A 72,089-nucleotide genomic window follows, 5' to 3' on the forward strand; every position below is an offset into this window, starting at 1 on the left:
GAGATAATATCTCACATCTAAGTATGACATCAGCGTTTTTGTGGTCTCTTTTATTTGTTTGTTTGTTTGTTTTTGTGTGTGTTGGGCCTGTTAGTTTGTCGGAAGACTTCCTTTCCTCCGCCTGATAAAATGCAGGCGTCAGCCTACTGGCTGTCAACCACGTGTGCTGATGAGGCCCACTACCATGTCATGTCCTCTTTCCTACAGCCAGCCTATCCGCCGCTTGCCCCATATTGCGCTGCATGCACATTTGTTCTCCCGGCTATGGTCACTGTTTTTTTTAGCTCAGGCTACGCTCACTGGTGTAATCCCATTGACTTTGTTACTGGCTACTAGTACTAGTCATTGTACACAACAAAATACTACGCCTGTTCTACTTTTTATTACTTACAAAAGAAGACACAAATAAGCACGCTCAGAAATATTACTGTGTATTTTGCAACGCCGTTTGGGCGTCGCTGCTTCAAGCGAGATACGCGCCATCGAAAAAATATTATGTTGTATTTATGTAATATTTTTTTCAAAATGAGAGCATTTCTTGAAAATGTGATTTTTTATTGAGACGACAAATTTTGAATTTGAGATATGTTTCTGTAAAAATGAGAACAAATTTTAAAAATTGAGAGACATTTTTTGGAAAGAAGAAATACTTTTACAAACTTCTAAACATTTTATGAAAACATCGACAGTTTTTGAAAAAATTGTAGACTTTTTCAAAAAGTTGAACATTTAGAAATTTGCAAACAATTTTTGGAAACGTGAACATTGTATAAAACATTTTGATCTTGTCTTCAAAAAACACGTACATTTTTTAACTTGTGAACATTTTTTGAAAAAACTGAATACATTTTGAAATTTACAAATTTTTTGATAAACATGAACATTTTTGGAAAATGAAAACTTATGAATTTTGGAACATGTTTTGAAAGTTGTGATACCCAAAAAAAGGAAAATATTCAGAAAAAGAAAAAGGAAATAAAAATGAAAAACAATGAGATCGACTTTTGAAAATAGAAAAATTAAACGGAGAGGAAAACCTATGAAGAAAAAATGATAAAAAGGTCGGGCCTCGGTTGGATGTCGTGGGTGGACTTGCAGTTGGGATTAAAAAAGCTCGGACCCTGATTGTAAGTCGAGAGTAGACTTGCAACTCTGACAAACAAGTTTGGGCCCCCTATTTGTGAGTCGAGGGTGGACTTGCAACTGCGACAAAATAAGGTCGGAACCCTAGTTGTGAGTTGAGGATGGACTTGCAATTTGGACAAAAGATGTTAGGCCCCAATTACGCTTTGAAGGTGGACTTGCAACTGGGACAAATAAGGTCATATTCCTGTTGCAAGGTGATGGTGGACTTGCAACTAAAAAAAGTTTGGTACTAGTTGTGAGTTGAGTGTGGACTTGCAACTGCGACAAAAAAAAGTCGGGCCCCAATTGCGAGTTGAAGATGGACTTTCAACTGGGGAAAAAAAGTCGAGCCCCAGGTATGAGTCGAGGGTGGGATTGCAACTTGGAAAAAAGGTCGGTCGCGAGTCGAGGGTGGACTTGTAACTGGAAGAAAGAAAAGTCGAGCCCTAGCTGTGAGTCGAGCGTGGACTTGCAACTGGGACAAAAGAAGTCGAGCCCTAGTTACGAGTCGAAAGTGGACTTGCAACTGGGACATAAATTGTCAGGCCCAAGTTGCGAGTTGAAGGTATACTTGCAATTGGGACAAAAAAGGATGGGCCCTAGTTGCGAGTCGTTGGGGGACTTGCAACTGAGACAAAAAAAGGCATGGCCCTAGTTGCAAGTTGAGGGTGGAGTTGCAAGTGGGACAACTACCCAAAATTACTATACCATTTACGATTCGAGTATGGACCTGCGACTGGGACAATAACAAAGTAGGAGCCGAGTTGCGAGTCGAGCATGGAGTCGCAACTGGGATAAAAAATAAAAACACATGCCCGATTGCAAGTCGAGGGTGTACTTGCAACTGGGATAATTACGAGCCCATTTGTGAGTCGAGAGGGTGGACTTACAACTGGGGCAACTATCAAACTATGAGCCCAGTTGCGAGTCAATGATCAACCTGCAACTGGTTTGGAATAAACTATGAGCCCAGTCATGAGTCATGGGTGGACTTGTAACTAGGATGAAAAAAACACATGCTTCAGTTGCTAGTCGAGGGTGGGCTTGCAACTCGAACAACTACAAGCCCGGTTACAAGTCGAGGTGGATTTGCAACTGGGACAACTACAAAAATTACAAGTCCGGTTACGAGTTAAGGGTCGACTTACAACTAGGATGAAACAAACTATAGACCCAGTTACAAGTCAAGAGATGGCCGTACACATCTCTATCGCTGCATCTAGAAAAGAGTTTAGGCCCCAGTTACAATTAGGACTAAAAAGGCATGGGCCCCAGTTGCAAGTCGAGGGTGGACTTGCAACTCTGACAAGAAAGGTTGGGCCCTAGTTGCGAGTCGAGAGTGGACTTGCAACGAGGACAAAAAAGTTCAAACACCAGTTGCGAGTTGAGGGTGGATTTGCAACCGGTACAAAAAAAGGTCAAACCCTACTTGCGAGTCGAGGGTGAAGTTGCAACTGGGACTAAAAAAGTTTGGGCCCCAGTTGTGAGTGGAGGGTGGACTTGCAACTCCGATAAGAAAGGTTGGGCCCTAGTTGCGAGTCGAGGGTGGACTTGCAACAAGGACAAAAAAAGGTCAAACACCAGTTGCGAGTTGAGGGTGGATTTGCAACTGGGACAAAAAAGGTCAGGTGCTAGTTGCGAGTCGAGGGTGGACTTGCAGCTAGGACTAAGAAAGCTCGGGCCCAGTTGCGAGTCGTGGGTGGACTTGCAACTCCAACAAGAAAGGTTGGGCCCCAGTTGCGAGTCGACTGTGAAATTGCAACTCAAACAAAAAAGGTTGGGCGCTAATTGCGAGTGAAGGGTGGACTTGCAACTGGGTCAAAGAAAAGGTCGGTCTGCAGTTCTGAGTTGAGAGTGAACTTGCAAATGGGAGAAAAAAATTGGCCACCGTTATGAGTCATAATGAGCTTGCACTGGGACAAAACAGATCGGGCCCCAGTTACGGCTGCATAACAAAGATGATAACAGGAAAGACTACCAACATGGCATCATGTATGTTCCACTTCTGTAGAAAAAGGTCAATAAGAAATGGCAAAATAATCCCCAAAAAAATGACCATGGAAAAACAAAGCAAAGGCAAAAAATGGGCCTACAAAAACCAGTTGACAAACTGGACATGACGACGTATAACACGCTCAACAAAAACAACGTGTGGTCAAATTTGCTCAAAGATTACAACGAATAGATCGGACAAACCATGCCAAAATGAAGTGGGGTCATGTTTGCACAAAAAACTACAGCAAATCTGATTGAAAAAAATGTTCAAATATTTATAGATATTCATGAATTTTAAAAACATAAATTCAAATAAGTGTTCACAAATTAAAAATTCAGAAATTTTAGTAAGTTTTTGCACAATTCAAAAAATGTTCGTGTCCTCAAAATACCATGAATTAGAAAAATGGAAAAAGGAGAAGAACGACAAAAAGAAAAAAACAGCTCAAACAAAGGGAAGACAGAAAAGAAGAGGAAGTACCAAATAGAGAGTGAGAGCAGAGGCAACCACCAAGTTTATCGTATATGGCGTCCGTTGACGCTTCCCATTCTGTAGCAGAAAAACAAAGCAATGTCTCACCGTATCAAGCCGACAAAAAAGGAACAAAGCAACGCCAAGCAGCCCGGAAAAAACAAAACAATGGTCTGGCAAACCACTAGCAACGACCTCGACATGGGCCGCACGCGAGACCGCAGCGAGCGTGCGCCAGCCAACAACGATCCAACTGCATTTGCGCGAATCTCAAAGTAGGACGAGATCCAACGGCTCTATGCTTAAATGTGAGGTAGCGATGTGAAATAGCAAAACTTAAAGACAAATAGAACAAAACAAAAAGAGAAAGCCCGAACAAAAAAGACAAAGAAAAACAAAAAAAGGGGGTTGGAAGCTTTTCCCAAAACCGGTAGAAAGAGCACTTCACAGGTCACCTCATTCACATACGTGGGAGACAAAAAATAAACAATTGGCATGAAGCATGAAATTTACAAGGACATACAACGACTAGACACACTTTACTCAACAACAAAAAAACAACTCGCCTTTTCCCTGGCTGAAAGCCCACAAAGCACAGAAACAGGGGACAAACACAAAACGGAAAAGCCCACAACGAGCGACAAGAGCCCAGAACTGCCCGACACAGGACACGGGCTGCCGCGCACGGGACACGGGCTGCCGCGCGACAAACGCGTCCAGCGAGCAGAATAAGCTGCGGGAATCTTAAAGACAAACAAGATCCAACGATTTTGGACGTAGATGTGAGATAACTATTCCACATCTAGATGTGAAATAGCAAACCTCAAAGAAAAACTTTTCCTGTTCGTGCCGCTACCTAGAACAGAACTCAGCAGACTCGCAACCTTGCCTTCACAAGAACTTCACTAATCAAAACACCTCCATCGAAGGGTACACAAAGAGGACGAGAAATGCAAGAACAATTCTCGTTAGAAAGATAATTACAGATGAGAGTTTCAAAAAAAAAAGATAATTACAGATGAGGAATTTTGAGAAAGCCAAAAAAAAGCGTAGGAGACTCCGGTTTAAACAATCCTAAATCCTAAAAAGTGGTCGAGTGCTCGTTTGCTCGTGCCAGCACACGCTTTCGCGCGCCGTCGGATCGTAATCGCGCGGCTGGGTGGAGAAGCGCTTTGCCTCGTCGTCTGCGCCAGGTGGCACCTGGTCGTGGCGTCGTGCGGAAGAGGCCGTTGGGTGGAGAAGCGGTCGTGGGTCCCGGCAGTTCTCCCCCTCCCTCCGCAGTTCCGTCTCCTTCCCGTCCCCCCATTTCGAAAGCGTCCCCGAGCACTCCTCCCAAATCCACCAAATCCACAGCAGCCGGCGGCGGTGCGGCGATTCGGCGGCCGTCCTCCGGCGTAGTGACGAAGGGACAGCGTGCGCGGCGTGCAGGGAGTGGTTAATCAGGCCAGGCGCTCGTCGGGGGCGGCGATTGGGGCTATACGTCGGAGCAGCCGTCGGAGGCGGAAGGCACTGCAGCTCCGGAGACGCGGGCGAGGAGGGTCGACGCGCGCGTCGGTGCGGCGACCGGCACTATTCGTCTACACCCGCAGCAAACAGCAGCAGTTGGAGGCGGAAGGCGCTGCTGCATCATAGACGCGGGCGAGAAGGGTCGACACGCGCGTCTTCGCCGTGTGGTTCGCGCGGAGGAGCAGAATCACCTTGCGCGTTGGCGGAGGGCAGAATCGCAGGTCAGTTCATCTCGATCCCAGTTTGTGTATGCTTTGTCAGATCTCGTGAGTTTTGGGGCGAAATCACTGAATACCTTTGCCATTGTAAGAGATTCGGAAGAGATTACGCATGGGGGTAAGTGATTTGAAACGGATTAAGCACTCGTTAGATTTGGTTTTGTTGCTGGTGAGCATTCAAGGCTTGGTGATCTACTGACTTGCGCAACAACTACTCATAGGATGCTCATGTAGTTTCCTAGCACCTTTTTGTCATGCAACAAATGGAACTATGCTATAGGTTCATGTTGTTGAAATATTTGTGTATTAGGTTTATGTGTTGTGGTTCGACGTTCGTGTTTGTTTCGACTGAGTTGTAGATATGTATGTCAGTTTGCTTAAGTTTTCTGACTTAGTTGTCATGCTTTTTTGCTGGAGTTTTGCTAGTCAGTTGCCTGAATTGCCCTCAACTGTTGCCTAGTGTGCCTGGCTCTAAAGGTTTTGTTAGTCAGTTGCCCTAATATGCCATCAACCGTTTTTTGCCTAGTGTCTTTGTGTAATGCCTGGCTTTTGCTCAAGCTTTCGCAGCCATTTGCATGAAATGCCAACATGTGTTGCCTAGCAGCCACCATATGTACTGCATTTGTGTAATCTCAAACTTGCTCAAGCTTTCTTTAGCCGTTTGCCTAAAATGCCAACATGCATTGCCTGGTAATTGATGTGCAATAGTTGTTTGTTGTTCCTTGTAGTGATGTTTTACTTAGGTTTTTTGTATGTACTTTTGTATTAATGTTGTAACATATATTGAAAATCAGATAGTTTACGACGCTTTTCATTGCCCACTTTTTTTAAATCGCTGTTCCTTTAAATATGCAGCAGAAATTAGATGGCTGGGACAAGTCATAAGTCAAAACAGGATGGACCTGCTGGATCAAGCCATGACGATCTTGCATCTCATGGGGATGAAGAGCATCAAACACAGGTGTGCACATGCTCAGGAGTTTTTTATGTTCTTACTGTACATAAGAGATTTTGTTTTCCATTTTTTATTTATTTTTGTGGTTTCTATCTTCCAGCCACGGAGCAGTGCACCAATAACTGGGTACAAGCGTATGAGAACTAAAGCAACAGCTGTAAGGGGGAAGCGCCCTGACGATATCATTAGTAATGACAATAGCAACGAGAGCCAAGCTGCAGATGCTGGGAATAAAAATGTCGAATGTGCAGACGTCGAGCAACCTCCAAAAGCAAAACGCCAGAAGACGGGAGGAACTAAGGTATTTTGCATAGTTGCCCCACTTTCACTCAGCAGTTGCCCAGCATGATGCATAAGTTGCCTATGTTGTGATGAACCTTTTTTCCCTTCCTTTTTGCTAATTCCCTTTTTCTGTTTTTTCCTTATGTGCAATAGGATCGTAGGAACAGGGCATCTCCTGCAAGGCTATTCAAGTTGAACAAGGACTTGGTTCCTGACCAAAAGGGTGTCATCATCAGAAAAGAATTTGGCGGCATTCTGGACCTTGCAGCTAGTAGCATGCCCGGAGATTTTAGCCAGTGGATAATGAAGCATTACAACCCAGAGATTTCACAGATAGTCATTCCAGAAAGGGGGAAGATTCCTGTAGATGCCGCTAGTGTCCGTAGGATATGGGGTTTGCCCAACAGGGGCAGGAAGGTGTGCTTCGAGAATCGGCCTGAAATCACAAAGGCAATGTACAGTATTTACAACATCACATCGAAGAACTCCCCAACCCTCACAGAATGGTGCAAGATGATCGTAGACATGGGAGGATCTCATGATGATGACTTTGTCCGCGCTTGGCTAGCTCTTATTTTTTCGTGCTTCCTTGCCCCTTCAACTAGTTTGAGCATTTCCCCAAAGAGTTTCCCGGCGGTCATGGATGTCAATGGAATAACGGAAACCAATATTTGCCAGTTTGTTGTTGATCAATTAAAGCGTGCGTTCACTTTGGGGCGTGCTAACAAGAAGGTTGTTTGTTGTTGTGTTTTCCACCTTGTTGTAAGTGCTTCAAGCTGTTTTGTTTTTTTAAGCATCAATTGTTTACTTATCTTTTCTTTTTCTTTTTTGCAATCATTAGGTAACTTAAACATTTCTGTTCTTTTTTCCTTGTCTATACGCAGCTGTTGTACCTAGACTCTTTGGATGTTGATGAGCCAATCCCGAACTTGGTACCAAAGGTTTCTGTCTGAAATTCAGATTTAATCTTCAGAGTTATCAAGAATGACAGGAAGGCTCCAGGAGAATATGGCCAATTGCGGGTAACTCAATTTTTATGTTTTAGGATATATATTTATTGTCATATTGTTTTTAGGCAACACTACCATTTTTTTAGAGTAGGCAATTCACTTTGAAAGAGCATGCAACTTAATGTACCTTTTTGGGCAAGTGCCATACATATATTTCAAGTAGGTCCAAGTAGTTATCAGACTTTTTTGTTTGCCATGCACACAGTTGGATTATGTTCACAGGAAGGATTTGTTGGGTTGTTGTATTCTAACAGTAGCTGCTGGAGTACATCTTTTTTAGCTCTCTTTTTGTCTGTGCAATTTACATGTTGAAAAGTAGCAAATTTATACATCCACCTAAGCAACTTATGTTCTGAAAACTAGCAACTTGCATACTAGTTGTTCATTTTTGTTCATTACAGTATCCACTAATAGTAGGCAACAAGGGGGGGGGGAGTGTCATAATGGTTGCAGGAATTTAAAGACTATTAGTAGTACTGTTTTTCTTCATTTCTCAGTTCTTTTTTTGGTATGGGAGTGCCAGAATTGTTGTCACTCATAGTTTTTTTAATCTTCTTTTGCTATAAACCACCAGCTCAAGACAGAGTTTTCTCGGTGTGCGGATGATAGCTTGTTTGGTAGTATGGACCACATCACCAAATTTGTTGCTGCAAGATTGCCTGAGTCATATGACAAATCAGTAAGTTATCGAGCACTGTTTTTTGCTCTCACTGTTGTTCCCTTTTTTATCGCCATTTGTACATTCAACCATTTTCTTTCAGAATCTTCAATAGAAGATATGTACTTATCATGTTCTCTACCATCCACTTTTATGTTTTACAGAAGCAAAAGAAGCTCACAGGGTTGGTGCACAAAATGTGTTCCGTAATGTCTCATGCAGTGGGGAAGCTCGTGACTGGGGTTGGGAAGATAGATGATGATGAATGGGGGACAAAGGAGGCAGACCCTACTACTGCGGAGACAAGCAGGCGGCAGTCTAACAGAAGGAGCAAGCGAGTACCAGCCGGAAGAGACAGCTTACCAAGTGAGGAGGAGTCGTTTAATTCAGACAGCGACGACAGCGAGGCAGCTGACAGTGAAAGCGAGGGAGATGGCAGAGATAAAGGTAGTGATGAAAGTGACAACGATGAAAGTTCAGACAGCGATGATGGTCATGATGGATCAAGTGGAGTTCAGGGGAAATCAAGTAGCCAGGGAGCACCGGCCCTCACGGTTGACATGGGGACGGAAGACGGAACTGATGATGAAGAAGAAGAGGATGACGAAAAAGAAGATGATGAAGGAAAGGAGGACGATGAGGATGAAGAAGGCGATGGGGATGGCAAAGACAAGGAAGACGATGGGCAAGGGAAGCAGGATGAAGATGATGAAGATGACAGCGGAGGTGGCAACGGTGGTTCAGGCAGCAACGGTGGCTCCGATCGGGACGAGGATCCCGTAGATGAGGAGACAGGCAGCGATGATGATGAACAATGCACGCTGCAATTTCTGATTGAAAAGAAGAAGGACAGAAAGGCAAAAGGATTGGATGAGGCAGATAGCATCTGTATGAAAAACCTTGTGTTGACAGAATTCAAAACTGCTGTTTCCCAAGAACCACGTTTCCCTTTTTTTGAAGTGAAAAAAATGTGGGATATTGATGACATAACCATGGCAACCGAAGCGAAGAGGATATTCGAAGAGTTGCTGAGGGGGGAAGACTTGGATTTGGGCTTCACATTCAACCCCAAGGAAATATGCCCAAAGGCGACTCGGCAGAAAATAATGAGACAATTTGGCGCCGCTCTAAATGAAGCTACAGAACAGAAGATTGCTTGTCGAAACCAACTACCACCACTCCCTCCATCAAAGAAGATGAAGAAAACTGTTAGTTTCGTACTGGAGCCATCTGTGATGAACAAAACAGCAATGCATCCGCAAGCATATCGTGCCGAAAATCCCGGTTACGGCCAAGGGGGAAAGCCAAGACAGTCAGCCATGAAAAAATCTGGTCCTTCTCAACAGCAACAACAAGCAAATTCTGAAACAAAAGAGGCAATTCATGGGAATGCCAAAACACAGGTTGTAAAGAGTACACCATCAAGCTCAACAAGCAAAGTTGGAGATGAGGCAGTACCTACAGGAGTAGATCCAAAGCTTTCGAGTATTTTTCATTCCCAATGTCAAGCAAGTGGATCACATATTCTGGCAACTCAGTCTAAGGAGGAAGCAAGACCAGCTGCTTTTCAGGCAAGTTCTGCAGAGGGCCAAGGTGTAACCAATGTGATGCAGTCAGCCAATGGTATCCAGAGGGCCAAGGTGCAAGACTTCAAGGCATCACCCGAGGCTCGATCATTAAATCATGCAGGACACAAAAAGGAGAAAGAGAACATTCCTCCGGTCCTATGTACGGAGATCAATAGGATACAACACCCGCCCGAAGGTGTAACCAATGGAAAAAGTCTGGAACAAAAGTTGCTAAGAGCCCTAGGGAAATTGCCTGTCTACCAAACTATACTTGCCCAACCTGAGGCCACTAGTGTTCCAGAAGCAGTAACCATGGGAAAAAGTCCGGAATAAAAGTTGCCAAGAGCCCTAGGGAAATTGCCTGTCTGCTCAACTGTACTTGCCCAACCTGAGGCCACTAGTGTTCCAGAAGCAGTAGAAGCAACTGGCCAGGGGAACACTTACCATTTCTCTAATGTGGAGGAGCAGTACCACGAATTCATGCGTGTTAATGGGAAGGCAACCAATGCACTAGAAATCAATGTTCTAGCTGTGAGTGAGCTGTTTGCAAGGTGTGTTGATCCAAACAGCAAGAATGCCCAATCCAACTCCACAAATCACAGCTTAGCAAATGAAGATAAACAACATTTTGAGCAAAGGGACACCGAAAGATCTAATGATTTTTTCAAAGAGTACTACCCAGCACCAAGTTTCGATCTAGGCATAGATGATTTGCCCACAAGACCTGGAGACAACAAAGCACATGAACATGTTGGGTCAAGCACATTTGCAGAGCATGAGTTCAAGGAACTCCCAACACATAACCAGCCAATCATTGATATAACTGAGGATGATTATCTATTGGACGTTGAAGGCATCGACCCGTGTGTGCAAGCAGAAGGAAATGTGTACCAAACACCTGAAAAAAGTTCTAACCAAGGAGAAGTGGGGTCAGGCAGCAAGATTTACAGCAGTAGTAGCTCAAGAGAGATGCATCCACATCAATTCGTGAGAAGGATTATCAAGCCACCTCCCTGCAAGAGGTCACCATTTATTGACTATAATGAGAAGAAAGTCTACATGCCCAAACCCGAAGCAAATAGATTGTATGCATCAGTTATTTTGCATGGAAGAATTAATGAAGAAGAATCACCAGATGTGGATACCAGGTATGACAGTATATTACTTCATTTCTTTTTTGTCAGCTTTTGCACAATGCACTTTCCACAGGCAAGGTCTATCATGTTATCCAGGCAATTCAAACTGTATTTACAAGCAATCCACTTATGGAATCAGGCAACTTGTCTTAGTGTTAAATTCTTTTTTTTTGAAACAGTCTCTCCTTGACATGAACATGCCCCATATGTTTTTCCCAAGTTGAAATGGTGGTAGGCAAATTACGGAAGGATTTTGTGAGCTTAATGCCTCTCTTTTTTTTCATGCAGCCCAAGGGTAATTGAATATGGCAAGTACTTTGTCACTGTCAGGGAGCTCGCAAACTCAATGAAGAAGGGGGGTTTTGTCGTGAGCCATGTAATGGAAGTTGGTATAGAGAGTATAATGATGAACTTGCCACCAAACTCAAAGAAGCTTGTGATGCCCGTCGGGTTCTCGGTAAGAAAACGCAAAGCAATTAACAGTGTAGTTTTGCGTTTTTTTCTTTTTCTTTTTTCATAAAAGGTCATGGTCATGTCTGTATTCTTTTTTACACCAGGTTCAGATGCAAAACATGGAATTGAACGGCAATGAGCTCATTTCCCGGTTCAAGAAGTCGAATCGCTTGGACCGTAAAGACATGGTAAGTAAATGGTTTTCTTACTTTTTACCAATGCATTATATAAGACTTTTTATGCTAAAACTTTTGCCCATGAAATTGCTTTTCTGTGACAAGTTGCTTACATATGTCCATAACTTGCCTGTGCATTCTTAGATGGTTGCTTACATACGTACATAACTTGCCTATGCATCTTTCTGTTTTTTGGCAAATTACTCACACAAGCACCAAACTTGCATGTGCATTTACGCTTCTTCAGTCCATGTCGTAATTTGCGAGAGCACACAGGAAAAGTTGCTTAAATCCAGCTTCTAGTATTTTATTTTATTTATACTAACCCCATTTGTTTTTTTCTAACAGATTATGTTCCCAGTTTTAGAGAACATTGACAAGACAAAGCCTAAAACAGGCAATCATTACTGGATTTTTAACATGAACATAAGGGATCGATGTTTCGAAGCTCTTGATTCTTGGAGGATGCTAAAAAACAAGTCTTTAGATGTTTGCGCAAGGAAAATGGTTGCAAGTTTTCGGTCTCTATGGGAAGAGCATTACGCCAGTTCCCGTGTCTCGCTGGATGACTTTGGGCTTACCAACATCGATGTTCCAAAACAGAACAATGAGTAAGCATCCACTTCTTTTTACAAGTGACATATTAACTATGGTTTCTTTAGTTTTTTACAAGTGACATAGAGGAAGCTAGCTACTACACAGAGGAAGCTAGCTAACTAGAAAAGTTCTTTTTTTCAATTTTTGTTTAGGTTCGACTATGGTGTTTTTGCTGTGACGCTAGCAAATGGATGGGAGGCAGGGGTTGTTCCAAAATTCACAGCTGAGGATATTCCAAGCATAAGGAAACAGTTGACTAATGTGTGGGTTGACAACGCCAATAACAAGGCTCCATGGAAAAGCATACTCAAGTTAGCGTATGTCAATTTTTTCTCCCCTCACCATGTAAATGCATGTCTTGTTTTCTCTGCTCCTTTCTGAACTCTTTGGAGTGCCGAGGGGGAGGGGAGTTGCTTGCATAAGAACTTGGAGCAGGCAACTCAATTGCATAAACAGGCAATTTAAGCTTTACCGCAAGGCAAGTTATTCAGAATAACACATAAAAGACAAATAATATGACCATTACATAACCAGGGAATTGTTTGCATTTTTAGCACTGCAGAATCTTATGTATGTAAGTTTTTCGACCATTATGGGGGAGATCAAGGGTGTCTGCGGGGCAATTCAAAGCACACAACAGGCAACTCAAAACTTATAACCAGGCAACTCAAACTCTAGTGTGAGGCAAGTTAGCCACAAGAAACTGTAAACCAGAAAATAATAGTTTAGGATGTTCAAACATACAGACCCACAAATAGTTTAATTTGTCAATTCCATTCGACACATCTTTTTCAGCCATCTGGTCACTGTTTGACCATTACACCAATCTGGTTGGGCAGCTTCCACCATTGTGGTTAACAGAACCACAATAGCTGCACTTGTTCTTTCTCTTCGGATGCAGCTCAAGTGCTGATTGAATTCTTTTTGACTTTGCCCTCCCTTTTGTTGTTGATTTTGGAGGGTCTCTAGGAATTATAGGGCCAAGTGTGGTACTAGGTCTTCCAAACTATGGTTCAACCATCGTAGTACCTTGTGCTGCAGCAACAGCTGCATGTAGAGATGTCGTACTGAGCGGCTGGTGCGCATGTCCACCAGGAGCTTGCACAATAGGAGATGGAATTGCATTGGCATTTTCTTCTTGTGTAGTTGAAGAACCTGGGTGCTGTCCATACCTGCCATCAACTGTTGCTGATGATGCAGGCGATGGCGCCAGTCCAGGAATAGCCACATAGGTTGTGTTTGCCGCGGAAGGCCCCCGCGGTGGTTGTATAGCCACCATAGTTTGTGGTGCAGGCCAAATTGCTGGTCTAGGACCCATAGGAGGTCGTGCAGGACCTCTTGCTAGTGTTGTATGCATCAAAAGTTGTGGCACAGCTCCTCTTAGCGCTTGCACAGGACTTGTCATTGTTGAGCCCCTTGAAATGTGCGGTGCTGCTCCACTGTTTAGTGGCACATATCCCGACAGTTGTTGTACAGGCCAGCAGCTTTGTGCGGGAGGACTCCTGGGTAGTGGTACAGTCCCACTATGCATCACTGCAGCCCTGAACGCTGTTTGTTGGTGTCCATCCTTACTCATAGAGTTGCCAGCTAGTTTTGGTGCCTTTTTTCTCGGCGGTGCAGAACTAGATCGCTGCTGCCTAGGTCCAGAAGAGGTTTGTGCAAGTTCGCCAGGACGCACCGCCGGGTCACTAGTTGCCTGAGTGTTACTTAGCGGTGGCGCAGAAGTATGTTGCTGTTGTCTAGATCCAGGACGCACCACAGGCCCTTCAGGACGCACCGCAGGGCCACCAGTTGCCTGAGAGTTACTCGGTTGTGGCGCAGAACCACCAGCTGATGGTGGCGCAGAACCACCAGAGGGCCCACTTGTTGGTGCTGCCGTTTTCTTCTTCTTTGACATGTTGAGATTTTTGATTTCATGACGCGCACCACGCATATGTTTTTTTACAATATCCGTTGCAACATCTGATGCACTAGCAACCCTTGCAAGACTACCAAAATCCATCATCAAATTTGCATGCCTGAGTTCCTTCTTCGACTGTGGTGGCATCTCATCAGGTTGGTCTTCGACAGCAGGGGGTGCGTTGGGGATTGCCATAGGGGTCCATCTTCTAAGTATGTACTGCGCTAGGATTTCATCAACACCAAGTTGGTTGAAAACTTTCAAGATATGGCAGCAAAGCATGCCGTCCCTCTCAATCTTGCAGCAGTCACACCTGTAGTCTCCAGCACTAGCTTCGACCGTGACAAAATAGCCCCTAGAACCATATTTGGCAACCCACTCTTGATTGGGGTAAACCTCATACAAGTTTTCACCATGTGGTCGCACATTGTACCTTGTAGTCAACTGAAACTCATCACGAAACTTCTCGTACAAGTCCCTAGTATACGATCTGTACGCCTGCTTCTCTATTGGGTAAGACGACCACATTTCAGTCTGTAAATGTGCTGTCCTGTAGTCTTTTGAACCCTCCCGGACTAGTATGTGTGTTTGGATTTTCTGATATTGCTTCACAAAGTTTAAAATGGACTTGTGTGGGTTCACATATCGCTTAAGGACAGCATTGAACCCCTCACTGCGTTGAGTTGACTGCAAGAAAGGGAAGAATTGGTGCTTGAAGTAGCAGGGTACCCATGTCTCTCTGTACTTGTACAGATTCTCGAAGTGAGAGTCGGTCATAGCCTCATACTTCATCATCAGCTCACTCCACCCTGCCTCAAATTCTTCCGGCGTCAAGCTAAAGTCAACACAGGTGTTGAAATCTTTGGATAAGCCAGGGTTTCGCCCCAGAAATGCTCCAAGCTTTTCTTGTGCCTTTTTCATAATATGCCAGCGGCAACAGCGGTGCACACTTGTAGGAAAGATCTTTTTAATTGACTGTGCCATTGCGATGTCTTGGTCGGTTATGATGTTGGTGGGCACTACATTATGCATTGCCTCAAGGAAGGTTTCGAATAGCCAATCAAAGCTTGACGCCAACTCTTGCCTAACAAAGCCACAGCCCAACATGAATGACTGCCCATGCCTGTTAGTCCCAATGAATGGTGCAAAGGGCATGTTGTACATGTTAGTCATATATGTTGTGTCAAAGGAGATACAATCATGATAAGATTCCACGTACGCCTTCCTTGCTGCACCATCGACCCAGAAAATATTCTCAACCCTGTCTTCCTCATCATATTTTATCTTGTAAAAAAATTCTGGATCCTCTCTCTGCTGATCTTTAAAGTAAGCAACTGTCTCTATCATATCCCCTTCTTTTGTATCATCCTTGTTCAAGAGCGTTTTGAGGTTTGTAATGTGTTTTGTGCTATAAGGTACAATGAGTTCTGTCCCATAGAAATCTGACATGATGTGCATCATACGACCTGTTGACATGAAAGTCACAATGGTGGTCAATCCTTTATCCACACAAAAACAGCGCCAAAAATAGCTTCTTTTTTTGTTTTCAGCAAGGCAACTCAAATGCAAAGCTTGGGCAATTCATGAAGCTATACAAGCAACTACAACCATACGCCTCAGGCAACACATGAGCAAAATACACAAAACAAACCAGGGGGGTAACTATGCTTTAGTGAGCAAGTTTAGGTTCAACACCAAATTTATTTTATAAAAAAGTAGGCAAGTAGGAACTTTTGCATTGAGCAAGAAATATGTAAATATTAGGCAAGTCCAGCATCCAGAAACAAATTAGGCATTTTATCTCTTTTTGTACTGTTATAAGCAATTTAGTGTCACTATAAAGCAACTAAGGCATATGTTTGAAGCAAATTTGTGACATGTGTTCAAGCAAAATCAAGTAACTTGTTGATGGGCTAAGAAACACAAACCAGTAGGCATGTCCAAGTTCTTAAAGTTGGAAGATAGGGGGGGAGGTGGGTGTGGTTCAAAACCTGTAGTCAAATTGCAGTTATGAAGGTGAGTAAGGAAGGCCCTTTCTTCTGGCGGTATCCCTTGGTGTGATCGCAAATACTTAGTCAAACATGGTTTGTCAATCAACAGATGGTTGTGCTCGCTAACAAAGTAGATCACCTCCCATCTGCCATCTATTACCTTCACAATCATCTTAGCTTTGCAACCAGTTTGTACAATTTTATCTCTTTTTCGTTTCTTGCTGCTCTTTTTGCCCTTACTATCATCATCAAGAAAGACAATAGCCTCATCTTCATTATCATCTTTTGCTTGTTCAACAATGTCATCTAGCACGGGAATCTTTTCTGCCCCTCCGTCATCAACACCAGGCTTTCGAAACTTGTTGCAAACAAACTGTTGTTTTATCAACTCCTCAGTTTTCATATCCTTCCTTGAACTATTCATTTTGATTGAAAACCCCATCTGCAAGGAATATGCATTGTAATGCACCTTGGCATCTTCCAAAGTGTCGAACCTCATGCCCACGTAAGGCTCCTTGGGCTGTGACCAAGCTTCATCATCATTTTCAGCACCCAAACCATTACCAACAGTGTCACCGGTATCACCTGCAGCACCTGTGCCATCAAGGGTATGAGCATCACTCCCAGCTGCTACAGCTGTAGGTACTTGTGTACTGCCCGGAGCACGCCCCCCATGACTTGATTGCCGATCTCTCTCCATTGCTTCTGTAGCAGCACCATCCACTCTTTGTATGATAGGGGGATTAGGTGATTCCGCCACAAGTTCTGCATTTCCAGTAGCATGTTGTGTACAGTACAAAGGATCATCATTATTTTCAGCTGGTTCCTCATTTAGGTCAATCATCGCCAACCTGTGTTTATTTATTGAGAATATGGGAAAAAGTAAAGCAAGTCAGCAGAGGGATGGAAGCAAGTAGCACAGTAAATACAGGCAAGCCAATAGCACACCTACCCCAAGCACACTAAACTCAGGCAAGCAAACAACACAGCAACGCAAGCACACCAGATTCATAAGATAGCAATTGAACATAACCAGGCAATTCAAATTGCACTATTAGGCAACCCAAACCATATAATCAGGCAAGTCAAACTATAAATGTCAGGCAATATATTATATTTCAGGATATGTATGTTTTTTTGTATTAATGAATCATGTTTGTACATATAAACATAACATAAGCTATTTGTTTTTTGTGTTTTCATAATATATTTTCTTATTTTGTTTTTTCTTAAACGCAGGTAATAGTTGATTTTTGGGAAAGCAAGCATACTGCCATAGAAGTGCTACTTTTGAAGTGTCTTCAGAATGGATTTCACTCCCAAATCAGAGAGATTAGAGCATGTTTAGTGTTAGGAAAAACTTAAGTTAGAATTATGGGCATGATTGCTCTTTTATATTCAGACTACTTCTGCTTTTCAGTACCTATGTTTGTGTGTTAGAAAGAACTTAAGTTGACATTTTTAGGTTTCATCTATTTACAACAGCAAGTTTGTGTGTTTTTGGATATGTTCAGTATGTTTTGAAGCAACGTTTCACCGCTGAGATAGCTGTTGGTATATGGATTTTCTTGTTGGCTTTTTCCTCCTTTTGCAGGATGAAATACTAATAATTTTGCCACTGTATCCTGGCAACTTTCCAGCTTTTCTTGGATCATGGTGAAGGATATGATACAACAAAGGTAAATTGTACTATGCAACTGTCTCTTGTTTTTTAGTTGCAATTTTAGTTATATTTATTTCTTCTAGTGTTTTTTCACTACTGAAACCAAGGAATAATGGAAACAAATGACCAAGAGGAATCTTTCTCTAGTTTTCCCCTTCTTTTTCATAGTGATGTCAGTATTTCATTGTCTTATAAGTTTCAAAAGTGTTCATGTTTTGCCATGGCACAAGTTTTCAAAGTTTTTGTGCATACATATACTTAGTTGCCTCATCATAGCACTGTTTTTGCCCAAACAGAATGTCTTTTTTGCACTGTTATAAGCAATCAATAGAACCGGAACACATCAGAAATAGATCATGATCAGTTGTTTCTCATCCTCTTAATAAGTACTGTTTTTGCTCAGTTGTTTTTCTTGATTAAGGCATTATATTTTCCTAATTTTTTTTGTCCCCAACATTTACTATCAGCACTTGCCTACAGATTATATAAATGTGTTCATACGCAATAGATTTGTAAATAGATTTTGAAAACTGAGAAGAAATATCATGCTTAACATCAGACTGAATTTTGCCCAAATCAGGGGGCTAAAACTTGCCTAAACAGCAGACTAAACATGCTTAACATCACATCTTTTTTGCACAATGTTTTTGCATAACTGAAGCCTTGTACAAATTGTGGGGAAAAAGGAGGGGGATCTGGAAGATGAGCTAAATCTGACCTTTTTGCCTTGCTTTTTTGCCTTCTTGCCAGGCAATCAGGAACGAGGCACCTTGATTTTGCCTAGAGAAGAAACACCAATGGAGCAGCCATTGGAGGGCTGTGAAGGTTTTCTGGATCTGGAAGTGGTGAGGGAGAAGGGGCGTGCTGTCCTTCTTGGCTTGGGAGAGAAGAAGATGGGGCTGGGGGTTAGGTGAGGAGAAAAGAAGGGGAAAAGAAGACGCGCAAGGGTGGGAGAGGGATCGGGCGAAGAGGGGGACCAGGTGATTTTTGCCCGCTCGATGGTTGGTTGCGGAAATTGAATGATACTTTCCTATCCTGAAAAGGTGGACAGGAACATGCTATATTTAGGCTGGCTGCTAGGAAACGCTAGGGAGCACCCGGTTGCTCCGTAGACGCGTCCTTAAACAATTAGAATCCACGGTGACGGTGGCAATGCGAAACCGACGTGTCAAACCACTGAACCGGAGGTGTCTTGCTCCGCCGGCGGCGCGTGGTTCTGGCTGCCCCTCGCGAAGTTGCCGCTCCAGGTGGACGTGGATGTCACGACCGTGCTCGACGTCGATCCCGCCGTCGTGGACATGGTGTCGAATCCTCCGTCCGTCGCCGGCCACACGAAGGAGGGCTTGAACGGCGGCACGGCCGGCGTCGGCATGGACCGCAGCAGGATCTGCGAGATGGCCTGCGCCTTGGGCCGCTCGGCGGGCGTCGGGTGGCTGCAGGCCAGGCCCAGCATGAGCAGGCGCTCGGCGTCGTCCTCGTCGAAGGCGCCGTCGAGGCCGGGGTCGACGGCCTCGAGCGCGCGGCCGTCGCGGTGGAGGCGCCACACCCAGTCCACCAGGAAGTGGAAGCCGTCGATGTCGCAGCGCGGGCGGCGGCCGCAGACCACCTCGAGGATGACGGCGCCGAAGGCGTAGACGTCGGACTCGCGCGTGGCCTTCTCGGTGTGGAAGCACTCGGGGGCGATGTAGCCGACGGTGCCGTGCACGCCGCCGCCGGCCTCCTCCATGTAGGAGGTCTTGTCCGTCTCGATGGCGCGGGCCAGGCCAAAGTCGCCGAGGCGCGCGGTGAAGGCGGCGTCGAGCATGATGTTGGAGGCCTTGAGGTCGCGGTGCACCACGCGCTGGTCGAACTGGTCGTGCAGGTAGTGCAGCGCCGACGCCACGCCCTGGACGATTCTGTACCGGAGCTCCCACCCGAGCGGCTGCCCCGGCCGCGACCCCGGCGCTGAGCTGAACAGGTGCTGGTCCAGGCTGCCGTTCGACATGTACTCGTACACCAGCAGCAGCTCGCCATTGTCGTGGCTCCACCCTGCACCGTCCATCCAGTCATGTTAATTACTGTACTACGTACTCTTCATCTCGCACTCCCTAATTTTTTTGTTGTACAGTGATAATCTTGGACAAAATGTTTTAGATCATCAGATTCTTGTAACAAAAGTGCGCGCTTATAGTCTAATCTAACATTATGAATGCAGTTTTGCTAAAGCACATCTAAGATGTACCATAAGTATTGCACATCTAAGCCTATATTATTAATCTTAAACGGAGATGTCATGTACATGTACTCCTACAAAGTTTGGATTACAGCATATGAACCTACCGTTAGAAATGTGGCCTTACCCCAAAAAATTGTGCGTAATGCATTCTGAAAAAAAAAGAATATAGATCTTTTCTTTTTATATGAACCGACTAGATAGATCATGATGGACATTGCTTGTAATGAGGTGTATCCATGAAACTATCCTGTGTGATAATTGAGCAAGATGTCCTTTTAAATTTAAAAAGGGCAAGATGATATTGTTAATTAAGCAGAATACAGACTGGGAAAGCTTGGTTGGTCTGTGTTTGACGCCATGAACGCATTCAAGCTGTAAAGTTCAGCTAAAGTGAAGGGTCAAAGCATTGTTGTGCAAGTGTGCACATGCATCAAGCTCCTAGGAAACCGAGCAAACCCGGTTCAAATTGGCCTTTGTTAATGGCGACACGAATTGGCCTTTGTTAATGGCGACACCCCATGTGCAAGAATCACGTGCCGGAAAAACGATAAGCGAATAAAGAAATTATATACTACTCCTACGACTACTAATAAATCAACAAGTTGTAAACCGCGCTGCGGCGGCGGCGGCGGCCGGAGGGGGGAGGGGGAGGGCTTACCGACGAGGCGGACGAGGTGCTTGTGGCGGAGGCGGTTGATGATGCTGAGCTCGGCGAGGAAGTCGTTCTGCCCCTGCGTGCTCGCCCGCGAGAACTTCTTGACCGCCACCTCCACCGTGGTCCCCGCGGCGGTCGGGTTGCTGTGGTCGTCGGTCACCGTGCCGCGGTACACCACCCCGTACCCGCCCTGCCCCAGCTTCATCCTCTCGTCGAAGTTGTTGGTCGCCTTCCGCAGCTCCCGGTAGTCGAACTCCCGCGGCCCGCCGGCGAGGCTCCGGATCATCGTCCCGGTGATGGCGCTGCCCTTGTCGCGGCCCACCTTCCGCCGCCTCACCACGCACATGTAGTACCCCAATGCGGCGGCGGCGCCCAGCGCGAGCACCGCGACGGGCACCCCGACGGCGAGTCCCAGCTTGAGGGCCTTGTTGTTGGGCTCGTCGAGCTTCTCCACCGTCATGTTCCACGCCAGGACGCAGTTGAGCTGGTACTTGGTACCCGTGGACGCGGCGAACCCGAAGTAGGACCTCTCGGCCACGGTGGCCCCGAGGTCCAGCGGCGCGGCGAGCACCGGAGACGCGGGCTTGGCGTCCTCGAAGTCAGCCATGTACACCTTGATGCGGCGGGCCTCGCCGTCGTAATCGATCCAGACGTTGTACTTGGCGGTCTTGACCGGCGAGATCTCGATGCCGCGGGGCGTGAGCGAGGCGTTGGCGACGGAGACGACGCTGTTCACGTTGAGGCCGATGTGGTTGTCGTCCGGGTCGTAGGGCTGCTTCTCGGTGTCGAGCTCGACGGCGACGACCTTGTTCGCGGCGTTGCCGTCGGTCGTCGCGTTGGTGAGGCCGAGGTACCCGCCGTAGCTGCCGGCGGGGGGCTCGCCCGCGGACGGCGCGATGAGGAACGCGAACCCCTCCGCAGGCTCCGTGCCCGACACGCGGAAGACGTTGACGGTGAAGACGGTGCGGAAGGACGCGACCTTCTTGCCGCCGGCGCTGGCATTGGCCTTGCCGCCCTTCTCGCGGCGCCAGAGCCTGACCTGGGCGTAGTAGAGGACGCGGCCGGACTTGTTAGTGAGGAAGTGGGCGGCCTCGTTGACCGTGTCCGGCGTGATCTGGAGCGCGCCCTTGGTGATGTCAGCGTCGCCGATCACCGTCAGGTTTTTGCCGCGGTACTCGGGATGGAAGTTGGAGAAGCTGAACGTGGTGACGCTCCCCGCATCCAGACGATCCAGCGAGCCGCCATCGGCGGTGGCGTTGGTGGCGAGCGAAGTGGTGGAGCCTGAGCTGGAGGAGGCCAAGACGAGGAGGGACAGTACGAGGAAACGCACGGCCATTAATGGCGAGCCAAGAAAGAGGCCGAGACGACCTCAACAGCGTTCGCGCCCGTGCGTTCAACTGGACTGGACGCCGTGCACTGTCCGAGCCGCGCCCGTATTTCTACCGGTTTCCCTGCCCCGCGAGATTAGATTCTGCCGCCGCCGGTTTAGATGAATGAATGGAAGAAAGGCGAAAGTCACAGGGAGAAACGGGAAAAGGGTTCTCTCGCACTCGCAGTCGCAAAGCGACGTTCACACAGGTGTCGCCTTGCGGAGAAGCAGAGAGGAAGGCGCTGGCTTCCTAGCTTATCTCCTGCCCGAATTTCCCCGGGTCGCTTTTGCGTAATCTTTCTGAGAAGTTTGTACTAGTAATCGGAGTGGAGACCTCATCAGACGGAGTGATAGCAATGATGTGTTTGCTATTTCTTGCCTGTTTTGGCCGGCGTGCCGGTGATGTGGTAGTAAATGTACTCCTACTGGTAACAAGTTGAAAGTTGCTGACAACTATGCTTGCGCTGGAGCTTGAAATTTAGGGCCATGCCGATTCGGAACTTCGGATCAAAGCTCAGCTCGGTCGAAGGGCTAGTTATTTTGCTGGCTTTTTTGACCTTCCAAAATAAGCTGTCCCCTATCTAGTTTATTCTAGAAGCACAATCAAAATTTTCTTTTTAGAAGATCAAGTCTTAACTACTTCCTCGGTCTGAAAATACTTGTCAAAGAAATGGATGTATGTAGATAAGTTTTAGTTTTAGATATATCCATTTTTATCAATTTCGACGACAAGTAATTCCGAACGGAGGAAGTAATAGGCTTCTAAAAAATAAATTTACTTTGACTTTTAGAATAAGCTAGGTAAGGGGCAGCTTATTGCAGTTTATTCTAGAAGCCACAAAAAAACTGGCCTTTATACTAGTACAACAAGACAAGAAGCAAAGCTTCAGTTTAGGGCCGTGCGTTCCGTGTAGAGCGCTGTTTTTCGGAACTTTGGACTTTTTTTTTTAACTTTGGACTGTGGTGCTACTACTGGTACAAACTCTTCGGCATCAAACCCTCTCTCTCGTTGGTTCTCAAGAAGGAGAATGTGCTCTCACACGAGGAACGAAGGTGATGCTCCTTGTACTCTAGTAGTATTACTAGTATACTGCTTAACCGGAATAAACTTGAGCAGCCTGCCGCACCAAACCCTCTGCTTATTGGTTATGAGCAAGGAGGTTTGTGCTCCTCTGACCAAAGGTACGAAGGTGGATGTGGATTACCCGGCAGTCTTCACCAACCTTCAATACAGTACAGTACCACCACCCATCATTGTTTGTTTGTTTCTTTGTTCTTCGACAGCATATCGCTGTCTGTTGCTGTAGGTGAAACGGAACAAGAAGGAGACGGCAGATTGGTGTTGTCCACGGGTGGCTGCCGAACGGAGGGGCCGACCACGGGTCAACTGATGACCGGACGAGGTTTTCTTGCACCAATCCTGACGCACTGACATGACGCATGCCACCAAACGTAACAGACGGTGTCCGGCAACGATGAGCGACGATGGTCTCCGGGTTTCCAAGAGCTCGGCTTGGACGATCCTGCTGCACGACCTCAAAATCCAGCGGCCGGTGCCCGATGTATGCGCGCATGTGTGGCCGGATTTTAAACATCGGATGGGGAGGAAGAAATTGAAATTCAAGCGTTATAGGTCAGGATTTTCTTTTCAGGGACTTTATGTTATCCTATCAGTAGTCTGCACATGCACAGCCAGCCATGCCTCCGTGCCAACTTGAGTTGTTCAGGGCATTGCACTTTCTTTTCCTACTCCGTCGAAACGATCACTCCATCGTTCGACTTTGCAGTGTGAAGTCATGGACTACTACGCGAAACAGCGAGAATAATTGGGAATTGGGCACAAAAGGGATGCGAGCTGGAGGCGTCATGACGAGCACTTTCGCGACATGATTAGAGCGTGAAGGTAGCACAAAGCCACAAACCAGCCACTAGCAAATGCTACAATCAAGAGCAACCATGCGCCATGAACTCGTGGAAACCTGGAGGCAAATGGTCGAACATGATTTGCTTCGTTTTGCGAATTTTCGAAAGGATGATGCGTTTAGAGCTACCTCCCAAAAATCGTGTGTATGATTTCTCTCAAATCTTCATGAAGCATAAGGGCATCTCCAAGGTTGACCCCTAAATCACGCGTTATATCCGTCTATGAACCTGTGGAGACCAGTCCACGGACAGTGGTGGAAGAGCCGACATCCAAAGCTAACCGTAAACATCTGGTTACTTTTGATTGGAATTTAAACATATTGGAAAACTTATGTTCGAATTTATATAATTTTTACATAAACCGGATGATTTTCATTAATCTGAAACACATTTATTACATTTTTGACATATTTCGACTAACTATAGCAGACTAAGCTATTCTAAGAGCATCTCTAGCAGACCCTGCATCCCGTCGCCCCGCAAAACGCGTTTGCAGTTCGCGGAAAAACGGTTTTGCAGGTCGGCACGGACGGCCGTAGAGGCAGACCCCACAAAACGGACCCGTATAAAAGGATATTCGCGAAATATGCTTTTTTACGGGTTGGTTTTAGCTGCTGCAGAACATACCCCTCAAATATAAACTGTAAAACGGAATATTCGCATATATTATTTCCCCATGTCTTCTTCTTCCTCTCGTTCATATCCATGGTGAGTTAGCTTTGCTCCCGCGAAACCGATAAATAGCACACGAAGTGGTCAAAAACGAAGCTGCAGACCACCAAATACGAAGCAGCCAATCACCTCCGTCGGGGCTCGAATCGATCGAGAGCTAGCTAGCTAGCTCAGCTCGAATTCATCCAGGAGCGAGCTAGCTAGCTCAGCTCAAATCCATCAGGGGCCAGCTAGCTAGCTCCTTCGTCGCCAGCGAGAGACGCGGCCTGCGCTAGCTAGCTAGCTTGCTCGTATCAATTTACAGCTAGCGGGCGCGGCGGGCGGGCGCAGCGGCCGGGCGTGTTGGGGAACGTTGCAGAAAATTAAAAAATTTTCTACGGTTTCACCAAGATCCATCTATGAGTTCATCTAAGCAACGAGTCAAGGGAGTGAGTTTGCATCTACATACCACTTGTAGATCGCGTACGGAAGCGTTCGAGGGAACGGTGATGGAGTCGTACTCGTCGTGATTCAGATCACCGATGACCAAGTGCTGAACGGACAGCACCTCCGCATTCAACACACGTACGGTACGGACGACGTCTCCTCCTTCTTGATCCAGCAAGGGGGAAGGAGAGGTTGAGGAAGAAGGCTCTAGCAGCAGCACGACGGCGTGATGATGGTGGAGAGACAGTACTCCGACAGGGCTTCGCCAAGCACACAACGGAGAAGGAGAGGTGTTGGGGAGGGGAGGGGCTGCGCCTTGGCTTGGGTGTTCAGCCCTCCCCTCACCCCTCTATTTATAGGGGAAGGGGCAAGGGGGCCGCCCCCTCTAGATGGGATCTAGAGGGGGGGCGGCGGCCAGGGAGGGGGGACTTGCCCCCCAAGCAAAGGGGGCGCCCCTCTAGGGTTCCCCCCCCCAACCCTAGGCGCATGGGCCCAAGGGGGGGGGGCGCCCAGCCCTCCAGGGGCTGGCTCCTGCCCCACGCAGCCCATGTGGTCCCCCGGGAGGGGTGGCCCCTCCCGGTGGACCCCCGGAACCCTTCCGGTGGCCCCGGTACAATACCGATATGCCCCCGAAACCTTCCGGTGTCCGTATGACAACTTCCCATATATAAATCTTCACCTCCGAACCATTCCGGAACTTCTCGTGACGTACGGGATCTCATCCGGGACTCCGAACAACTTCCGGTAATCACATACAAGTCTTCCTAATAACCCTAGCGTCACCGAACCTTAAGTGTGTAGACCCTACGGGTTCGGGAGACACGCAGACATGACTGAGACGGCTCTCCGGTCAATAACAAACAGCGGGATCTGGATACCCATGTTGGCTCCCACATGCTCCTCGATGATGTCATCGGATGAACCACTATGTCGAGGATTCAATCAACCCCGTATGCAATTCCCTTTGTCAGTCGGTATGTTACTTGCCCGAGACTCGATCGTCGGTATCCCAATACCTCGTTCAGTCTCGTTACCGGCAAGTCACTTTACTCGTACCGTAATGCATGATCCCGTGACCAAACACTTGGTCACTTTGAGCTCATTATGATGATGCATTACCGAGTGGGCCCAGAGATACCTCTCCGTCATACGGAGTGACAAATCCCAGTCTCGATCCGTGTCAACCCAACAGACACTTTCGGAGATACCTGTAGTGCACCTTTATGGTCACCCAGTTACGTTGTGACGTTTGGTACACCCAAAGCACTCTTACGGTATCCGGGAGTTACACGATCTCATGGTCTAAGGAATAGATACTTGACATTGAAAAAGCTCTAGCAAAACGAACTACACGATCTTGTGCTATGCTTAGGATTGGGTCTTGTCCATCACATCATTCTCCTAATGATGTGATCTGGTTGTCAATGACATCTAATGTCTATAGTCAGGAAACCATGACTATCTGTTGACCAACGAGCTAGTCAACTAGAGGCTCACTAGAGACATGTTATGGTCTACGTATTCACACGTGTATTACGATTTCCGGATAATACAGTTATAGCATGAATAAAAGACAATTATCATGAACAAGGAAATATAATAATAACCCTTTTATTATTGCCTCTAGGGCATATTTCCAACAGGGCGGACAGGCGGTGGACAGGCGCGGCGGCCAGGCAGACGGGCGGCGGACAAGCGCGGCGGCCGGGTGGATGAGCGGCCGGGCGGCAGGCGGGCGCGGCGGCCAGGCAAGCTTCATGGCGTTGGCGGGAGCAGCGATTCCTCAACCGCCAACGTTGACGATATGTAGGCCCTGATAAAATCACCTTCAAAGCTGTAGATATAAGGGTTCCGGCTTTGCATATACAGGGTCCCTTAAAAAATTTAAGGGTCGGACGATTTTAAGGGGTCTATTCGGGCCCATTTTTTGACTGGAACTGCAAAAAGCGGTTATTTTGCGGGTTTGACCCCTTATGCGGGGTTTGCTAGAGATGCTCTAACCTAGTCTAAAATGATCGCCAGCCACAGTGCAGCCCGTTCCCCACACATGTCTTCCCCATGTTCTGCAGCAAGCTCACCGAACGACCGTGAACCCTGGGAAGTGAAGCTTCACCGGGAAAGAATAATGGCCTCCACCTCCGAGAAGCAGACAAGCTCACTGGTTGTGAGGCCCGGCAAGAGGTGACGGTGGCCTTCCTCGGACCCAAGCGGCAGTGGCCTCCCATGTTATACTCTTTCTTACTATCGGCGGCGGCCGTGGACGTGCTTGCCTCATCATCGTGGGCGACGGGTCATGACCGACGTGGAGCTGGTGACGTCGTTGGTGCCGACATCAAATTCCTCTGCTGCCACGTCAATCTTTGTGAACACATCTTCTTTCTCTACCTGAAGTACGCGGAGCTACCATCGCTCGCCACGGATATTGCGGGCGATGCGGTAGGACAGGAGCAACCTCTTTTGCTCATCCACGTCCATGCCCGCCACCATGCATGTGCCAGCTATTTGCCCCTCCCCGAGATGGTGCTTGTCGAGGAGTCGGATGTTGTCTCTCTGGTCGGCATGCGCCTGCCGGAACACCATCTCCCGCTCTTCCACCATCATGTTGATGAAGTGCGCCCGCGCCTCGCCCATGATGATGCCGGCATGGACCGGCAATGGTGGTGGCACCGCCTCATCGTGATGCTTTGATTTTCTTTGTTTTGCTAATCTTAAATCCTCTGCTATTTTATTATGTCTAAGTTGGTTTTCGAACAATACAACTCTAATTCGAAAAAAATCAACTAGTATTTCTCAAAAAATATAATTGTTCAAAAAACTACAAGTTACACTTTTTACTAAACGAAAGTTATATTTTTATAGATCAACATGCAAACAGAAAGTCTCATTTGGCTGACCGCAATGGGAGTATTATAAGCAGTACCTTGCATGCTAACTATCTGTTGAGATGACATACAATTAAATGATAGAATAGCTGATTTGGTATCATATTAAATTTGTAATAGCTGATTTGAAAATTTTCATTGATTTAAAAAAAAAATCATCGAATTTGGAATAAAGTTCATCAATTTCGAAAAGCGTTCATTGATTTAGAAAAAATAATAATCAAATTTGGAATAATTTTCATCGAAAAAAAGTTCATTGATTCAAAAAACTTCATCGATTTTGGGAAAAAGGTTCACAAACTTGAAAGAGTTTATGAATCTTAAAAAAGTTCACAAAATTGAAAAATTCATCGATTATGAACTATTTCATGGATTTTGAAAAAAGAGTTCACCGGTTTGAGAAAAATTTCACAAATTTGAGGAAAATTTCATGTGTTCTTAAAAAAAAGGTTCACATATTATTTAAAAAAAATAGGTTCTAAATTTTTTCACAAATGTGAAGAAAAGTTCACGGATTTGAAAAGAAGGTTGCACACTTAAGAAAAGTTCATGTATTTTAGGAACAGAAGAAAAACCGGCCAAAACAAAAACCAAAAATAAAACAAAACAAAACAAAACAAGGAAAACATTGCCATTTTTAGTGTTATGAAGCAGAAGAATAAAAGTCATGGCATTTAAGGTGTCCTGTTCGTTGTCGCGCTTTGTACGATGCCTGCGGTCTTGAGTTCAAATCATGTAGGGCGCAAATATTTTCAATCTTAACAGAAGAGAAGAAAAAGGTGTAAAATGAGCCGTCCCGGGCGAAGGGAGGGGTGTGCGCCGGTTGGCGAGTTTGCCTATAACCGGCGCCTTAAGCGCTGTATAGAAAACACCCTCTATTTCACCCGTTTAGGGCCTCTTTGATTCGCATGATTTTGAAAACACGGGAATAGAAAGAGTATAGGATTTGAGTGTCATGCTCACTTGAATCTTGTAGGATTAGCAAGGAGTGTTTGATTTCACGGAAAAAGTAAAGGAATTGTAAAAAAAAGGTTGGAGTAGATGTTAGATTTCCTATGAAATTTGTACAAAAGATTTCATTGAAAAAATTCCTATGGGATTCAATTCTATGAATCAAAGGACAAACGTTGGAAAAATTCCAAAGAATTTCAATCCTCCAAAAATCCTATAGAATTCCTTTGAATCAAAGGAGCCCTTAGCGAGGAAGGTGGATGTCCGGATGCGATGGCCCATAGGCCCATCTTTACTTTGTGAGAGAGCAGGCAGCAGGAAGCTTGGTTTAAGTTGAGTCCATGATCAGCCCTTAAAAAAAAAGTTGAGCCCATGATCAGTTGGTCGAAACCTGTCACGGAAGTTAAAAAATTGCCTCAAAACTAAAAGCGGAAGTTCAAAATTCGATGGTTGTTTTTGCAGGCCGAAGAGGGAGTCAGTGATCGAATGTCCATTTTATCACTAATAAAAAGGATGTTCATTCAAAAATAAAGCTAAGAAAGTGATCACATTCCCTTTGAAAAGAAATGATAGATGTGGCATACAGAAAGTAATACATGCTGAATTAACACGATTTTCCACTTCTCCTCTTCGCATCATCACACACATTTGTTTCGATCTTTTGTTACTCAAGAAACCAAAACAAATAACCAAAGCATATTAACAACACCAGCCTCACTTCTGAAAATCATAAGACTAGCTAGTTGATACTACACATTAGACACTTAGGCTTCACTTGGACTCGTCGATCTGCAGTGAACTTTGCCATATGGCTCTGCAAGGCTAAAATCTCCTGCTTGCCAGAGCAGCACCTACCTCCCACTCTTCTACTTCCCCGGCTCAGGCAAACTAATGAAACCAATTGCAGTACTATTGTACTAAGCACGTATTACCTACATGTATTTACATTTACTGTGATTACCTTATAATGGCCAGTTTTACAGTTACATATGTTAACTTCGTCACCGGCCGGAGGACAGCGCTGGGAAGTACTCCTGGCTGTTGTTTGGTGCTGAGGGCGGCTGCCGGAAGCTGTCGTAGGATGACTCCTGTGTCGCGCGCGTCGATGAACCATTGCCTGTGCCGGTGAAGCTGCCACCGCTGCTCTCGATGTCGCTCAGGCTGAATTGCGCCGCTCCCCCTTCCGGCGGCCACACGAAGCTCGGCTTGAACAGCGGCACCTCAGGCGGCGGCGCCTTCTTGGACACGATCTGCAGCACCTCCGGCATGGTGGGCCTGTCCCCGGGGTTGGGGCTGCTGCACGCCAGGCCGAGGAGCAGCAGCCTGGTGGCCTCGTCGGCGTCGTACCCCGCCGTGCCGAGGTCCTGGTCCACCGCCCCGACCAGCGCGCCGCGGCCGTGCATCCGCCACACGAAGTCCACCAGCAGCGGGCAGCTCGCGTCGTCGCGCAGCGCGGTGCGGCCCGTGACGACCTCCAGCACGAGCGCGCCGAAGGCGAACACGTCCGTCTGGCTCGTGGCCTTGTGCCCCACGGAGTACTCCGGCGCGATGTACCCGCGCGTGCCGGCGACGCCGATGTCGGTGAAGGAGCTCCGGTCGAAGTCGATGACGCGGGCGAGGCCGAAGTCCCCGAGGCGGGCGGAGAAGGACGCGTCCAGCATGACGTTGCTGGCCTTGATGTCGCGGTGGAGCACCGTGCGGCCGTACTCGTGGTGCACGTAGTGCAGGCCCGAGGCGACGTCGGCGACGATGCCGTAGCGGCTCGCCCAGCTGAGCGGCGCCGCCCGCTGCTCCTGGGCGCCCCCGCGCCGGAAGAGGTGCTGGTCGAGGCTGCCGTTGGGCATGTACTCGTACACGAGCAGCAGTTGCCCTTTCTTGTAACACCAACCTGCACCAAAAATGCAAGCACACGTTCAGAACCATCACCTAACCGATACTAGGAGTATTTTTGTTGCACGTTGGTCGTAGAAAATTCAAATAGACCAGAAATATAACTACATTTGATCATTCACGTTTCGTGTAGCAAGTGACAATGCTACGTTTGGTAGCGCGTTAACGATTGCATAAACGCGTTATGATCTGAATAGAGTACTGGCCTCTACTCCATTATTTGGACTTGTCAATGCCTTAAAATAGTAGTACTACAAGGGAAGCAGCAAAACTAACTAGAGAATGGTTGATTAGGACTAAACCATCATTTTCCTAGTCAAGTCTCGGCTGATAAGGACTGTGCTAACCACCAGTCGACTGGTGGTTAGCAACAGATCCGCACGAGTCCGATCCACTTCTCCCGATAGTTAGCGATCGATGCGCTATCTTCTCACGCTCGCTTTCCATTGATTTTTTTCCTTCTCTCAAAAACCGTAGTAAATCGCTAGTGGTTTTTTCTGATTTTTCGCTGCATAATATGAAAAAAAATAAAGGTGCTTGAAAGAGGATTTGAACCCAGGTCTATGCAATTGCTGTTGAGCCTAATAATCAACTAAGCCACCTGTTGTTATATTGTCTATTGTAGATAAACAACGTTATTTAAACCTTTCTTATTTCTGTCATATCAGAAAAAAAAAGTTTGACTTGGTAACTTTGGCATGACCAGCGTGATAACTATGGTATGAGCAACATGATAACTATACCATGATAAGGTTGGTAACTACAGTATGAGAAGGTTAATGCATGGGGAAGTATGGTAATTTAACATAGAAATTACTGGTGAAAATGTTTCAAAAACTTCCCCCCTGGATGAAAGATACCGTGGTGTTTAAAACGTAAGATATTAGTTATCATGTGTGCGATGTATACATTATCATGTTTTTTACACAGAAAATACTGGGTGTATGTTTTTCAACAAAAAAAATCTGGTCAAAAATTACAGTGGCGTTTCTATGGAAGTTATGAACTTTGTATGTCTCTATTACCATGCTATTTACATAGAAATTACCGGGTCCCCCCTCACCACAGTCGCCACATTTACCAGGATCGGGTACATAAGTTATCAGGTGTACCATATATGAGTTATCATGTTATTTGCACATAAGTTACCGTGGCATGTTTCAGCGACTTGCCCCACCCCCACCCTCGCCGATCAAGTCATCAGGACCGGGGTACATAAGTTATCGGGTCCGCAATGTTTGAGTTATCATGTTATTTGCACAGAAGTGGTATGTTTCAACAACCCCCCCACCCCCACCCTCGCCGATGTTATCGACAACGTTTCTAGGACCGGGGCACACAAGTTATCAGGTCTATGAAATGTGAGTTACCATGCTGTTCCACGAAAGTTACCGAGGGGATGTTTCGTCAACTCCCCCCACCCCACCCCCGTGCCAAAGTTATCGGGACTGGGGTCCATAAGTTATCAGGTATACGATGTCTGACTTATCATACTATTCATACAAAAAATACTATTCATACAAAAAAGTTACCAAGTGTATGTTTATATTAGTTTTTTTTCAAAAAAAGCTACGACGATATTTATACATAAGCTATCAGGTTTGTGGTACATATAATTATCAATCTCATTACAAAAAGAATTTTCCGAGATATGACAAATGTGAAAAAAACCGTTGTTCGAATTCTATAGAAGTGGAACATTTATTTCTCTAGAAAACATTCATCACTACAAAAAAGAAACAAGTGGAGTACAAAACACGTTGCATCGGCCCTTTAAAAAACTTGCAGCAAATGGTTTTGTCTTCTCATCAAAGACGTTGTGGTCTTTCTTTCTCGCTCTCATTTACTAAGGTAGAAATACAAATTAACATGCAAATGAAACAGAACAGGTAGTCAGCTCAGCTGGTAATGCTCATGGCCACAACCAACAGATTGTGTGTTCGGCAACAGTCGGCAGAGCAGAAAGATCGAAGGAAAAATCAAAAAATCGATCGTACGTGCCTGTTGCTAACCAACAGTCGGCAGGAAAAATAGATTTTCCCCATAAACAATGATCACGTAATTAAGTGAGGGATTCATGCGCATACCAATGAGGGGCACGATGTTTTTGTGGCGAAGGCGGTTGATGATGTCCACCTCCTTGACGAAGTCCTCGACGCACCTGGCATCATCCCGGACGAACTTCTTCACGGCCACGTCCGTCGCCTCCGTCTGGCCGTGCTCGGCAGGGAGCGTCCCCTTGTACACGACGCCGTACCCTCCTTTCCCCAGCCGCAGTAGCTCGTCGAAGTTCTTGGTCGCCTTCCTCAGCATCTCGTACGAGAACTCCCTCGGCATCCCCGGGAGGTGACTCAGCGTGTGCCCCAGCCGCGTCTGGCTCCTCTGTATCTTCCGCCTCGCCCGCGACATTCTGACCAGGAAGAAGGCGGCAATGGCGATGGCGACCACCGCGATGGACCCGAAGACGGCGACGAGGATTATCCACTCCTTCTTCTCCTTCTTGGGGAAGGTCTCGATTGACATGCTCCAGTCCAGGATACAGTTGAGCTCGAAGGTGGTGCCGGTGGAAGCCGAGAAGCCGATGTACGCCTGCTCGGGGACGTGCTCGCTGAGGTCCAGCGGGCTGATCAGGACGGGGATCGCCGGCTTCGGTTTCCCCTTGCCGCCCATGTACACCGTGACACGCCGGCCCACGCCGTTGTACTCGATCCAGACGGTGTAGTTGGCAGACGTCTGGGCGTTCGTGGCGATGGTGATGTTGAAATCGGCGAGGTTGGCCGTAGCGTTGGACACGACGCTGCCGATGTCGAGGCCGACGTGGTTATCGCTCGGGTCGTGGCTCTGGTTGAAGGTGTCGAACTCGATCGCCACGAAACGGTTCTTGGACGGTCCGGCGGCCTGCAGCGTCGCGTTGGTGAGGCCGAGGAAGCCGCCGTGGCTGCCGGGAGGCGGCTTGTCGAGCGAGGGCGCGATGACAAACGCCAGGCCCTCGCCGGGGACCGCCTTGTCGTAGAACACGTTCATGGAGAAGGTGCTGTTGAACGACACGATACGGACACGCGGAGCCTGCGGCTGCGGCGCACGGCCGGTGCCGGTGCCGTTGCCGCCACCGGGGATCTCGATGTCATCGTCGGGGAGAGTGTGCCAGATCGTGAAGGGCTGCTTGAGGAGGACGGAGCCGGACTTGTTGACGAGGTAGGCGTCGTTGTTGCGGGTGTCCGGCGTGAGCTGGAGCGCGCCACCGTTGATGCTGGCGTCCTTGAGCACCTGCAGTGTGGCCGAGTCGCTCCGGTCGAAGGAAGCGTACGGGCCGTAGTTCCTCACCACCACCTGCTCCTCCAGCTCCCGCAGCGGCCGCTGCTCCCTGGCGCTGCAGACGAAGGTGGCGCAGAGCCAGAGAAACAGCACGGCGACGAGGCAGCTGGCGCCGAAGCGCCGGAGAGAGTCGTGGCACGCCATGGTGGAGAGAGCGAGTGCGGTTGTGTGACTGGATCGGGTGAGGGAGGGAGGGAGGATCAACGGTGTCGCCCCTGCAGGCTCTGTATATGTTGCGGCGTAGGTGAGAGTTGGTGGTGCGGGCCGGGGGAAAGGGAAGGCGCACGGGAAATTCCTCCCTCCCTGCCGATCACGGCGAGACCGGGAAGGCGGAGCTCATGGCATCGTCGGGGAAACGTGGAGTACAGCAACGGTGTACGGTCAGTTGACATATTTAAGTGCATGTGTGGGAAATGGCTGGGTGCCCGGTCTAACTGTAGAGTTTCCCAGCTTTTTCTGCGCGTCCAAAAAACATCACTACAGTTGTGTCTCGCGGTATGAATGGTTTCAGTCATTGTTTTCGAAAATAATTGTCTATTATAAAAATTCATGGGAAGTATTTCAAATATAATAAATTTATATCGAGATTTCGAGACCATCGAACGACCACACTATCGTCAGACCGATCCATTGTCGCCGCTCCCCTACCGGAGCTGACTTGACATTTATTAATGATAGCCATGAAGTCTTCATGCATGTACTCCCTCCGTTTCAGTTTACAAGTCATGTGCGTGTAACTAGGTTGTCAATTTTATCACCCTAATATAAACTATATAACACAAAAATTATACCGTTTAAAACTAGAACATCTGAAGTTTATATTGGTATACTTTTTGTAATATATGAGTTGTATTAGGTTAGTCAAATTGACGACCTAAGGGTACGTGCACGCCCTGTAAACTGAGAGAGAGGGAGTATCTCCAAAGACCAACGCCCTAGATTAAACTTTTGCATGCATCTGAAGTACCTAACATCAAATCGCGCTACATGGCGAGAAATCCTGACCTCGCCGCCTCAATGAGACGGTAGAACTGTAGCCTAGACCTCCATCGACTACGTCCGAATGGACAAACTTGAGGGAAATCGAAGCCCAAAGGACTAAGTCCAAGAAGAAGCGTTGGCATTCACCCAAGCGCAGCACGTGCGAGGGAAAAATTCATAATCTAAACTACTAACCGAAGCGGAGGCATCTGGATTTACCTCCCGCCACCGGCCGCCGGAGGGGCATACAGAGGAGAGGTGAATTCACGGGCTCATCGGTGAAGTGTCGATAGAAAGGATTAATCTAGCTGTCTAGGTTAGGAGAGAAAAACAAGAGAAAGCTGTAAGAACGCATCATGGTTTTAGTCATATTCGCGAACAGACATCGCGGTTGCCGTCGCTTGTGCGTGGGATCCTGCATGTTACGACGACGTAGGCAGGTGAGGTCCCGCTGAGTTGATCCAGGCACACCCTGCCTTGATCTGTTTTGGTGTTTTGCCCGTGACCTGAACACACACGCCCAGCCGGTCGTCGCCGTCTTTTTGTTTAGCCGCGGCCAGCTCGGATGCGTGTGAATCCGCGCTGAAATGAGATAGTGCCGCCGAGGCTCGAATTTGAATAGTGTTTATTTTTCTTTGCTAGCATGGATCTGGTGCTACATTGCTATCTTTCCTATCTACTATCCCTGGAACGAACTCATTCAACTTTTTATATAGTACTATGAACTTTTGGTGTATTCGGAAATTTCTTGTCCTTCCAAGAAATTAAATTTGATGAATCAAGGCCACTCTGCACGCAAGTTTGACTCGCGTCGCGTGGGATGCCGTCGAAGTCGAACAGTGTCCGTCTTCTTGCAATATGTGGTCAGCGTTTCCCGTTTAATCCGATCCTGCCGTCACTAGGAACATACTACATATTCCCTTTGACTATTGCTCTGCGGCCTCAGTGCTGTCCTGCATAAAATGTTGCATTGACCATCTGGGTTTAAGTGCTAGGAATTACACCGGTGATGAGCGCATGTTCTTGCGGTTAAACTTTATTGCCACCGGTATCCACCATCCACCAATTTTTAGGGGCGCTATGTCGAAATGTTCAGTTGCACAACTAGCATTGTTATTAGACAAGTGCTTTCCATGTTTCAGTCTAAGGGGATGTTTGGTTTGTGACTAACTTTACCAAAGATTGCCACATCTAAGGTTAGGTAAGTTTAATCAACTTAGGCAGCAAGTGTTTGGTTTCAGCTATACCTGGCCAAACCTCGGGCCGGGCCGGGCCTAGCCAAGCCCGAGGAAAAAAACCCAGGCCCGGGCCCGGCCCAACCCAGCCACCGGGCCTGGTTTTTATGTCCGAGCCCGGCCCGAACACGTAAAAGCCCGACGGGCCTCGGGCCATGGGCCAGGCCCCTTCAAGAAACTGCAAAATCGATGGGCTCAGGCTCGGCCCGACCCGGCCATCGGGCTCAAAATCTAGGCCCGAGCCCGGCCCGGGAGCAGCGTCGAGCCGGGCAGGGTCGGGCTTTTTCGGGCCGGGTCGGGCCGGGCTTCCCATGGCCAGGACTAGTTCCAGCCACACCTTTGGCAAGCCACATTTATGTCCTACATGGCATATACATAAAAAATGTGGCAAGATTCCCTTAGGCTTGTCAATTTGTGGCTTTCATTTTGATGAACTAAGGGTCTGTTTGGTTCCAAATAAGTCACCAACTTATAAGTCGAAAAGTGAAAAAGTGACTTATTTTGCCAAACAGACCCGACTTATAAGTTACCCCAACTTATAAGTCATAAGTTGCTCCACCCCAACCTAAAATTTATAAGTCACCCCCTTTTGCGTGGGTCCCACCACATGCATGATGTTGATTGGTGTGAGAAGGTGTGTCAGATGACTTATAAGTCAGGTGACAACCAAACAGGCGTGACTTATAAGTCACTGGTTTTAAGTCACCTGACTTATAAGTCAGGTGATTTATTGGAACCAAACAGGCCCTAAGCTTAGGCAAGCTTGACAAAAATATGTGGTAAAGTGTGACAATGATAGGCCTAGAACCAAACAGCCCCTAAATTTTGTTAAACAAAAGTCTAACCCGTGCATAACTTTTTTTTTTGCGGAAAAACTTCCAATCTATTCATCTTCAATCATGACAGTACAACGAATACCAGAAATAATAGAAATTACATCCAGATCCGTAGACCACCTAGCGACAACTACCAGCACTGAAGCGAGCCGAAGCCGCACCGCCGTCATCGCCCCTCCATCGCCGGAGTCGGGCACAACTTGTTGTAGTAGACAGTCGTGTAGTCGTTGTGCTAAGGCCCCGTAGGACCAGCGCACCAGAACAACAACTGCCGCAGATGAAGAATAACGTAGATCAGAAAAATTCAATTCAAAGACACACGAACGTAGACGAACAACGACGAGATCCGAGCAAATCCACCAAAGATAGATCCGCCGCAGACACACCTCCACGTGCCCACCAACGATGCTAGACGTATCGCTGGAACGGGGGCTAGGCGGTGAGACCTTTATTCCATCTTCAGGGAGCCGCCGCCGTCTCGTCTTCCTGAGCAGGACACAAACCCTAGCAAAACTGAAAGAAACGATTAAAAACGGAGCCCTCCCGCCGACCCTTGCCGAGATCCACTGCGCCCCCATGGCCTTAAAGCCATCGGAGAGGAGGCGGACCTGCGGCGGCGGCGGCGGGAGGCAAAAACCAGTGGCGAAGCCACACACAAGCTGGGTAGTCAATTGACTACCCAACTTTTTGGTGAAACTAGCATATGCATGCATAAATGTTGAAAAAAGATTTATACAAAATTCATATACTTGGCTACACAATTTGAAACTGACTACACAAGACTGCAGTTCTGGCACCGCCACTGGCAAAAACCCTAACTTTTTGTGGAGAAGAAGGAGGAAGCGGCGGCTACAAAGGTAATCGTATTTCCCTATCCATCCGGCCGGCTGTAGCTGTTGACCTGATGCGTTTGCCAACCCGTGCAGAACTTTTTTTTTTGCAGGGAAAAAAATATCTCATAACTCAAGGAGGCTTCTCAGCCATAGCCAAATTTACAACAAAGTCCAACCAAGCAAAAAGCCACACCATAGTACGAGGGGTACGACGACCGTAAACGGCCAAGTCATGACTAATATTATTCTGTGAGCGGCTACAGAGAGCAAATAAAATCTCTCTATCATCGGTATCAGCTAAGCTTCGGATCTCCTCTACGAGAATGTGGTGCCTCGATCTATCTCTCGTGCGTGTTGTGAGCAGCGTCCCGCACTGTCTAGCTCAACCCGTGCAGAACTTGACAACGTTATTCAATGGAGGTTACGTATACATAATTTAAACACAAGATTATCCTTACAGAACACTCAAATCCTATCGAACCTGCATGGGACTTCCTCTTTTAAGAAAAAAATGCAGGGGACTTTCTCTGGCCTTGAGTTTATCCAGGATTGTCAAGTCTTCACCATTGAAATAATCCCTTCATATTAATCCCCTCTCTTTAGTCTTACGCCAATTTCCCTGTGATATCATAGCATACGCTGACAGCACGCACGGATTAAAATACTTGTGCGAAGTTTCCTCTGAAATTTGGAGATAATGTGTAATTTATTTCACGTTGATAAAGACATAGATTGTTGTTGGCTTGTTCTTCGTACAGGTACCTCCCATCATTTCAGGAAGTCATACTTATTTTCTCTATAATAAAGCAGGAGGGGTGTTTGTTTGGTCAAGTACGCTCTGTTACCGGTTGCAGATTTTTCTGGCCAGGCTAAACATGCATTGTACAGAAAATGGAACAGGAGTACAGGAATCAGCCGGCCTCCTCAACGTAAAATAAGGAGCTTCGTCCATTTCGGCCGGCAAGCGCAGGTAGTCAAGTCGTCCAATCGTCCGACTGTAGTCTCAAAAGTCCCTCGGCGAATCACAGAACACATGGTCAATGGTCTGTATTTCTCTCTGCATTGTACTAGTATTATACTGTTACTGTAACAGTTTGGACGACATGCTAGCGACCTGTAAGTTACATACTTGTCATACATACTCCCTCCATCCGGAAATACTTGTCATCAAAACGGATAAAAAGAGATGTATCTAAAACATCTAAATACATCCCTTTTATCCATTTTGATGACAAGTATTTTCGAACGGAGGAAGTATCTCCTAAACGCGTCTTGGAATAAGCACAATGACGCAGCAGGACGGCAACATGATTTCTAATAAGAACCTGATGGGGACTGAAAGAAAATAGAATTGGCATGGGGACTGAAAGAAAATAGAATTGGCATTCGAACAGCTGCAACCCCTCCGAAAGAACATCAGAATTTACAGAGTAAATAGCATAAAACTACTACTTTACAGGTTAGGGTTCCAAAAAACTACCAAATATTTTTTTTCTCTCATAACTACCAAGTCAGAGGTCGGCTGTTTCAGAAAACTCTAATCGTTCAGTGCTTTACTATTGATCGCGATTATGACAGTTGGGACCCGCATGTAAGAAAACCGTTTGTTTGACTGTTACCTTACATGTGGAGCCCACATGTCAGTGTCCCTTTGTTATTCTAATAAAAAAAATCTGTTCCTTTATGCATTTACAGAAAACCCTTGTAAGTTTTCTAAAAAAAGCAATTGGGTCCTCGAATGTTTTTCAAAAAAGCAATCGGGTCCCTGGTAACTCATGCCCCTAGAGGAAACAACGCCGGCGGCTCGCCGGCCGCCAGGTCGCTGGCCAGGCGAAAGGAGGCGTCCGACCAATGCCGCTGCTCCTGGCCATGGCGCGCGGTCGGAGCCCTTGGCCATGGCGCGGCTGGTGGCGGCTCCCCGTGCTCCTTGGCTCGTACCAGCGAGGCGCGAGGCGAGGCTGCCGACCGCTGCCGCTGCTCGTGGCCATGGCGTGCGGTCGGAGCCTACGCGACTCCTGGCTGGACTCATGCCAACGTGACCTAGTCGTCTATGCCATAACCAACCTTTTGAGGATTTAGCAATGAAGCAAGTTTTAGGTTGAGCCTTTTTAGTGAAATCAACAATGTAAAGATCACCCTACGTATACCGGTAAAGACCATTTTATGATTGTATCGATGAAACACTTGGCAATCAACTTCACTAAATAGGACATTGAAACCGAAATCAGCAAGTCTAGATACTAAAAGTAAGTTGTATCCAAGAGATTCAACGAGCATGACATTTTGTATGGAGCTATCATGTGAGATGGCCACCTTACCGAGGCCAACCACCTTACCCTTTGAGTTGTCACCGAAAGTGACATACTTTCGAGGACTATCATTATCAGCAAGCTCACGAAACATGTCTTTATCTCCGGTCATGTGATCGGTACATCCATTGTCAAGGACCCATTCCTTTCCTCCTGACATATATCCCCGAAGATTTGCCATAAGACCAAAGAGTCTCATTGCATCATCAAGATCAAAGTCATCCTCATCATCCTCATCATAGTATCCATGTTCAACATCGTCATGTGGTGGATCAAATCCTAGAGAGGGTGATTCGTTAGAATGAGTTTGACAATAATCTTGTCTATGAATTTTTATAGCTTCGGAAATAATATCACTAATAATACTGACATTTCCTTTGGCACGCATAAGGTTTGTAAGCTCAAATAGACGATCACCAAACATAGGATCACTAGTATTCATCTTACTCAAAGCAATAGACTTATGGAGAATTTCATCAAGATTTTTCAAAGAATAATCAAGAAATCGTTCCTCAAGAAATTTCCATATAGTGTAGGCACACTCAAGAGTAGGCAGTTTTATAATCAAGTTTCTTGGCAAGCCTCTAGTGATAAGATTAACAGTTCTAACATTCCTAATCATGTCAATAGACTCATCAAGGGTAGGATGCATAGGATCAACACAAGGTGCACAAGGACTAGCAATGTACTTGTTCAAATGATATTGATTGAAAATTACAAGCATCTCATTTTTCCACTCATGGAAATACTCTCCATCAAGAATAGGCACTCTATGTCTAAGACTCCCCAAAGTAGACTCATTCATCTTCCTCCAATGGTGATTAAACCAAAGCAATGGAGACCAATGCTCTGATACCACTTGTAGGACCTTGAGAAGAGGTGTCTAGAGGGGGGGGGGATTAGACACTAAGTACCAAAGTTGCAGTTTTTAAGTTTCTTTAAAGTTTGAGTGGATTTAGGCACAAGTTTAACATTCACAACATATAGCAAGCAAGCATGCAAAGAGTATATGAGCAGCGGAAAATAAAGCGTGCAACTTGCAAGAATGTAAAGGGAAGGGATTGGAGGATTCAAACGCAATTGGAGATAGGGATATTTTTGGCGTGGTTCCGATAGGTGGTGCTATCGTACATCCACGTTGATGGAGACTTCAACCCACGAAGGGTAACGGTTGCGCGAGTCCACGGAGGGCTCCACCCACGAAGGGTCCACGGAGAAGCAACCTTGTCTATCCCACCATGGCCGTCGCCCACGAAGGACTTGCCTAACTAGCGGTAGATCTTCACGAAGTAGGCGATCTCCTTGCCCTTACAAACTCCTTGGTTCAACTCCACAATCTTGTCGAAGGCTCCCAAGTGACACCTAGCCAATCTAGGAGACACCACTCTCCAAGAAGTAACAAATGGTGCGTTGATGATGAACTCCTTGCTCTTGTGCTTCAAATGATAGTCTCCCCAACACTCAACTCTCTCTCATAGGATTTGGATCTGGTGGAAAGAGGATTTGAGTGGAAAGCAACTTGGGGAAGGCTAGAGATCAAGATTCATATGGTAGGAATGGAATATCTTGGCCTCAACACATGAGTAGGTAGTTCTCTCTCAGAAATAGGATGCTCGAAGTGTAGGTTCAGTCTGATGGCTCTCTCCATGAATGAGGAGGAGGTGGAGGGGTATATATAGCCTCCACACAAAATCTAACCGTTACACACAATTTACCAAACTTGGTGGGACCGAATCGTTAAACTCGGTCAGACCGATTTAGCAAATAATGTGACCGTTAGGGTTTTCGATGAGACCGAAATGCAACTCGGTAGGACTGATATGGTTAGGGTTAGGGCATAACGTAATCTCGGTGAGACCGATTACACAAACTCGGTAGGACCGATTTTGGTAATAAGCTTTGCAGAGAGTTGGTCAGGCAAACTCGGTTTGACCGATTATCAAACTCGGTGGGACCGATTTTGATAATAAGTTAACCAGAGAGTTTGCATTGTAATCTCGGTAGTACCGATTGCTCAAACTCGGTGAGACCGATTTTGATAATGGACATACACAGAGAGATTACAATCCCATCTCGGTGAGACCGAGATCCCTATCGGTGAGACCGAGATCCCTATCGGTGAGACCGATTTGCCTAGGGTTTATGGCAGTGGCTAAGACATCAAAACTCGGTGGCGCCGGATAGAAAGAATCAGCGGGGCCGAGTTTGACTTTAGGTTTAGGACATATGTGGAGGTGAGAAAGTGGTTGAGGGTTTTTGGAGCATATCACTAAGCACATGAAGCAAGAGGCTCATTAAGCAACACCTCATCCCTCCTTGATAGTATTGGCTTTTCCTATAGACTCGATGTGATCTTGGATCACTAAAATGTAAAATGAAGAGTCTTGAGCTTGAAGCTTGAGCCAATCCTTTGTCTTTAGCATCTTGAAGGAGTTCCCACATCCTTTAGTCCATGCCACTCCACTGTTAAAGTTGTCTGAAAAATACTAGATAAAAGTGTTAGTCCAACAAGAGATATGTTGTCATTAATTACCAAAACCACCTAGGGAGCACTTGTGCTTTCAGCCTCGTGGAGGAGGTGCGCCTCCTAGTCGTGCAGACTGCGGTGACCAAAGCTGTTGGCCGCCGCAGCATCGCCGGGGAACCGTTCACCCATCAGAGGTTTGTGGGGGGGGGGTGAAAGTGCGTTATATAGACTAGAGGGGGGGGGTGAATAGCCAATTTTTATGAATTCTTCACTGAGGAATTTGCAGGTGAGGAAATTCCTTAGCGAAGAACTACTTACAGCAGAATAAGTACTCAGAAGTAAGCATAACAGGATACATACATAGTCATCATGATGAAATGAAGACAAGTACAGAGTACAGAAAGTGCAAACACAGATATGAACAATCACTCAACACAGTAATGAGGAAATGAAAGATTTGAGGAAATAGAACCAGTTAGGTTGGTGAAGACAATGATTTGGTAGACCAGTTCCAACTGCTGTCTCAGTTCTACGTCTGGTTGGAACGGCTGAGTATTTAAACTCGAGGACACACAGTCCCGGACACCCAGTCGCTGAGCACGCAGCTCAGGACACCATGTCCTCACCGTATTCTCCTTGAACTAAGGTCACACAGACCTCGTCCAATCACTCGTGGTAAGTCTTCAGGCGACTTCCAAACCTTCACAGACTCGGTCACTCGGCGATCCACAATTCCTCTTGGATGCTCTAGACCATGACGCCTAACCGTCTGGAAGAAGCACAGTCTTCAAAGGTAACAAGCGTCGGATCCACGCAGGATCGATCTCTTCAGTGATGCTCAATCACTTTGGGTTTATAGGTGTTTGGGTTTGGGTTTTTCCTCACTTGATGATTTTCGCTCAAAGTCCTCGGAGGATGGGGTGCTCTCAAATGACAAGGGTCAGTTTCTCTCGGAGCAGCCAACCAGCTAGTGGTTGTAGGGGGCGGCTATTTATAGCCTAGGGAGCAACCCGACATGATAAGACATAAATGCCCTTGTCTGATATGACCGTTAGGTGGATAAGATATTTTGGGACAGCTGGCGCGCAGCACAACAACGGTCGGAAATTTGACTCTCAAATTCCTCAGGGCTATCATGTTTCTCACTGTGTAGGCAATCCGCACTGGCGAATTCCTAACTCCTCAGTTAGAACAAATTCCTCAGCGACCAGAAGAACTTCGTCTCTGTCACTGAAGAAATTGACTGAACTGTATGAAATTTCCAAAGGCTTCACTCGAAGGGATTGGTAGGTGTAGGATTTTGAGTTGAGCATCACATGGAAATTTTTCCTTAGTATTTCATCGACCCCCTTTAACAGTACGGTGTTTCCTATGACTCAAGAAAGAGAAAAACAAAACTATGAAAACGAAAGTCTTCAAGCTTCATATTCCTCGCATGAATATCAAGTCTTCATGGACACACCAATTTCTTCACTTTCAAAGTCTTCATGAAAGTCTTCAGGAATACCAAAATCTTCAGTCGAAGATATTCATTTTTAGGGGTCGACTTTCTCTGTAAATATCAACTCCTCATAGACTTATAGACCCGTGTACACTCACAAACGCATTAGTCCCTTAACCTATAAGTCTTCAATCCACCAAAATCACTAAGGGGCACTAGATGCACTTACAATCTCCCCCTTTTTGGTGATTGATGACAATATAGGTTAAGTTTTCAACGGGGATAAACATATGAAGTGTAATTACTGATATTGAGGAATTTGATTGCAAGATATAGAAGAACTCCCCCTGAAGATGTGCATAGTGAGGAATTTGCTTTTGAAGCAATGCACACTTGAAGAGTTGAATCATGGGGATCTCCCCCTATATCTTGTAATTCATACATGCATTTGACATATAATATGAAGAATTTGAAATGCATGATGAAATATGGTGCCTGATGAAATTCAGCATGCGTGCCATAACATTAATGAGGAACAAGCATGCAGAATAACGCATCAAGAGTATGAGATCACAGTGCATCAAAATTATCAGAGCACCATCGGGTTTAAGATTACAACTCGATCCAATAAAGTTTCAGAAGAACGAGAGTTGTAACTTAGCAAAAATGCCCATATAATAGACCCGCTTGAAGACTAACTCAAATTTCTCCCCCTTTGTCATCGAATGACCAAAAGGATCGAAACTGAGGACTAACGCCCGTGAAGAATATCAAGTTGATGGAGGAGCGCCAGCGTTGTCGGGGTCGGTTGTCGTAGTAGGGCCTGCCGCAGTGTCATCCAAGTCTTCATTTTCATCAGTGTCGCGCAATAAAGAATATAAGCTGGCCACTAAGGAAGGAACCTTGACCTTCTTGAATTTCTTCGGTGGAGGTGCAGACCAGTCAAATTCTTCCTTGAGACCCATTTTCTTCAGATCAGCAGCGCTGTAGACATGAGATAGAACAGCCCAGGTACGGTTGAAGGTTACATGGAGGTAGTAGTGGTTTTTCTTCACTACATTGTGTGTTGAGGTCATGTTGTGAAGAATTGAACCAAACTGACGCTTGACCCATTTATGATTGTGATCAACTTTCTGATGAAGACTGAGGAGTAACTCACGATCAGTCATCACCCTGGGTGCTGTGGCTTGAGGAATTTGCTTGGCAGAGGTGTTGGCGGCAGAGTCATGTGTGGCAGAGTCATCATTGGTGGAGTAGGATGCAGCTTGCGAAATTGACCATCCAATGGACGAATGCCTTCATCTATCACAGCAGTTGCCTTGCCCTTGTCATCAGCTGAGGAATATGTACGTTTGAGGACTTCAATTGGAGGCAAGAAGCTGCCGTGGTTCAGAGTATCAGCCTTGTAATTGAGTGAAGACCTTGTCCTGATGAATCTCATAATCCATGGTGCATAAGGCTTCAGCTCAAATGGTGACATAGCAATATTCACCAGAGTCCTCATGAAGAAATCATGAAAGTTGACAGGAAAGCCATGAATGATATTGAAAAAGCATATTCTTCATGATGCCAACGACCTCTTCATCATTTGAGTCGTGGCCTTTGATAGGACTCATTGTCTTCGTCAGAATGCGATAGACAGTCCGAGGCACATACAATAATTCCTTGACGAGGAATTTGGTTCAAGGGGCTTGCCCTGGCTTCAAAGGCTTCATCAGTACTTGCATGTAGTGATTTGATAGCTCAGGTTCACTGTAGATGCAATGAGCACCATCAAGGGGAGGACTGAGTGGTAAGACACGAAGCAATTCAGTAGCTGGTGTCTTGTAGTGAGTATTTTCAGACATCCAGTCCAGCACCCATGAATTCACATCTTCAGAATTTCCTATGATGTGCAGTGTTGCATAGAATTGAAGAATGAGTTCTTCATTCCAATCACAGATGTCAGTGCAGAAATTTAGCAATCTAGCATCGTGAAGAACACTGAGGACTGGCTCGAAGCATGGCAGAGACTCCATGTCCACATGAGGAATATGTTCATGATTGAAGACTTTGTCTTTGTTGAACAGTACTGAGGAATAGAAATTTGCTTGACTAGCAGTCCAGAAACACCTCTTCCTTATGCGAGCAGAATCATAAGGGTTGTAGTTTGTGAAGAACACATGCTCGCTGAAGAAATCTTCAGCCTTGAACTTTTGCTTCTTTGAGAATGGATCCGTTGGCTTGGGCACTGGAGTGTCAGTCAATTGCATCACAACCTCTAGAATCACAATATCAGGTTCTTCAGGCTAAGGAATTTCTGGTTCCTCTTCAGTGGCAGTCTGCATGTTCAAAGGATCAGCAACAGCAGTTTCTTCAGCACTAGCGGCTGGAATTTCTTCATGCACAAATGAGGTGGGATGAGTTTCTTCAGAGCCCATTTGAATGGTTGGTGCAGGGGACTGAGGTATTTGTTGTATTGGGGTGAAGAGTGGAGAATTGGGGTGCTGACTTTCCCAAAAGTCATCATTCATCACGGGTGTTGTGCAGCCAATGTCCACATCTTCATTTTCAATTTCTTCAACGCCAGCCTCTTCAGCTGTGAACTCAGGCATTGGCGAGGAAGCAGCAGGCGTTGAAGGGATCGTATCCACTTCAATTTCTTCATCAACCTGCTCTGACGAAGCAGCAGATTGAGGTTCTTCATTATATCCGCTTGGGATCACATATTCTTCACCAAAAGGAACAAGGTCCTTTGATGGCATGGTGGAAATTGGAACAACATCAATTGGATTTTCAATCGAGCTTGTCAGAGGCTTCATCTTCTTTGGAACTGAAGATTCTGAAGCACTTGATGCTTTCCTTTTCTTCACTGCAGCTCGCTCTGCAGCCTTGGTCTTCTTCACATACAATGCAAATGGAAGGATCGGAGTTGGCGTAGGCGCAGGAGGAGCTGAGGAATCTGGTTGATTTTCTTCAGGCGCAACTGATGCAGTTTCCCTAACTTCTTCAGTTTCTTCAGGCGCACCACTAGTGGATGCCCTGGCAATTTCTTCAGCGGCTGGAATGGAGTCATCAGCCCTGGAACTATCATTTTCATCAGCAGCCTGAATGTCATCAGTGGTGCTGGCATGTTCTTCAGTTGGCTGAGCAGAAGCTTCAGCTTGAGGAATTTCTTGTTGCGATGGGGCTGCAACATTGGTGATCTTCTTAGTCAGTTTAACAAACCTGACTTTGGCTCCTTGCCAATCAGCATAGTAAGCATTGAAATCATCGCTGAGGGCTTTGATTTCAGACTGGATCTTTAGGAGTTCATCAGTTGTCATATTGACAACGTTTTTCTTCAGGAACTTCTCTTTTTTGAACTGAGCCTTCTTGATCTGCCTGGCCTTCTCAAATTTCCATTTCTCTTCAGTGATGAAATGGGTCAGCATGTGACTTTGACCAGGAGTCAAATTGAAATTAGGCATAGGAGTATTTGGATCCTTGTGCTAGAGATCAATGTAATCGAGGATCGCCCTTGGATCCAAAAGCAGTGGCACATTTGTGCCTTTGGATCTAGCGGCCCTTTCTTGTCTGTCTCTGATGATTTCTGCAAGTTCATCATCATCAGCTTCATCGTTAGATGGCACTTGGAAGGCAACCTGTTTCTTCTTCGGACTTGGCCGAGGACCTCGACCAGGCGTTGCCTTTGTCTTCAGCAGAGTGGGGCCTGATGAAGACTTCGGTGCAGCTGAGGAACTTGCTGAGGCACCAGAGGCAATAGAGATGCCTGTAGTCCTTTGGCACGTGGCCAGATGTACAGGTGTTGAGGACTTTGCCGGAGCAGCTGAGGACTTTGGGGGAGGAGCTGAGGATTTTGGAGGAGCAGGAGCAGCATGAGGAACTGGCCGTGAGGGCTTTGAACATTCTGGCCGTGAGGGCTTTGAAGAGTCTGGCCGTGAGGGCATTGCTAAGGTACTTGGTCGTGAGGGCATAGTTGGTGAAGCACTTGGCTTGTGAGCGGGCTTCTTTGCCATAGATTTTCTAGGCTTGACAGATGCCTCAGTGGCAGCAGCAGTAGCAACAGAGTCTTCATTGAATTTCCTCACTGCTTCTTTGGCTTGTCTCGCCAACTTGGCTTGGTGTTTGGCCCATTCTTCAGGAAAATCCTCACCACGCTTGATGCTGGTGGGGTCAGCTTCTTGGCCAGGTGCCAATGGAGCTCTTGGGCATGGAGGATTTAGTGTGAATTCCTTCATATACTTTGGAGTTACATATCCGTACTCCCTCCATTCTCTTGCCCATCTCCTTTCAATCCACTGTATGCGCACTTTGCGCCGAGTTTTGCTTTCTTTTCCGAACTCGGCCTCATCAGGTGTGCAATAGTCAGCATAGAGGTCCTCAGGGATTTCAAAAGCAGTCATGAACTCAGGCTTCTTTCCTCCTTTCTGCGGCTTCTTACCGTCTGCCATATTCTCCAGATGAGGAATTTGAACAATCGAATTCTCTGAAGAAGTATGCAACTTTTCTTCGAGGAACGCTGCAAATGAGTTAAGTTGATGAGAACCTAGTGATTCAGCAGCGGACATGAGTACCTGTGAACAGAGTATAGTTGCGAGGAATTTGGAGAGGTCATATGCGTTCTCAGAAGGTTTTTCAAAAAGAACAAGTTTGAGGAATTTGACCAGATTAGCCTTGAAGAATTTCACTAAGCGTTCTTTGTCTTAGGTTCCAGAGTTGTATAGATCGAGGTTCCACACAATTGAGGAATCTTGAAGCAAAACGATGCTTAGAGAAACGAATCAAGCACAGATGACTAGTGAGGTGTTTTGTGTGTGAGGATTTGAAGAATAAAACACCTTTGAAGATTTTGTAGAGAAAATTTGAATCAAAGAGGGCAGTAAAAGTAACTTTTAATTACCCTGAATGAAGAACACGACGAACTGTGAAGTAGAACAGTGAAGTTCGTTGGTGTAGATCTTCCACGCCCTAACTCGGCAGAGGAAGACAGCTACGACAGTGGCGGAGTGAAGATTTCCGCAGCTGGCGCGAGTACGACGACGACGAGGACGAGGCAGTGAAGCTCTTCCTCACCGGCGGCGATGGAGTAGCAGCGGCGCTAGGGTTTGAGAAGCTCGTGCGAGAGAGAGAGAGCGGTTGAGCGGAGTAAAGGAAGTGAGGAAGGGGTGAGGGGGTATTTATAGTCGCAGTTAAAAAGTGTTCGCCCGAAGATTTAGGACGAACGTGCCCCTGACCCTTCTCATCCGCATGACATGTGTCACCCATGTACTGAAAAGTGGAGATCGTGTTAGATCGTGGGTGAATAGATAAGTTTATCGTGGGATACGTGATGGTTTGAGCGGTAAAACGGAAAATTTGGATAAGATAAGTTTTAATTTCCGTTCGCAAATTCTTCAGCTGTCAAGGACACAGTGAAGATTTTGAACGAGTTTCAAATAGAACGAACATGAAGAATTTGTGAATAGATTGGGTTGAGTATAGCATAGAGGGGGAAGGGTCCGATCACATTCACTTAGTAGAAAATGCAACTTGAAGAAATAGCCATAAGTGAATGCTGTAGAGGACATAAACCCATATATATATATATATATATATATATATATATAGCCAATGAAGAAAAACGACAGAAACAGTGAAGATTTTGCAAAGTTGAAGAATTTGAAAAACTGAGGAATTTCAAAAATGAAGATTTTCAACTTTGGTGGTGGCGTGACCCACCGTATAAGAATGATGATTTCAGACACCGCGTACAATTGTCGTAGGGTTCTGAGAATCAATTTGTTCATTAATTTCTTCACACTTAGAGTGTTATTCTTCATTGATTGAAGGAAAACGTTTCTTCATGTGTTGCACATCTAAGTCATCAATTTTGCACAAGTGTTAGGATGAGTGTCCTTTTTCAAAGAACATTCGAAGATTCTAGGATATTTAGCTCACACCGCAACTTGCTAAATCTCTTCTCATCCAAGGGCTTTGTGAAGATATCGGCTAGCTGTTCTTCAGTCTTCACATGATCGATGGAGATGTCGCCTTCAACACATGATTACGAAGAAAATGATGACGAATCTGGATGTGCTCTGTCTTCGAGTGCTGAACTGGGTTGTGAGCAATCTTGATGGCACTCTCATTGTCACAGAGGAGAGGCACATTCTTCACGTTGACACCATAGTCCTTGAGGGTTTGCTTCATCCATAGAAGTTGAGCACAGCAAGAACCAGCAGCAATGTACTCAGCTTCTGAAGTAGACAGTGATACGCAGTTCTGTTTCTTCGAGGACCAACAGACCAAAGATCGTCCGAGGAAATGACAAGTACCAGATGTTGACTTGCGGTCCACACGATCACCATCATAGTCAGAGTCAGAATATCCAATGAGATCAAAAGTAGAGCCCTTGGGGTACCATAATCCTAGTGTTGGTGTGTGAGCTAGATATCGAAGAATATGCTTCACAACCTTATGGTGTGATTCCTTCGGTGTAGCTTGAAATCGAGCACACATGCAAACACTAGGCATTATATCTGGCCTAGATGCACATAAGTAGAATAACGAACCAATCATGGAGCGGTATACCTTGTGATCGAAGTCAATACCATTTTCATCAGTGCATAGATGTCCATTTGTGGGCATAGGAATTTTGACGCCTTTGCAATCTTGCATGCCGAATTTCCTCAGATCATCCTTGAGGTATTTCTCCTGAGATATGAATATGCCATTGTGCTGTTGACGAATTTGAAGACCTAAGAAGAATTTCAACTCTTCCATCATAGACATTTGATATTCTTCACTCATCATATAGACAAATTCATCACTATAACGTTGGTCAGTACAGCCAAAGATTATATCATCAACGTATATTTGGCACACAAACAGTTCACCATCATAACATTTAGTAAAGAGAGTGGGGTCGAGTGAACCGGGTGTGAAGCCATTCTTCACGAAGAACTCCTTCAAAGTATCATACCACGCCCGAGGGGCCTGCTTGAGGCCATAGAGGGCCTTGTTGAGTCTGAAGACTTTGTCAGGATTCTTTGGATCTTCAAAACCTAGGGGTTGAGCAACATATACTTCTTCCTCAAGCTTACCATTGAGGAATGCACTTTTCACATCCATTTATATAAAGTGATATTATGATGGTTAGCGTAAGCAAGTAATATGCGAATAGCCTCAAGTCTAGCAACAGGTGCAAAAGTTTCATCGAAATCAATTCCTTCAACCTATGTGTAGCCTTGAGCTACAAGTCATGCCTTATTCCTCACCACAAGGCCATTTTCATCTTGCTTGTTGCGGTAGATCCACTTTGTGCCAATGATATTATGCTTGTGAGGATCTGCACGTTTGACCAGTTCCCAGACATTGTTGAGCTCGAACTGATGTAATTCTTCTTGCATGGCCTGAATCCACTCAGGCTCCAGAAATGCTTCATCTACCTTAGTGGGCTCTGTGATAGAGACAAAAGCATAGTGCCCACAAAAGTTAGATAAATGTGAAGCTTTTGAGCGTGTGAGAGGACCTGGTGCTCGAATGTCATCGATGATCTTTTCCACTTGCACTTCTTTTGCAATGCGAGGATGAGCTGGTTGTCGTCGAGGAATTTGATCAGCATTTTCTTCAGCACCATTTTCTTCAGCATTTTCCTCAGGTGCATCAGCTCGATTTTCTTCATGTTCTGGAATGAATTCTTCAGTAGATTCTTCGGTAAGAATGACATCCTCAGTAGCCTTGAACCTGATAGAATCCTCAGGTGCTGGTTCATCTATCACAGAAGGTAGGTGCTCTCTTTGCGAGCCATTAGTCTCATCGAACCGCACATCTACAGTTTCAACAACCTTGTGAAGAACGTTGTTGAAGACTCTGTAGGTGTGCGAGTCCTTTCCGTAACCAAGCATAAAACCTTCATGTGCTTTCGGTGCAAATTTAGCATTGTGATGAGGATCTCTAATCCAACATTTAGCACCAAAGACTTTGAAATAACTCACATTGGGTTTCTTGTCAGTGAGGAGTTCATAGACAGTCTTCTTGAAGAATTTCTGAAAATATACCCGATTGATGACGTGGCACGCAGTATCAATTGCCTCAATCCAGAAACGACGAGGCGTCTTGTATTCATCAAGCATAGTGCGAGCCATTTCAGCGAGGGTTCTATTCTTGCGCTCCACGACGCCATTCTGCTGAGGAGTATAAGGAGCAGATAACTCATGAGTAATACCAAGTTCATCAAGATAGCCATCAAGACCGGAATTCTTGAACTCGGTCCCATTGTCAGTTCTGATGTGCTTGATCTTCACACCAAAGTTGGTTGAAGCCCTCGAGGAAAATCGTTTGAAGATTTCCTGCACTTCATGTTTGTAAGTGACAATGTGTACCCATGTGTAACGAGAGTAGTCATCAACAATAACAAAGCCATATAGAGATGCATCATTTGAAACAGCAGAATAATGATTAGGACCAAAGAGATCCATGTGAAGCAATTCAAATGGACGAGTAGTGGTCATGACAGTGTTCGCTGGATGCTTGGCCTTTGTCATCTTTCCAGCTTCACAAGCTTTGCATAAGTGATCCTTGAGGAATTTTGACATTCTCAATGCCAATGACATGCTTCTTCTTCGCAAGCATGTTCAGATTGCTCATGCCAGCATGACCAAGTCGTCGATGCCATAGCCAGCCTTCTGAAGCTTTTGCAAGTAAGCACACGGCTGGTTGTGGTCCTGTAGAGAAATCAACAATATACAGATCTCCTCTCCTGAAGCCTTTGAAGACTTTGGAATGGTCAGCTTCCATGATCACAACACAACGATACTTGCCAAAGACAACAACCATATCAAGATCACAAAGCATTGAGACAGACATGAGGTTGTATCCTAAGGACTCGACAAGCATGACTTTGTCCATGTGTCGATCCTTTGAGATCGCAACCTTACCTTGACCCAATACCTGACTTTTGCCTTTGTTAGCAAAGATGATATGCTTCAGATGTGACGGTGATAAAGGAGCATCCATTAATAGACTCTTGTCACCCGTCATGTGATTTGTACATCCACTATTGAGGACCCACTCGTTTGCTTTGGGCTGATCATCCTGCAGATGAATTAGTGCATCTTACGAACTCATATACTTCATCAGTGAAGAATATGACATCAAATTCATCAGTTCAATTTCATTAAGCAATAGCACAGATAAGCAGTGTGAGGACGTGTGAAATGAAAGTTCATTGCATCATGATTCGCCTGCGTCCTTTCAGGCATTTTTGTCAGGCCCCCAGCAAATTCTTCAGACGATAAAGCACGTCTGGAGACCTGACCCTGCAGAAGAAATTAGTTCCTTTTCTTCACCACCCACATCTAAAGGGGTGGCAAAGAATCCATCACTCTATGAGCACCATATGAGAAAGGTGGCATAGAAGCCAATCCATTTTGTTTGACATAAGAGGGGTTAGGGTAAGCATATGAATAAGCAGAGAAATTCTTTGAGGACTTATGAACATAATGAATTGAAGAATAATGCGCATATTCATAGCCCTTAGCTCTACCCTGTGAAACAGAGTTGTTAGCACGATGATAATGATATGAGGACTTTGATCCATTTGAGGAATTTGATCCACGTGAGGAATTTGGTCCATATGAAGAGTTTGATCTGGGGTTCCTATTCTTCACAGGTGGTGTCATGAGGACATTCACCTGAAGACTTCCAACATAACTTTTGAGAACCCAGATTTTCTTCATAGGGGAACCGTTCCTGCAGTTAGTCCCAACATATCTAGCAAATACTTCACCATTCTGATTTTTGAACAGTTTATAGTTGGAGTCAAATGACTCATCAAAAGAATGAGGAGATTCACATGTAAAGCTAGATAAGTTGGATGGATCAACTGGAGGTCCCTTTGCAGCAACCCATGAGGTTTTGGGGTACTGCTCAGGCTTCCAATATGTTCCATCAGCATTGAGTTTCCTCTCAAAGGCAATACCCTCTTTCCTAGGGTTTCTGTTGAGGATCTGCTTTTTGAGCACATCACAAAGAATCTAATGCCCTTTGAAGCTTTTGTACATGCCTGTCGTGTACAATTCCTTCGGCCCTGCATCATTAGTAGTACTAGCAATGTCCTCAGATGAGGAATTAGTGATAGCAGAGGCAGGTGAAGAATTTGTAACAGTTGAAGCATTTGAACATTCAGGTGAAGAATTAGCAGATTCACGTTCAATGCACTTTAAGCATGGAGGAACAAATTCTTCCTGTGAAGCGCTGATTTGTTGAGCTAGCAATGAATCGCGCTCCTTCTGAAGATCTTCATAACTCACTCTTAGCTTCTCAAGATCTTGCTTTCTTTGAAGAAATTCATAAGAAAGCTTCTCGTGATCAGATAAGAGAGTTTTATTATGACTTTGAAGGTTGTCAAACTTAGACTGAAGTCTCTGAAGATTTTCAGTTAAGTCTTTAGTGCGGTCCATTTCACCACCCAACATATCATCACTTTTGTCTAGCATGTTTTGAAGTTTTTCAATAGCCTTTTGTTGTTTCATAGCAATCTTAGCAAGTTTAGAGTAACTAGGCTTAAGATTTTCATCAGATTCATCCTCACTAGATTCATAGGAGGGGTATTTTGTTACCTTGGCACCCTTTGCCATGAAGAAATAGGTGGGAGCATAGTCATCATTGTCTTCGTCAGCCTTGTTGGTGAGGTCAATTTCTTCAGAGTTGAAGATAGACTTGCTGACGAAAGCAGTAGCGAGAGCCAGACTCGCCACACCAGACTCGGACTCCTCAGATGCCTCCTCTTCCTCATGTTCCTCAGATTCAACTTCAGAGTCCATTTCCTTGCCAATGAATGCGTGAGCCTTCTTGGAGCTGCTCTTCTTGTGAGATGAAGACTTCGAGGATTTTGATGATGAAGATTTTGTAGATTTCTTCTTCTTCTTAGCGTCATCAGAACCGTAATCCTTGTATTTCTTCTTCTTTAATTCCTTTTCCCACTGAGGAAAATCTTGAATATAGTGACCAGGTTTCTTGCATTTGTGGCAAAGTCTTCTCTTATAGTCACTTGATGAGGAATCACTGCTCCTTGAGGATTTTCTAAAGCGAGCACGTCTTGAGAACTTCTGGAACTTCTTCACGAGCAGTGCTAGCTCCTGGCTCAATTCTTCAGGATCACCAAGGCTACTACCAGAATCTTCACATTCAGATTTAGACACAGCCTTAGCCTTCAGGGCACGTGTTTTTCCATAGCTTGAACCATAGAGATCTCTCTTTTGAGCAAGCTGGAACTCATGAGTATTTAGCCTCTCGAGGATATCAGCGGGATCCAGTGACTTGTAGTCAGCACGTTCTTGTATCATCAGTGCGAGAGTATCAAATGAAGAATCTAGCGATCTCAGCAATTTCTTCACCACCTCATGGTCGGTGATGTCAGTGGCGCCAAGCGCTTGAAGCCCATTTGAGATGTCAGTGAGGCGATCGAAGGTTTGTTGAACATTTTCATTGTCGAGTCTTTTGAAGCGATTGAAGAGATTGCGAAGAACGTCAACACGAGAGTCACGTTGAGTTGAGACTCCTTTGTTTACTTTGGAGAGCCTATCCCAGATAAGCTTAGCAGTTTCCAAAGCACTCACTCTTCCATACTGTCCTTTGCTCAGATGGCCACATATGATATTCTTCGCTTGAGAATCGAGTTGCTTGAATCTCTTCACATCAGCAACATTCAGGGAAGGTGTGACTGAGGGAACACCATTTTCCATAACGTACCATAGATCATTGTCAATTGCTTCAAGATGCATTCGCATCTTATTCTTCCAGTAAGGGTAGTCCATGCCATCGAAGGTAGGACACCCAGCGGAGACCTTGATCATACCTGCGGTCTACATAACTAAAACTCTAGGTGGTTAAACCAAAATCACACAGAACAAGGGAGTACCTTGCTTTGATACCAATTGAAAGTGCGTTATATCGACTAGAGGGGGGGTGAATAGGCGATTTTTATGAATTCTTCACTGATGAATTTGCCGGTGAGGAAATTCCTTACCGAAGAACTACTAGCAGCGGAATAAGTACTCAGAAGTAAGCATAACAGGATACAGACATAGTCATCATGATGAAATGAAGACAAGTACAGAGTACAGAAAGCGCAGACACAGATATGACCAATCACTCAACACAATAATGAGGAAATGAAAGAGTTGAGGAAATAGAACCAGTTAGGTTGGTGAAGACAATGATTTGGTAGACCAGTTCCAACTGCTGTCTCAGTTGTACGTCTGGTTGGAGCGGCTGAGTATTTAAACTCGAGGACACACAGTCCCGGACACCCAGTCGCTGAGCACGCAGCTCAGGACACCAAGTCCTCACCGTATTCTCCTTGAACTAAGGTCACACAGACCTCGTCCAATCACTCGTGGTAAGTCTTCAGGCGACTTCCAAACCTTCACAGACTCGGTCACTCGGCGATCCACAATTCCTCTTGGATGCTCTAGACCATGACGCCTAACCGTCTGGAAGAAGCACGATCTTCAAAGGTAACAAGCGTCGGATCCACGCAGGATCAATCTCTTCAGTGATGCTCAATCACTTTGGGTTTGTAGGTGTGTGGGTTTGGGTTTTTCCTCACTTGATGATTTTCGCTCAAAGTCCTCAGAGGATGGGGTGCTCTCAAATGACAAGTGTCAGTTTCTCTCGGAGCAACCAACCAGCTAGTGGTTGTAGGGGGCGGCTATTTATAGCCTAGGGAGCAGCCCGACATGATAAGATATAAACGCCCATGTCTGATATGACCGTTAGGTGGATAAGATATTTTGGGACAGCTGGCGCGCAGCACAACAACGGTCGGAAATTTGACTCTCAAATTCATCAGGGCTATCATGTTCCTCAGTGTGTAGGCAATCCGCACTGGCGAATTCCTAACTCCTCAGTTAGAACAAATTCCTCAGCGACCAGAAGAACTTCATCTCTGTCACTGAAGAAATTGACTGAACTGTATGAGATTTCCAAAGGCTTCACTCGAAGGGATTGGTAGGTGTAGGATTTTGAGTTGAGCATCACATGGAAATTTTTCCTTAGTATTTTGTCGACCCCCTTTAACAGTACGGTGTTTCCTATGACTCAAGAAAGAGAAAAACAAAACTATGAAAACAAAAGTCTTCAAGCTTCATATTCCTTGCATGAATATCAAGTCTTCACGGACACACCAATTTCTTCACTTTCAAAGTCTTCATGAAAGTCTTCAGGAATACCAAAATCTTCAGTCAAAGATATTCATTTTTAGGGGTCGACTTTCTCTGTAAATATCAAACTCCTCATAGACTTATAGACCTGTGTACACTCACAAATGCATTAGTCCCTTAACCTATAAGTCTTCAATCCACCAAAATCACTAAGGGGCACTAGATGCACTTACAGGGGGGGGGGAGACGAGAAGGGCGCTCATGACGAGAGAGAGAGGGGGGGGGGCAACGGAGTGTGCGCCCACTGGCAAGGAGGGTGCCTTTTTATAGCGCACGGCGTGTGTGTACGCATGGTGGGAAGGAATCAACGGAATGCTGACCGACGACATTACTGCACCACATGTGGGGAATCAGCCAACGCAAGACTGACCGGCGACAGCCTTGGCATTGGTTCCCCGCAGGAAAAATGAGGCGACGAGGGAGGACGATGATGCGCCGTGTGTCGATGACTCAGCGATCCCACTGGGCTTTCGCGCCAAAAACTCTTCCCCCGGTGCCCTCGAGCACCCCCAACACGCCGGGTTCAGCCTGGATCCGCCGGCGCCAATTTCGGGCCGAACCGGTGAAAAATGGGCTTCTGGGAGCATGGCTGGGCCTTTTTTTAGAGCCAGCGCTAAAAAAGGGCCTTGGGGGGGGGGTGTTGGGGGCGTGGCTAGAGGTGCTCTAACCCAGTCCATGCGTGTTAGCAATACCTGACATCTTCAGCAGGCCTCCCTGAAAAATAAGTTCTAGCTTTCTTCCAGAATAACAAGTAGATGCTTGGGTAATGGCTTGCCAAACTAATCCACAAGTTAGTTTTCTATCTATACTATGGGTTGCAACAGGTATAAATATTGGGAATTGATAATAATCTGATGTCGTATTTTAAAGATTTGGGGGCAAAAGTCTTATGGAACTTTGATTCAAAACACATATCTTAAAGCTAGGAGATTAGCTAGGTCAGCGGTTTCTTTTTGTTCGGAACAATGTCGTATCGACGTGAACCTTTTTCTTCCCAGTCTCATCGGATCCCTCCCCCACCCACCCACCACCTTATCCATTAACTCACTCTCTCCGCATAGGATGGAGGGAGAGAAAAACAAAGGAGGTGCGATAGCGCGGCAGCTCGCCGACGGTGGCTGGGCTGGCGACGTGCAGGGGGGAGCGAAAAGCGGTGGGAGGCTTGAGGATACTAGCACTACTCAGGAGCTCCTCTCCCGCATGAGCCCGGGCGTGGAGGTGGGAGACCCGACGGTCTCTTCTCCATCGGCATCCAAATCGATAGCTAGTCGACGCTGGCTCATGCCACCAAGCGGGGGCATCCGCCCGATGACCTCCAGCAGCCTCGAGCGCTGGGAGAAACATGGGCAGGTCGGTGGCTCGAGCACGTCCATTCCCCGGTGACGTTTGTCCCCGTTGTGGATCCCGTCGCTGGGCATCCCATATGCCCCGCCGCCTTTCTTCCCGATGGCGCCGCCAAGGTCCCCCAGGGGGGAGTGCGGAGGGGCAGAAGTATTGTGACGCCCCCGTTTATAATCGTGCACTAACCATACATGCATCATGCACGATTGCTACGTCTTGAGCATGCGTTGGTTTTCCTTGAAGAGGAAAGGCTGATGCAACGATAGTAGCGTAAGTATTTCCCTTAGTTTTTGAGAACCAAGGTATCAATCCAGTAGGAGGCTGCTCACAAGTCCCTCGCACCTACACAAACAAACAAGAACTCGCAACCAACACAATAAAGGTTGTCAATCCCTTCACGGCCACTTGTGAAAGTGAGATCTGATAGAGATAATATGATAAGATAAATATATTTTTGGTATTTTATGATATAGATTGGAAAAGTAAAGATGCAAATAAAAGTAGATTGAAAGCTTATATGATAAGAGATAGACCCAGGGGCCATAGGTTTCACTAGTGGCTTCTCTCAAGATAGCATAATTATTACGGTGGGTGAACAAATTACTGTCGAGCAATTGATAGAAAAGCGAATAATTATGAGATTATCTAGGCATGATCATGTATATAGGCATCACGTCTGTGACAAGTGTTGGAGAACGTTGCAGAAAATAAAAATTTTCTATGCTTCACCAAGATCAATCTATGGAGTTCATCTAGCAAGGAGAGAGAGGAGTGCATCTACATACCCTTATAGATCGTGAGCGGAAGCATTCAAGAGAACGGGGTTGAGGGAGTCATACTCGTCGTGATCCAAATCACCGATGATCCTAGTGCTGAACGGACAACACCTCCGCATTCAACACATGTACGGTTGGGGAAGACGTCTCCTCGTTCTTGATCCAGCAAGGGGGAAGGAGAGGTTGATGGAGATCCAGCAACACGACGGCGTGGTGGTGGAAGCAGCGGCGATCTTGAGAGGGAGGCGCCAGGGACTAGGGTGCGGCTGCCCTCCCTCCCCCCCTCTTTATATAGGGGGCCTAGGGGGGTGCGCCGGCCCTGGAGATCCCATCTCCAAGGGGGGGCGGCGGCCTAGGGGGGACTTGCCCCGCAAGTCATGTGGGGCGCCCCCCCACCCCTAGGGTTTCCAACCCTAGGCGCACTGGAGGCCCAAGGGGGGGCGCACCAGCCAACCAGGGTCTGGTTCCCTTCCCCTTTCAGCCCACGTGGCCCTCCGGGATAGGTGGCCCCACCCGGTGGACCCCCGGGACCCTTCCGGTGGTCCCGGTACAATACCGGTGACCCCCGAAACTTTTCGGGTGGCCGAAACTGGACTTCCTATATAGAATCCTTTACCTCCGGACCATTCCGGAACTCCTCATGACGTCCGGGATCTCATACGGGACTCCGAACAACTTTCGGGTTTCCGCATACTAATATCTCTACAACCCTAGCGTCACCGAACCTTAAGTGTGTAGACCCTACGGGTTCGGGAATCACGCAGACATGACCGGGACAGCTCTCCGGCCAATAACAAACAGCGGGATCTGGATACCTATGTTGGCTCCCACATGTTCCACGATGATCTCATCATATGAACCATGATGTCGAGGATTTGAGTAACCCCGTATACAATTCCCTTTGTCAATCGGTATGTTACTTGCCCGAGATTCGATCGTCGGTATCCCAATACCTCGTTCAATCTCGTTACCGGCAAGTCACTTTACTCGTACCATAATGCATGATCCCGTGACCAAACACTTGGTAACATTGAGCTCATTATGATGATGTATTACCGAGTGGGCCCAGAGATACCTCTCCATCATACGGAGTGACAAATCCCAGTCTCGATCCGTGTCAACCCAACAGATACTTTCGGGGATACCCGTAGTATACCTTTATAGTCACCCAGTTACATTGTGACGTTTGGTAGACCCCAAAGCACTCCTATGGTATCCGGGAGTTACACGATCTCATGGTCTAAGGAAAAGATACTTGACATTGGAAAAGCTCTAGCAAACGAACTACATGATCTTGTGCTATGCTTAGGATTGGGTCTTGTCCATCACATCATTATCCTAATGATATGATCCCGTTATCAACGACATCCAATGTCCATAGTCAGGAAACCATGACTATCAGTTGATCAACGAGCTAGTCAACTAGAGGCTCACTAGGGACATGTAGTGGTCTATGTATTCACGCATGCATTAAGATTTCCGGATAACACAATTATAGCATGAATAATAGAAAATTATCATGAACAAGGAAATATAATAATAATCATTTTATTATTGCCTCTAGGGCATATTTCCAACAGTCTCCCACTTGCACTAGAGTCAATAATCTAGTTACATTGTGATGAATCGAACACCCATAGAGTTCTGGTGTTGATCATGTTTTGCTCGCGGAAGAGGTTTAGTCAACGGATCTACGACATTCAGATCCGTATGTACTTTGCAAATATCTATGTCTCCATCTTGAACATTTTCACGAATGGAGTTGAAGCGACACTTGATGTGCCTGGTCTTCTTATGAAACCTGGGCTCCTTGGCAAGGGCAATAGCTCCAGTGTTGTCACAGAAGAGAGTGATCGGCCCCGACGGATTGGGTATGACTCCTAGGTCGATGATGAACTCCTTCATCCATATTGCTTCATGCGCTGCCTCCGAGGCTGCCATGTACTCCGCTTCACATGTAGATCCCGCCATGACGCTTTGCTTGCAACTGCACCAGCTTACTGCCCCTCCATTCTAAATATACACGTATCCGGTTTGTGACTTAGAGTCATCCAGATCTGTGTCGAAGCTAGCGTCGATGTAACCCTTTACGACGAGCTCCTCGTCACCTCCATAAACGAGAAATATATCCTTAGTCCTCTTCAGGTACTTCAGGATATTCTTGACCGCTGTCCAATGTTCCTTGCCGGGATTACTTTGGTACCTTCCTACCAAACTTACGGCAAGGTTTACATCAGGTCTGGTACACAGTATGACATACATAATTGACCCTATGGCTGAGGCATAGGGGATGACACTCATCTCTTCTATATCTTCTGCCGTGGTCGGGCATTGAGCTGAGCTCAATCTCACACCTTGCAATACAGGCAAGAACCCTTTCTTGGACTGATCCATATTGAACTCCTTCAATATCTTATCAAGGTATGTGCTTTGTGAAAGACCTATGAGGCGTCTCGATCTATCCCTATAGATCTTGATGCCTAATATGTAAGCAGCTTCTCCAAGGTCCTTCATTGAAAAACTCTTATACAAGTAGGCCTTAATGTTGTCCAAAAGTTCTATATCATTTCCCATCAAAAGTATGTCATCTACATATAATATGAGAAATGCTATAGAGCTCCCACTCACTTTCTTGTAAACGCAGGCTTCTCCATAAGTCCGCATAAACCCAAACGCTTTGATTATCTCATCAAAGCGAATGTTCCAACTCCGAGATGCTTGCACCAGCCCATAAATGGATCGCTAGAGCTTGCATACCTTGTTAGCATTCTCAGGATCGACAAAACCTTCCGCCTGCATCATATACAGTTCTTCCTTAAGATAGCCGTTAAGGAATGCCGTTTTGACGTCCATTTGCCATATCTCATAATCATAGTATGCGACAATTGCTAACATGATTCAGACGGACTTCAGCTTCGCTACGAGAGAGAAAGTCTCATCGTAGTCAACCCCTTGAATTTTTTGATAACCCTTAGCGACAAGTTGAGCTTTATAAATGGTAATATTACCATCCGCGTCCGTCTTCTTCTTAAAGATCCATTTATTTTCTATCGCTCGCCGATCATCGGGCAAGTCTGTCAAAGTCCATACTTTGTTTTCATACATGGATCCTATCTCAGATTGCATGGCTTCAAGCCATTTGTTGGAATTTGGGCCCGCCATCGCTTCTTCATAGTTCGAAGGTTCACCGTTGTCTAACAACATGATTTCCAGGACAGGGTTGCCATACCACTCTGGTGTGGAACGTGTCCTTGTGGACCTACGAAGTTCAGTAGCAACTTGATCCGAAGTACCTTGATCATCATCATTAATTTCCTCTCCAGTCGGTGTAGGCACCACAGGAACATCTTCCTGAGCTGCACTACTTTCCGGTTCAAGAGGCAGTACTTCATCGAGTTCTACTTTCCTCCCACTTACTTCCTTCGAGAGAAACTCTTTCTCCAGAAAGGACCCGTTCTTGGCAACAAAGATCTTGCCTTCGGATCTAAGGTAGAAGGTATACCCAATGGTTTCCTTAGGGTATCCTATGAAGACGCATTTTTCTGACTTGGGTTCGAGCTTTTCAGGTTGAAGTTTCTTGACATAAGCATCGCATCCCCAAACTTTTAGAAACGATAGCTTAGGTTTCTTCCCAAACCACAATTCATACGGTGTCGTCTCAACGGATTTAGACAGTGCCCTATTTAAAGTGAATGTAGCTATCTCTAGAGTGTATCCCCAAAATGATAGCGGTAAATCGGTGAGTGACATCATAGATCGCACCATATCCAATAGAATGCGATTACAACGTTCAGACACACCGGTACGCTGAGGTGTTCCAGGCAGCGTGAGTTGTGAAATGATTCCACATTTCCTTAAGTACGTACCAAATTCATGACTTAAATATTCTCCTCCATGATCTGATCGTAAGAACTTTATTTTTCGGTCATGTTGATTCTCTACCTCATTCTGAAATTCCTTGAACTTTTCAAAGGTCTCAGACTTGTGTTTCATCAAGTAGACATACCCATATCTACTTAAGTCATCAGTGAGAGTGAGAACATAACGATAGCCTCCGCGAGCCTCAACGCTCATTGGACCACACACATCAGTATGTATGATTTCCAATAAGTTGGTTGCTCGCTCCATTGTTTCAGAGAACGGAGTCTTGGTCATTTTGCCCATGAGGCATGGTTCGCATGTGTCAAATGATTCATAATCGAGAGACTCTAAAAGTCCATCAGCATGGAGCTTCTTCCTGCGCTTGACACCAATGTGACCAAGGCGGTAGTGCCACAAGTATGTGGGACTATCGTTATCAACCTTACATCTTTTGGTATTCACATTATGAATATGTGTAACATCACGTTCGAGATTCATCAAGAGTAAACCATTGACCAGCGGGGTATGACCATTAAACATGTCTCTCATATAAATAGAAGAACCATTATTCTCGGATTTAAATGAGTAGCCATCTCGTATTAAACGAGATCCAGATACAATGTTCATGCTCAAAGCTGGCACTAAATAACAATTATTGAGGTTTAAAACTAATCCCGTAGGTAAATGTAGAGGTAGCGTGCCGACGGCGATCACATCGACCTTGGAACCATTCCCGACGCGCATCGTCACCTCATCCTTTGCCAGTCTCCGCTTATTCCGCAGCTCCTGCTTTGAGTTACAAATATGAGCAACCGCACCGGTATCAAATACCCAGGAGCTACTACGAGTACTGGTAAGGTACACATCAATTACATGTATATCATATATACCTTTAGTGTTGCCGGCCTTCTTGTCCGCTAAGTATTTGGGGCAGTTCCGGTTCCAGTGTTCCTTTCCCTTGCAATAAAAGCACTCAGTCTCAGGTTTGGGTCCATTCTTTGGCTTCTTCTCGGTAACTGGCTTACCAGGCGCGACAACTCCCTTACCGTCCTTCTTGAAGTTCTTCTTACCCTTGCCTTTCTTGAAACTAGTGGTTTTATTGACCATCAACACTTGATGCTCCTTTTTGATTTCCACCTCCGCTGACTTCAGCATTGAAAATACTTCAGGAATAGTTTTCACCATCCCCTGCATATTGTAGTTCATCACAAAGCTCTTGTAGCTAGGTGGGAGCGACTGAAGGATTCTGTCAATGATCGCCTCGTCCGGGAGGTTAATGTCCAGCTGGGACAAGCGGTTGTGCAACCCAGAAATTTTGAGTATGTGCTCACTGATAGAACTATTTTCCTCCATCTTACAACTATAGAACTTGTTGGAGACTTCATATCTCTCGACCCGGGCATGAGCTTGGAAAACCATTTTCAGCTCCTCGAACATCTCATATGCTTTGTGTTGCTCAAAACGCTTTTGGAGCCCCGGTTCTAAGCTTTTGGAGCCCCATGTAAGCACCGTTGGGGTAACCTGCATCTGCGGTGCTACCAGCTGTTGCAGCAACCGGGTCGAATGAAAAGAGTAGAAAGGCAACGGTGAGTACTCATCTAAAGTACTGACAATACTTACATCAGATCTATACTAGACATGCATCAGTATCAAAGGAATGGGGTAATATCTGTGGACTATATTGCAGAAATGCCAAAATAAGGGGGAGAAGCTCATCCTATCGAAGACTGCATATTTCAAAAGTAGAGAGAGGAGCGTATCTAGTATCAACTTGTACATACATATAGCAGTAACCTGCCCGGAGATCCTCTCCTTGTCTCCCTGAAAGAGAGCGATCGCCGGGTGTATCTGTCTGTTATCCGAGTGTGTTTTAACAAGTATTCAGTTTTAGTTGTAAGAGGTCGGGATACAACTCCAAGTTGTCATGTTACCACGAACATGACTATTTGAATAGTTTAACTTCCATGCAGGGGTGCACCACATTTCCCGATACACTCGATTACCTCGGGCTGGACACACTTTTCTGGGTTAATCGACACACCGTAGTCCTACCTAGGCTCTCCAGAGAGGTCAAGGCCGGGCAACCTGGGGCGCTCCCATAGGCCACGGGCCGCCAGGCCTAGGGGGTAGCATCTGCCATGGGGATGATGGAGCGAGGGCGGAGTGTGGTCGATGAAGAAACGAGAGCTTCGACAAGCCCCTACCTGGCGCGCCAAATGTCGGAATCGGGGCTCTCACACCCAACAAGGTTCGAACTCTAGGGCGTGTACGAAGGATCTCTCTTCACCTAGACGCTCAACTCTCTACACCCTAGGCTTGACCTTGCTGAATGTGCATGATTAAAGAGAGGGGAAGCACACAAAGATTTACCCAGGTTCGGGCCACCTTGCGGTGTAAAACCCTACTCATGCTTTTGGTAGATTGGCCTCACGAGGAGGTTGTGGATGAACTACTACAGTGGGTGAGCAGCCTCGCAAGGGCTCTGGTGATCAGGATGGGTCGATCCTCTCTATGGTGGAGGCTAGTCTATATTTATAGCAGCCTTGGTCCTCTTCCCTCATTACATAGGCAGGAAGGGATCCCACAATGGCCAATTTTGAAAGGGGACAGGAAGTACATCTTATACTGACAAAAGGTGGTCTTCGCCTGAAAAGCTTCTGGCCATGACGAAGCGGTGGGCTCGGAGATGACATCCATCCCGTCGAGCTCATGGTCGTGGTCTCATTGCACTGGAATGGATACCTTTGGGGCCTCCCTCGCGAACCAGCGCCTTCCCTTGCCTCCTTAGCACCAAAGAGGAAACTGTCCCGTCTGCACCCGCCTGGCCTTGGTCATCATGGCTCACGTCATTGCAGCCTCCTGAGGTGGGGTACCTGCATAGAGATCTCCGCTCCTCGGGAGGTAGGCTTGGGGAGATGCTCCTCTGGAGATCTTGGCGCCGCTCTCCTCGCGAGGCCCATGGGGTCCTCGCGAGGGCCTTTCTCGCGTAGTTTTGCATCTGGGCCGTGCCGGGTCGTCGATGGGGCCACGCGTTGGGCCGCAGGCAGGCAAGTCTGGGTACCCCCGATCCCAAAATGCCGACAGCAACAAATCCCAGTCTCGGTCCATGCAACCCAACAAACACTTTCTGAAATGGGACAATTACATTTGAGCCCCTAGTTGTGTCACACCCATTTGATTTGCCCCTAAATTTAAAAAACTCTCATTTCTGTCCAAGCTCGTTTGCTCTTCTTATGCTTTTGCTCTTTGACCGTTTGACCGTCACTTTGAAAACTTCATAACCAATTCGCACTAACTCAGAAAAATTCAAATAAGATATCAAAATGTTCAGAAAAACATCACCTATATCCGCATGTCATTTAAATTCATGAAAAAGTGCTGGAAAGTCCCCATCTCAATTTGAGCTCATATGATATCAACATGAATAGTAAAATCTAAAAAAATTCAAAACAAATTCAAAAAATTCTGAATTTTTTTAGTGGCAAATATTAAAAAATGTTTTGAGTGATTGCAAAGTGTCATCAAGGAATGATATTCATGGAAGTCATGGCAAAAGAAAAGAAAATTGATGTTCCGAAACCAAAGATTTTGGGGTGTTGATTTTTTTTGCCACGACTTCCACAAATGTCATTCCCTGATGAAACTTTGCAATCACTCAAAACATTTGTCAATGTTTTCCACTAAACAATTTCAGCATTTTTTGAATTGGTTTTCATTTTTTTATTTTACTATTCATGATGACATTATATGAGCTCAAATTGAGATGTGGACTTTCCAGCACTTTTCTCATGAATGTAAATGACATACAAATATATGTGACGTTTTTCCGAACATTTTGATATCTTATATACTTTTTTATAAGTTAGTATGAATTTGTTATGAAGTTCCCAAAGTGACGGTCAAACGGTCAAAAGGCAAAAGCATAAGAGGAGCAAACAAGCTTGGACAGAAATAAGGGTTTTTTAAATTTAGGGGCAAATCAACCTATAGAGCACCTTTATCATCACCCAGTTACGAAGTGATGTTTGATAATCCACTAACCATTTTTCTGGTATTCGGGAGTGGCATGATCTCATGGTCTAAGGAATAGATACTTGACATGAAGAAAGTTGTAGCACATAAACTAAGTGATACGATCTGATGCTAAGCTTATGGTTGGGTATGTCCATCACATCATTCTCCTAGTGATGTGATCCCATTATCAAATGACAACTCATGTCTATGGTTAGGAAACCTTAACCATCTTTGATCAACGAGCTAGTCTAGTAGAGGCTCACAAGGGACCCGACGTTGTTTATGTATCCAGACATGTGTTTAAATTTCCGGTCAATACAATTCTAGCATGGATAATAGACATTTATCATGAACAGGAAATATGATAACAATATCTTTATTATTGCGTCTAGGCATATTCCCAATATTAATAGTGTAAGTATATTCGTGATCATTGCCTAGAGGGGATCATAGTCTAATAGTATAGAATGGCAAACAGACAAGGGTGTAGGGCCAACTGATGGGACTCTGGCATACCTATACTAAGCATATAGGATAACAAGTAGGGTATCAATAGTAGTAACAAAACAGGCTATGTAGTAGTATCAGATCTACCAGTAAAGCAGTAACAGTAACACTACTCTAATGCAAGCAGTAGAGGGAAAGAATAGGTGATATTGGGTATGATCAAGGGGGTTTGCTTGCCTGGAAGCTCAACTCAGAAGGACGAGTTGTCGATGGTGTAGTCGTACTCAAGGGCGGCAGCAGTCTTTAGGTCTACCAAAAATAATAGACGAGAGGGGGGGGGGGACAGATAAATAACAGGCATACAAATGAAGCACAGATGCATGTCACGGAAATATGTGTTGATGATATGTTCTAATGCATCACTAGGCATTTTAAAAGAAGAGGGGAAATATCTGGTAACATTTTCCTGGATCCAGGTATTATTTGATCAGATCTTGATGCAAAATGTCCAGGTTCATTATGTTAGAGGGGTTTGATGACCCACAAGTATAGGGGAACAATCATAATCCTTTTGATAAGTAAGAGTGTCGAATCCAACGAGGAGCGGAAGGAAATGACAAGCAGTTTTCAGCAAGTTATTTCTACAAGCACTGAAATTGTCGGTAATAGATAGTTTGATAGTAAGGTAATTTGTAACGAGCAATAAGTAGTAACGATAACAAAGGTGCAGCAAGGTAGCCCAATCCCTTTTGTAGCAAAGGACAGGCCGTAACAGTCTCTTATAATAAGAAAAGTGTTCTTGAGGACACACGGGAATTTCATCTAGTCACTTTCATCATGTTTGTTTGATTCACGTTCGTTACTTTGATAATTTGATATGTGGGTGGACCGGTGATTGGGTGATGTTGTTACTTGAACAAGCCTCCCACTTATGATTACCCCCTCTCGCAAGCATCTACAACTACGAAAGAAGAATTAAGATAAATCTAACCATAGCATGAAACATATGGATCCAAATCTGCCCCTTACGAAATAGCGCATAAACTAGGGTTGAAGCTTCTGTCACTCTAGCAACCCATCATTTAATAACTACTCCACATTGCCTTCCTTTAGACCCAAAGATGGTGAAGTTTCATGTAGTCGACATTCACATGACACCACTAAAGGAAGCAACAACATACATATCATCAAAATATGGAACGAATACCAAATTCACATGATTACTTATGACAAGACTTCTCCCATGTCCTCAAGAACAAAAGTAACTACTCACAAATGATATTCATGCTCAAGATTAAAGGGGTATTGAATAGAATCAAGGATCTGAACACATAATCTTCCACTAAATAAACCAACTAGCATCAACTACGAGACGTAATCAACAGTACTAGCAACCCACACATACCAATTTGAGGTTTTCAGACAAAGACTAAATACCAGAGATGACTTAAGGTTTGAAATGAGATGGTGTTGTTGAAGATGTTCATGAAGATTTGTCCTCCCATGATGAGAGGATTGTTGGTGATGACAATGGCTTTGATTTCCCCCTCCCGGAGGGAAGTTTCCCCAGCAAAATCTCTCTGCCGAAGAGCAAGAGTGCTCCTGCCTAGGTTCCGCCTCAAGATGGCGGCGCTTCGTCCTGAAACCTTCCTTCTAATTTTTCTAGGTCAAATGGCACCATATAGGAGAAGATGGGCCCTGGAAGCCTGCCAGGGGCGCCATAAGCTCGGGGTGCCCAGGGGGGTAGGGCGCCCCCCAGGCTCGTGGCTGCCTGGTGGGTCCCCCTCTGGTATTTCTTTCACCAATCATTTTAATATATTCCAAAATAATTCTCCATCAATTTCCTGCTCATTTGGAGTTGTCAGAAAAAGTGCCTCTGATATAGCCCTTTCCGGTCCAGAATTCTAGTTGTAGGCAATCTCCCTCTTCATGTGAAACTTGCAAAATAAGAGAGAAAAGTCATAAGAATTGCATTATAAAGTGAAATAATATAACATAATGCAATAAATATCACTATAAAAACATGATGCAAAATGGACGTATCAACTCCCCCAAGCTTAGACCTTGCTTGTCCTCAAGCGAAAGCCGAAATTGATAATCATGATCACATGTTTAGAGAGAGAGGTATCAATAAAAATAAAATACGAACATGGGAGCATCATTGTAATTATCATAATAGCAATATATCATCATAAAACTTCTCATGCTAGAGTAACAATTCATTCACAATCTAAAGTATGGAACATAAACTTTACTGGAAGCTAACAAACTATGTTCTCAGTCATTGAAACAATCACAATCCATCATATTTTTAGAAAGAGTCTATGTAAGAGCTCTGTTTAGCAAGTTCACATACTCAACCATCATATAGTCTTCTATGATTGCTAACACTCAAGGCATATTTATAGAGCAAAAGTCTTATTCAGACACATAGAAAGATACGGGCTTATGATTTCGCCTCCCAACTTATTTATCTCAAGGGTAATGTCAACAATAGTAACTCATGATCACCTACATTCAACTGGACATATATGCGTGGATCTATCTACCACAGGATGCTTGCCACTAGAGAGTACATACAGAGGAATAGGGAAAACACTATTGACTCTTGCATAAAAGTAAATACATGAACGTAAAAGATAGGCCCTTCGCAGTGGGAAGTAGAGGTTGTCATGCGCTTTTTGTTTTTGTATGTGCAAACTCTTAATGCAAAGGAACCTCACTTTATATTGCCCCTTGTGATAGCAACCTTTATTACGCACTCTGTCACTTTTATTTCTTCACCATCACAAGATCGTACAAAGCTTACTTTCTCTTACAATAAAAGATCATACATATTTATCAACAATTTTTATTTCTTTGCACTGATGATAACTTACTTGATGGATCTTATTAAATCCATAGGTAGATATGGTGGACTCTCATGACATGAAACTGGGTGTAAGAGTTTGGGATGGAAAAATGGAGTATTGCAATAAGAACAATGAAATATGTAGATAAGATAAACTCACGTATGGATAAACCCCATCTTGTTATCCTTAATAGCAATGATACATGTGTGTCATGTCTCTTTCTGTCATTAAGATTGAGCACCGCAAGATCGAGCCCATCACAAAGCACCTCTTCCCATGGAAAGAAAACCCAATATAGTTGGCCAAACCAAACCAATAATTCGGTGATGAAATACGAGGCTTTAACAATCATGCATGTAAGAGTTCAGCAAAGACTCAAACAATATTCATGGATAGAACTGAACATAAATCCACAATTCATCGGATCCCAACAAAGACACCGGAAAAAGTCATTACATCAAATAGATCTCCAAGAACATCGAGGGGAACATTGTATTGAAGATCAAAAAGAGAGAAGAATCCATCTAGCTACTAATTACGGACCTGTAGGTCTCTGGTAAACTACTCATGCATCATCGGAGGGGCAGCAAGGATGATGAAGAACCCCTTCGTGATCATTGCCCCCTCTAGTAGAGTGCCAAAAAAGGCCTCTAGATTGGATCTCGTGGTTCTAGAATTTGCGGCGGTGAAAAATATTTCATCGACTCCCCTAGGGTTTTTGGGATTTTAGAGTATTTATAGAGGCAGAGGTAGGCCAAGAAGCATGGGCTCCACTTCCCACCTAGACGCACCGGGGGCCTCTGGCACGCCCTGGTGTCTAGTGAGCCCTACGGGCCTCCTCTCGTTTGCTCCAGAAGCTTCCAATGTCTCTTATCACCAAAAAAAATCTCCAAAATGTTTCGTGGCAATTGGACTTCTTTTGATATTGATATTCTGCAAAGTAAAAAACAAGCAAAAAAAAGCAACTAGCAATGGGCACTATGTCAATAGGTTAGTCCCAAAAAATGATATAAAGTTGCTAGTAAATGTATATTAAACATCCAATATTGATACTTTAATAACATGGAACAATAAAAAATTATAGATATGTTGGAGAAGTATCACAAAAGAACCCACCTAATGAGTCTAGGTTTAGCATCTTTCTTTTCCATAATATATATAATAGCAACATGATCGGTGTGAACATTTACTTTAGAATCAAAATGTAAGATGTTAATTTATCAGATGCAAACAGAACTACTAAAAATTATTTCTCAGTAGTAGCATAATTTCTTTGAGCATTTTCTAGAGTTCTACTAGTATAATGGACAAAATTTAATTTCTTATCAACTCTTTGTCCTAGGACAACCCAACAACATAATCACTAGCATCACACATGATTTGAAAAGGCAAGTTCCAATCAGGTGATTTAACAATATGTGTAGAAGTTAAGGCTTTCTTAAGTGTTTCAAAGGCTTCTAAAGAATCATCTTAAAAAATAATGGAACATCTTTTTGCAAAAGATTA

The 72,089-nt window shown here is 45.5% G+C and overlaps 3 protein-coding genes across 3 annotated transcripts; all 3 read right to left on the reverse strand.

Moving 5' to 3' along the window:
* Positions 1 to 13,113: 13,113 nt before the first annotated feature.
* LOC123160964 (protein FAR1-RELATED SEQUENCE 5) lies at positions 13,114 to 18,652 on the reverse strand. Its single transcript, XM_044578812.1, has 3 exons — positions 18,424 to 18,652; positions 16,043 to 16,893; positions 13,114 to 15,517 (listed from the first exon to the last, which is right to left on the reverse strand). Exons 2-3 carry the CDS (start codon positions 16,884 to 16,886, stop codon positions 13,158 to 13,160), a joined length of 3,204 nt encoding a protein of 1,067 aa, XP_044434747.1. The 5' UTR covers positions 16,887 to 16,893; positions 18,424 to 18,652; the 3' UTR covers positions 13,114 to 13,157.
* On the reverse strand, positions 18,323 to 22,382 carry LOC123160965 (probable L-type lectin-domain containing receptor kinase S.5). The gene is made up of 2 exons (XM_044578813.1): positions 20,579 to 22,382; positions 18,323 to 19,733 (listed from the first exon to the last, which is right to left on the reverse strand). The coding sequence occupies exons 1-2, from the start codon at positions 21,909 to 21,911 to the stop codon at positions 18,874 to 18,876; spliced, it is 2,193 nt and encodes a 730-aa protein (XP_044434748.1). The 5' UTR covers positions 21,912 to 22,382; the 3' UTR covers positions 18,323 to 18,873.
* A 7,081-nt stretch (positions 22,383 to 29,463) lies between these two features.
* On the reverse strand, positions 29,464 to 34,317 carry LOC123160428 (probable L-type lectin-domain containing receptor kinase S.5). The gene is made up of 2 exons (XM_044578245.1): positions 32,776 to 34,317; positions 29,464 to 30,686 (listed from the first exon to the last, which is right to left on the reverse strand). The coding sequence occupies exons 1-2, from the start codon at positions 34,145 to 34,147 to the stop codon at positions 29,800 to 29,802; spliced, it is 2,259 nt and encodes a 752-aa protein (XP_044434180.1). The 5' UTR covers positions 34,148 to 34,317; the 3' UTR covers positions 29,464 to 29,799.
* Between the last annotated feature and the right edge of the window lie 37,772 nt (positions 34,318 to 72,089).

This window comes from Triticum aestivum, chromosome 7B, assembly GCF_018294505.1.
Source record: "Triticum aestivum cultivar Chinese Spring chromosome 7B, IWGSC CS RefSeq v2.1, whole genome shotgun sequence".
Lineage (NCBI taxonomy): Eukaryota > Viridiplantae > Streptophyta > Magnoliopsida > Poales > Poaceae > Triticum > Triticum aestivum.

Coding starts and splice junctions, on each gene's coding strand:
- LOC123160964 (XM_044578812.1), bottom strand. CDS start 16,886: ATGATTGACCTAAATGAGGAACCAGCTGAAAATAATGATGATCCTTTG. Junction 15,518..16,042: donor TAACTGCAATTTGACTACAG/GTTTTGAACCAC, acceptor TCATGTCAACAG/GTCGTATGATGCACATCATG.
- LOC123160965 (XM_044578813.1), bottom strand. CDS start 21,911: ATGGCCGTGCGTTTCCTCGTACTGTCCCTCCTCGTCTTGGCCTCCTCC. Junction 19,734..20,578: donor GCACCTCGTCCGCCTCGTCG/GTAAGCCCTCCC, acceptor TGGACGGTGCAG/GGTGGAGCCACGACAATGGC.
- LOC123160428 (XM_044578245.1), bottom strand. CDS start 34,147: ATGGCGTGCCACGACTCTCTCCGGCGCTTCGGCGCCAGCTGCCTCGTC. Junction 30,687..32,775: donor AAACATCGTGCCCCTCATTG/GTATGCGCATGA, acceptor TTTTTGGTGCAG/GTTGGTGTTACAAGAAAGGG.